This window comes from Dendrobates tinctorius, unplaced genomic scaffold (genome assembly GCF_039654945.1).
Source record: "Dendrobates tinctorius isolate UK_male_01 unplaced genomic scaffold, ASM3965494v1 ptg000129l, whole genome shotgun sequence".
Lineage (NCBI taxonomy): Eukaryota > Metazoa > Chordata > Amphibia > Anura > Dendrobatidae > Dendrobates > Dendrobates tinctorius.
In genome coordinates this window covers 31932839-32004927 of record NW_027361797.1, presented here as the reverse complement: position 1 = coordinate 32004927, position 72089 = coordinate 31932839, and the positions used below count along the sequence as shown (strand labels likewise).

The window sequence follows — 72089 nt, the reverse complement described above, 5'->3', positions numbered from 1 at the left end:
AGAGCCAGTGTCAGTCAGTGCCAGGGGCGCATTTACAGCCGCCGCTCTGTATACTCAAAACAGTGGCTGAACCCTCGTCAGTACCGCCCCCGTGACTGAAACTGAATGCTGCCAAGGAGAATAAAGTTAATTTGCTCCCCACAACTTTTGGCTATATTCAGGCATTGGTAGGTTAGTATTGCTATAAACCTTCAGATTAATAGCATTTTTGCTGGTGACAGGTTCCCTTAAATGCAATCCCTTCAAGTCAAAAGTCTGAGATTTAAAAAAAAAATCCGCTTTGTATATCTTTATCATAAGCTGCACTATCAAGGACTCAGCAAGTCAATGCACTATATCAACAGTACATTGTTTCCACTGTGCACATGTGAAAACTCCAGATAATTGCAGGTGGGCGGTGGGGGGGGGTCCCTGTAGTGGAACACATTCTAGCTGTTAAAAAAAAGGGAAAAGGGGCAAAACTGGAATAACGGACACAGTCCATTGGGAACAATGGCAGTGTTCTAGAAAAAAAAGCAATCTTTTGTTCTAATACATAATAATAATAATAATAATCTTTATTTTTATATAGCAATAACATATTCCGCAGCGCTTTACAGTTTGCACACATTATCATCACTGTCCTCGATGGAGGAGCTCACAATCTAAATTCTCTATCAGAATGTCTTTGGAATGTGGGAGGATACGGGGTACCCGGAGGAAACCCACACAAACACAGAGAGAACATACAAACTCCCTGCAGATGTTGTCCTTGGTGGGATTCGAACTCAGGACTCCAGCGCTGCAAGGCTGCATGACAACGTCTTTCTCCATACCATTATTCTTAGGCCCTAATTAATCAAAATATTTTGTACCCCAATCTTGAGGAACATTGCGCTGGAGTAAGATGCGTCAAATTAAAAGACCTACATCTCTTAACGAGTTTGGTGCATCACTAGAGTTATCACCTAACCTTGGAGTACATGTATGTCGTAACTTTCTAGCCCCATTTGACCAAGCCATCTTTCATTAAAGTTCTGCCCAATATTCAAAAATAGTGCGGTGAGGACTGTCCAAAAACACCAAATGCCGAAAACTATTTGATGAATCCGGGACTTTCTCGCACAATGCATAATTCTCATATCCACAAAATGGCTACTGATGGAGTAACGTGGCCAGATCAGTCCCTCAGCATTCTCCAATTGAAAGACACTTCACACAAGAAAGCTGTTTTTCAATTGGAGGAGGTTCCTGGACAGGTCTGGTCACATGTTCCTCTACCAGCAACCGTTTTGTGTATAGGAGAGCTGTGCAATCTATGGGAAAGACTGTACTAACAAGTGCAGGAGGAGAGCTGGTTTTGGCATACAAATACTGACCTAATTCTGATAGTTTGAACGTGGCCTTGCTCACACACAATATACATTACCACATCTTGCAGTTCCTTTCAGGCTGGTTGGGTGGCTCAGAAATGCAGGTCCTGGTGGCTTCCTCTCCTGCTCTGCAATGATTTTGTAGATCAGTATCAGGCAGGAGAGATAGCAGTTCCCTCTGTGATCAGGAAGAATGGTGCCTGTGTTCTCCTCCATTGCAGGAAGCTGCCCCCAGACTATAAAATGCACGCACTTTTTAGCAAGAGATTTTCTTGCTAAAAAGTGTGTCTTATAGCCCCCCAAAAATATGCTATATGTTCTAAGGCTGGTTTCACATTTGCGTTTTTTTTCGCGGTATTTTAGTGCTAAATAGCGCATGCGGTTTTTTTTCCTATACTTTGCATGGGATGCGCTTATGTGCGCATACACATGCGTTTGTACGTGTTTTTCCGCGCATGCGTTTTTTTGCGGTATGCGCTCGGGTGCACAAAATGCATCCTGTTGCATTTTTTGGGCGTCCGACTTGCCTCAAAAAAACGCATGCGCGCGCAATGCGTTTTTTTACAGCAAGACACCCATTATAAGTCTATGGGTGCGCATATGTGCGCATTGGCATGCTTATGTATGCGTTTTTTTGCACATGCGTTTTTTTGTTAACCATGGAATTTAGGGGTTTGGGTTAGAGTTAGGGTTAGTTAAGGGGGTTTAGGGTTAGGGTTAGGGTCAGGGTCAGGGTTAGGGTTAGGGTTAGGGTCAGGGTCAGGGTTAGTTAGGGTTTAGGGTTTGGGTTAGGGTTAAGTATGGTTTGGTTAAGGGTTAGGGTCAGGGTTAGGGTTAGGGTCAGGGTCAGGGTTAGGGTTAGGGTTAGGGTCAGGGTTAGGGTTAGGGTTAGGGTCAGGGTTAGGGTTAGTTAGGGTTTAGGGTTTGGGTTAGGGTTAAGTATGGTTTGGTTAAGGGTTAGGGTCAGGGATAGGGTTAGGGTCAGGGTTAGGGTTAGGGTTAGGGTCAGGGTTAGGGTTAGGGTTAGGGTCAGGGTTAGGGTTAGGGTTAGGGTTAGGGTCAGGGTTAGGGTTAGGGTTAGGGTCAGGGTTAGGGTCAGGGTTAGGGTTAGGGTCAGGGTTAGGGTTAGGGTCAGGGTCAGGGTTAGGGTTAGGGTTAGGGTTAGTAAAGTCATGGTTTGGGTTAGTGTGAGGGGCCACCTAATGTTTGGAAAAAACGCAAACGCGGTAAAAACGCACTAAAAACGCATACAAACGCATAAAAACGCTGCGTTTTTTTCATGCATGCTCATAAAAATGCTTGAAAAAAGCGCAGCAGTTGTATGCTTTTGTATGCGTTTTTTCAATGCGTTTTTTTGCGGGAAAAACGCGCTGCAAAAAAAAGCAAGTGTGAAATTAGCCTAAGTGTTACAATATCATGTCCCTAACACATCTTTTAGGACTCGTTCACATGACTGTATTTTTAGTCCAAGTGCTGTCCACAAAAAAAAATGAAAGCACTGGGACCAACATACAATGGGGTAGTGCAGATGACCAAATCATTGTGAAGCATATTGCAGCAAGCAGTTATTTCTTCCATGTGTTGCATGGGACTCGCCCATTCAAGTACATGTGTGGCGCCCCAGAGGGTTCAGTCGCCACAGAGGTACTGCACCTCCTCCTGAGGTGTGGTACCCCACTATCCAGGTAAGGTGGAGACACCTGACCACACTCCAACACCTGCACCCCACACCACAAAGTAGTGTAGCAAAGCACCTTCGGCGGCTCCCTGTTTGGAGTGTTGAATAGCACCCCTTGGTGGCTCCCTGCTTGGAACATGAAACGTGCTGGAAGGTGGGTGGAGTTTAGTTTACATAAAAGAGCGGGAACAGTTGAGGAGTCAGTCAGTCAGTCATTCATTCAGTCAGTGAGTGAAGATGTAGAAGGACAGAGTGTGAGACAGAGAAGATCCCCGGGAGAGGGATGGAGGAAGGAAGTGCTGCAGGAGGCCACAATGATCTGGGTCTGCTGGCACAGGAAAGAGAAAGGAAGCTTGATTCTCCATTGGGAAGAAAGATTAGCACGGAACGTGAGGAGACTGAGAGAACAAGGACTAGGGATAGAGGAGAACCCTTCTCAAGTACTAAGCGCAAGGCCGGGGTCTGGTCCCTGAGGTTGTACGGATACTAATGGTCCTGCAGCAGACACGGGAGGAATAAAGTAGTGACCACTATAGTTGAGCGACTTTTGGTTTTTTAGGGTCGCGTTTCGTTTCGTGAAACCCGACTTTTCCAAAAGTCGGGTCGAGCAAGATCGTCCGATTATAGGGAAAAGTCGGGGTCGTCCCGAAACACGAAACCCAATGTAAGTTAATGGGGAATAAAAGTCGGCAGTGAGAGGAGGACAGGAAACACACCTACAGTGCCCATTTGAATGCCAAAAGCATCAATTCTTCTTACTTAAGCTTGTCAACCTTAATTAACTTCATAATATAAGTTACGCACTGAAAAATGGGGGTTATTTGGCTAAAGTTGTGGGGGGGGAGGGCTGGCTGCAGGTTTTCATGTGCCCTGGGCGAAAGAGCGCCCCTTTAACACATACCACAACTCATCATGCTCCGATACGGCAGATAAATAGCGGTATAGTACAATGAAAAATACCTCACTTTTTACATCTCATGACGAGGCCCATCTATTTCTCCATACAGAATCATTGGTCCCATATAATGTTTGAAACAGTATATGATGAGCTCCACATAATGCTACAGTATATGTTGGTCCCCATGGATGAAGCTCCACTGTCTTATGGGCCCAAATAATGCTCCAAACATAATGGGCCCCATTTCTAATGCTCTAGTGTATAATGGGCCCTGTAAATGCTGCTCCAGTGTCTGATGTCCACCTTTGGAATGTTCCAGTGTATGGTGGGCCCCATCTATCATTCTCCAGAGTATAGTGCTCCCCAAAAATTGCTGTCCCAACATTGGAAACAATCAAATAAGTCTCCTCGCTAGGGAATCCCTGTACTTGTCTGGACAGGTGCTGTAGCTTGCTTAACAGCTCGCCAGCCGTTCTCACGCCCAGTATGGATTGCACGTGATTGCACAAAGGTTAGAAAGGGTACCGTATCCCTGGATAACATGTATGGATAGCGTACACATTCAAAATATATGTCTATACAGCATGAGGCAGGCTCAGACGGTGTTAGGCCCAGTATGGATTGCACGTCATTGCACAAAGGTTAGAAAGGGTACCGTATTCCTGGATAACATGTATGGATAGCGTACACATTCAAAATATATGTCTATACAGCATGAGGCAGGCTCAGACGGTGTTAGGCCCAGTATGGATTGCACGTCATTGCACAAAGGTTAGAAAGGGTACCGTATTCCTGGATAACATGTATGGATAGCGTACACATTCAAAATATATGTCTATACAGCATGAGGCAGGCTCAGACGGTGTTAGGCCCAGTATGGATTGCACGTGATTGCACAAAGGTTAGAAAGGGTACCGTATCCCTGGATAACATGTATGGATAGCGTACACATTCAAAATATATGTCTATACAGCATGAGGCAGGCTCAGACGGTGTTAGGCCCAGTATGGATTGCACGTCATTGCACAAAGGTTAGAAAGGGTACCGTATCCCTGGATAACATGTATGGATAGCGTACACATTCAAAATATATGTCTATACAGCATGAGGCAGGCTCAGACGGTGTTAGGCCCAGTATGGATTGCACGTCATTGCACAAAGGTTAGAAAGGGTACCGTATCCCCGGATAACATGTATGGATAGCGTACACATTCAAAATATATGTCTATACAGCATGAGGCAGGCTCAGACGGTGTTAGGCCCAGTATGGATTGCACGTCATTGCACAAAGGTTAGAAAGGGTACCGTATCCCTGGATAACATGTATGGATAGCGTACACATTCAAAATATATGTCTATACAGCATGAGGCAGGCTCAGACGGTGTTAGGCCCAGTATGGATTGCACGTCATTGCACAAAGGTTAGAAAGGGTACCGTATCCCTGGATAACATGTATGGATAGCGTACACATTCAAAATATATGTCTATACAGCATGAGGCAGGCTCAGACGGTGTTAGGCCCAGTATGGATTGCACGTGATTGCACAAAGGTTAGAAAGGGTACCGTATCCCCGGATAACATGTATGGATAGCGTACACATTCAAAATATATGTTTATACAGCATGAGGCAGGCTCAGACGGTGTTAGGCCCAGTATGGATTGCACGTGATTGCACAAAGGTTAGAAAGGGTACCGTATCCCCGGATAACATGTATGGATAGCGTACACATTCAAAATATATGTCTATACAGCATGAGGCAGGCTCAGACGGTGTTAGGCCCAGTATGGATTGCACGTCATTGCACAAAGGTTAGAAAGGGTACCGTATCCCTGGATAACATGTATGGATAGCGTACACATTCAAAATATATGTCTATACAGCATGAGGCAGGCTCAGACGGTGTTAGGCCCAGTATGGATTGCACGTGATTGCACAAAGGTTAGAAAGGGTACCGTATCCCTGGATAACATGTATGGATAGCGTACACATTCAAAATATATGTCTCAGGAGGCAGGCTCAGACGGTGTCAGGCACAGTATGGATTTGACGGCCCAGATTACACAGCGGAGGAGCAGGGAGAGGTAAAGATTGCAAATGCTGGGGCCCTGCCCAAGCAAGGGGGGCCCACTCGTGGGCGTCGGTACTGGCACTGGGCCCCTCATAGTACAGCGGTGTGTCTGACGGCGGGTGTGCACCACCACCGTCAGAGACACTTGATTGCACTATGAGGGACCCTGTGCCAGTGCCCGCGCCCAAGAGTCGGCCTACCCACCTGTCCAGGGCAACGGCACTCGCACGGTGTCGTGCGCTAGGTGGTTACCCCGGCCATGGGGGGGGAGGCAGCACAGTTAGGGAGTTTTAGAAAGTGGCATATGTTGATGTTGGACATTCAGCTGATGCAAAAGGCGAAATAGGTGAAGTACCAGGAAGAGGTGGACCAAAGCAAGCCATTTTTCTGTCACCCTATGTGTCATCAGGGGAAGGTGGGACAAAATCCTTGGAAACCCATGCGTGGTTCATTTTAATGAAGGTTAGATCATCCACATTTTGGGTTGACAGACGGGTCCTTTTTTCTGTCAGGATTGATCCAGCTGCACTGAAGACTCTTTCCGATAGCACACTTGCAGCTGGGCAAGCGAGCTCCTGTAAGGCATATTGTGCCAATTCAGGCCAGGTGTCCAGTTTAGCGGCCCAATAGTCAAAGGGGAATGACCTGTGTGGGAGAACATCGATATGGGAGGAAAAGTAGTTTGTAACCATAGTTGACAACTGCTGTCTCCTGTCACTTTCCATCGATGCAGTATTACCAGTTGTGTGAGCGGTATTTGAAAAATCAGTCCACAACATAGTCATGAAACCCCTGTCTCCAACGCCACTTCTGCTGTGTGCACCACGAACACCTCTGCCAAGCTGCCCCCGGCCCGTACGGCTCGTGTGAGAACCATCACCGCTGCTGTGTGCTGGGAATGCCTCAAGCAACCGATTTACCAGAGTTGCTTGTTTATTAGCCAATATTAGGTCAAGGTTCTCCTGTGGCATGATGTTTTGTAATTTGCCTTTATAGCGTGGATCCAGGATGCTGGCCAACCAGTAGTCGTCATCGTTCATCATTTTGGCAATGCGGGGGTCCCTTTTTAGGATCCGCAAGGCATAATCTGACATGTGGGCCAATGTTCCCGGTGTCAATGATGCACTGCGAGTGCTGGGTGGAGGAGCACTTTCTGGCAAATCCACATCCCTCCAGTCACGCACAAACCCTGTACCAGACCTTGCCACGCCAACATTTTCACTTGCCCCACAGATGCATCCTCCTCCCCTAAGTAATCATCCCCATCATCCTCCTCCTCCTCTTCTTCCTCCACCTCGTCCAGGAGAGGTCCCTGAGCAGACAATGGCTGAATGTCATCAAGGATTCCCTCCTCCTCTTCCTCCTCATCAACATTGGCTGCAGACGCCTGCTCCTTAAGGTGCGTCAAAGTTTGCATGAGCAGACGCATAAGTGGGATGCTCATGCTTAGGATGGCGTCGTCTGCGCTTACCAGCCGTGTGCATTCCTCAAAACACTGAAGGACTTTACAAAGGTCTTTCAGCTTCGACCACTGCACGCCTGTCAACTCCATGTCTGCTCTCAAAGTGCCTGGCCGTGTATCCTCCCACAAATGCATTATGGCCTGCCTCTGCTCGCACAGCCGCTCCACCATGTGCAGGGTGGAGTTCCACCTTGTTGCAATGTCGATAATGAGGCGGTGGTTGGGAAGGTGGAGCAATCGCTGCAGCTTCTGCATACGAACGGAGTGTACAGGCGACCGGCGGATGTGCGCGCACAGTCTTCGCACCTTCTGGAGCAGGGCTGTTAACTCCGGATAATTTTTGAGGAAGCACTGCACCACCAGGTTCAAGGTGTGAGCCAAGCAAGGTATGTGGCTGAGTTTTGAAAGGGCTGTGGCTGCCACAAAATTACGGCCGTTATCACTAACTACCTTGCCTGCCTCAAGATGTACACTGCCCAGCCATGACTCAGTTTGTCGCTTCAAGTACTCGGCCAGCACCCTGGCGGTGTGTCTGTCGCCCAAACACATCATCTGCAACACAGCCTGCTGACGCTTTCCACTAGCTGCTCGATAGGGGGACACATCGTGTGCAACAGTGGCAGCTGCAGATGGAGTGCTCGTACGACTGCGCTCTGTGGACGAGCTTTCGCTTCTGGAGGAGGAGGAGGAGGGTCGAACGCCTACAGCCAACTGTTTCCTATACCGTGGGCTAGGCAGCACTGTCCCACCACCGCTGTCCCCTGTGGACCCTGCATCCACCACAATAACCCAGTGCGCAGTGATGGACACGTAACGGCCCTGGCCATGCCGACTGGACCATGCATCAGTTGTGAGGTGCACCTTTCCGCTCACTGACTGCTTGAGTGCATGGACAATGCGGTCTTTCACATGATGGTGGAGGGCTGGGATGGCTTTGCGAGAGAAGAAGTGGCGACTGGGTAGGTCATAGCGTGGTACTGCATAGGCCATGAGTTCGCGGAAAGCTGTGCTTTCCACCAACCGAAAGGGCATCATCTCAAACGAGATTAGTTTGGCAATGTGGGCGTTCAAACCCAGTGTACGCGGATGAGAGACTGAGTACTTTCTTGACCTACTCATAGTGTCTGGGAGGGTGAGCTGGACTTGAGAGCTGCATATGGTGGAAGTAGCGGTGGACAGGGCGGACTGAGAGAGGGTTGATGATGGTGATGGAGTTGGTGTTCTTTCTGATGGCCTAGAATCAGTCTTTCGTTGATATAACAGTGGGATTCCCTGACTGCTGTGGCCTTGCAACGACACCTCAACATTTGCTGCTGTGCTAACCGGTGGGCTTACAGTGGGGGAAACAATGTAGCGTTGCTGACTACCTTCGTTGTGATCAGTTGCACATGTGGCACTTGAGGTTTGGTGTTGTGTCCACGCTTGCAAGTGCATGCTGGTTAAATGTCTAAGCATGCAACTGGTATTCAAATTTTTCAGATTTTTCCCTCGGCTAAAGGTCTTTGCACACTTCTTACAGATAACCTTGGCCTGATCATGAGGATTTTGTTCAAAAAAGTGCCACACTGCACTCTTCCTACTTTGGCAGACATTTTGCGGCCTAGCACGCTGTGATCTTTTGACCCTCTGGACAAGCTGTCCAGCAACTCTTTTGATGTTTGGAACCTGTCTTTGGAGTGCTCCGGACCTGCCAGATAACAGCTGTTGCGATGTCGATGTCTGCTGTGGATGCTCCTCATCTGAGCTATTGGAAGCAGCACCCTCTTCCCCCAATGGATGCCAATCTGGGTCAACAACTGGGTCATCCATCACCTCCTCTTCTATGTCATGTGCACCTTTCTCTGTGTCACCGTGTATGGTGGTATAGTGTGCGGGAAGGGGCACCTGAGTCTCATCAGGGTCAAAATCTGGCTCTGTACACTGCGAGGACAATGTAGTGCTCTGAGTGAATGTACCAGCAGAATCATCCATCAGCGGCTGTGCATCAGTGCACTCCATGTCAGATTCATCTTGGCCTGGGTAATTCACCATTTGACTTGATAATCCAGGCATGGTATGTGAAAACAGCTCCATGGAGTAATCAGTAGTATGGCCTGCGTCATCCTTCAATCTTGGTTGGGGTGAAGGACACAAGGAAAGGTGTGGTTCATGAACATGAGCCTCCAATGACGACTCAGTGCTTTTACTTTTTACAACTGAAGAAGAGGAGGCGATAGAGCTGGAGGCTGAGTCAGCAATGTAAGACAAAACTTTTTCCTGATGCTCTGCCTTTAAAAGCGGTTTGCCAACTCCTAGAAAACTAAGCGTTCGAGGCCTTATGTAGCCAGACGATGACGCAGGGTCAGCACCTCCTGCATTCGGTCCTATTTTGCTCTTGCCACTACCATCAGATCCACCACCAACACCATCATTACCAGCTGCCAACCCCCGCCCAATTCCACGGCCTCTTCCACCAGCCTTCCTCATTTTTGGTAGAAATGTAGACAAAATCCAACAAACTATATAGTAATGTAAAACAAGGTACAAGGTGTCTATAGGACAGGGGAGTTTTAGAATTTCTGCACACACTTGTGGACACTTGTGGATTGTGTGAGGCCCACTGATATCTGAGCGCTATGTGACACGCTCGATGGCACAGCTGCCTGTGACCAAAGTGACGAGAGGATAATGGAGATTTTGAATCTCTGCGTACACTTTTGGACACTGGACACTTGTGGATTGTGTGAGGCCCACTGATATCTGAGCGCTATGTGACACGCTCGATGGCACAGCTGCCTGTGACCAAAGTGACGAGAGGATAATGGAGATTTTGAATCTCTGCGTACACTTTTGGACACTGGACACTTGTGGATTGTGTGAGGCCCACTGATATCTGAGCGCTATGTGACACGCTCGATGGCACAGCTGCCTGTGACCAAAGTGACGAGAGGATAATGGAGATTTTGAATCTCTGCGTACACTTTTGGACACTGGACACTTGTGGATTGTGTGAGGCCCACTGATATCTGAGTGCTATGTGACACGCTCGATGGCACAGCTGCCTGTGACCAAAGTGACGAGAGGATAATGGAGATTTTGAATCTCTGCGTACACTTTTGGACACTGGACACTTGTGGATTGTGTGAGACCCACTGATATTTGAGCGCTATGTGACACGCTCGATGGCACAGCTGCCTGTGACCAAAGTGACGAGAGGATAATGGAGATTTTGAATCTCTGCGTACACTTTTGGACACTGGACACTTGTGGATTGTGTGAGGCCCACTGATATCTGAGCGCTATGTGACACGCTCGATGGCACAGCTGCCTGTGACCAAAGTGACGAGAGGATAATGGAGATTTTGAATCTCTGCGTACACTTTTGGACACTGGACACTTGTGGATTGTATGAGGCCCACTGATATCTGAGCGCTATGTGACACGCTCGATGGCACAGCTGCCTGTGACCAAAGTGACGAGAGGATAATGGAGATTTTGAATCTCTGCGTACACTTTTGGACACTGGACACTTGTGGATTGTGTGAGGCCCACTGATATCTGAGCGCTATGTGACACGCTCGATGGCACAGCTGCCTGTGACCAAAGTGACGAGAGGATAATGGAGATTTTGAATCTCTGCGTACACTTTTGGACACTGGACACTTGTGGATTGTGTGAGGCCCACTGATATCTGAGCGCTATGTGACACGCTCGATGGCACAGCTGCCTGTGACCAAAGTGACGAGAGGATAATGGAGATTTTGAATCTCTGCGTACACTTTTGGACACTGGACACTTGTGGATTGTGTGAGGCCCACTGATATCTGAGCGCTATGTGACACGCTCGATGGCACAGCTGCCTGTGACAAAAGTGATGAGAGGATAATGGAGATTTTGAATCTCTGCGTACACTTTTGGACACTGGACACTTGTGGATTGTGTGAGGCCCACTGATATCTGAGCGCTATGTGACACGCTCGATGGCACAGCTGCCTGTGACAAAAGTGACTAGAGGATAAGGGAGATTGGATTGCTTTTAAAAAAGCAGTTTGCGGAGCAGTGGGTAAACAGCAATGCCAGCGTGTCAGGAAGCCTTAAAAGGCAGCCCAACAACCAACACCACTGATACACAACAATATAGCCTCCCCTTGCACTGCACACACAGTGACTTGTGTGTTGTGCAGGCCAAATCGCTAGCAGCAGAAGCAGTTTTTTTGTCTTCTTCCCTGCCTAACGCTCTCCCTACAGAATCAGCAGCAACCTCTCCCTATACAAAGATCGGCAGAAGTAAGATGGCGGTCGGCGTGCACGCCCTTTTATACCCCCTGTGACACCCACCAAAGCAAGCCAATCACTTGCATGCCCTTCTGAAAGATGGTGGTGACCCGTGCCTAGGTCATCACGTTGCCCACAGTGTCCGTGGATCCTGATTGGCTGAAAAAGAGCGCAAAACAAACTTTTGAAACGCAACTTTGGCGCGTAAGTCGCCGACCTCGTGGCCGACCTCATCCTAGGGTCGGGTTTCGTTTCATGAAACCCGACTTTGCCAAAAGTCGGCGACTTTTGAATTTTTTCGACCCGTTTCGCTCAACTCTAGTGACCACTTTATTCCCACACAAGACTTGGGGGCACAACAGCAACATAAGGCTACAGCTGTCTGCCATACAAGTAGAGTTCATAGGAACATCTGACAGGAGGAACGCCAGTGTAACTCAGTACTAGGAGTACTTCATTCAAAGGCACTATAAGAGGAGACGTTCAGAAAAGGCACATATGTTGGCGGAGTGTTGGAAAGGAGTACTTCATCTTGCCTGAAAGTTGGCTGAGCTCCTGACCCGGAGGACACGGCACGGATGCGGGCACCTATACCTGCAACAGACTGTGAGTAAAGCTTTGGAACTACATGCCCTGGTGTACTCCTCTTATTCCTGCGCCACTCCGCCCAGCACTGCTACATCCCTTGCGCCTGACACTACACCATCTAAGTGTCACTTCACCTACACTGCCCTGGGACTACAGCCCTGCCTGTGGAGGGCTATAACATCATTGCTGCACCACACCATCTGTCCTAGAGGATCTGTCTGCAGCGTCGGCTTACATCTCTATTGCCGAACACCATAGGTGGGGTCAGGAATCACTTATAAACTTTCACCTCCATAAGCACACTGCAACAACTCCTTTTACAATGGGCGCCCAGGGCCACGGGCTGGGTCCCAGCTGCCGTGACATCTCCCATTGATGCTCATCCGGCCCGGTACGGAGTACCCCACAGCCCTGGGAGGGCCACCCACATGGATGTGCACAAAAATCATATGCCGTACAGAGTCACAGTATACAGTAGCATCTGTTTTTTATAGATACATTGTAATTCTGTAACATGGGAAATTGAAAATGGTTTTGTAAATTATTAGTAGCTGCTGCTGTAAAAATGGAATGCACCTGGAAGACGAAAAAATTGTCTGATTTTTCTGAATGAAACTCACGATTTTTTATACAGTCGTGTGAACCTGGCCTTGAAATAAAAGTGGTCAACCCCTTTAACTGAAATCTCACCATCTTACCATTAATGAGGTGTCCGGGTCCGGACATTTTTCATTCTTTGAGTGAAGTACTTTTTTGGCTTACTGAAGTATCATGATGGACCAAGTCTTTATGGAAGAACAATGTACAGTATTTGTCCTTTTACGGCACTGACATTTGATGAGGGATGCTCCAGGTTCAGTAAGTTTCCGGCTGCCCGATAGAGCTCAAAATGTAATTTTGGTGCTTGAAGCACTAAGACACAAAATAAATAGCCTAAGGACTCAAACAGCTGACACAGGCATCAAAGCAGGCTCTCTAAAACTTCAGGACACGAAGGAAAGAAAGTTTCTAACAAGGAACTGAAAGATATTTTTTTTTTAATTGATTACAAAGACAACAAGCTGATACACACTGTGTAGTACTTGTTAGATGATGATAGATAGGACACAACAAGTCTTCTTAAGCTCTTCATGACCGGAGGTATTTTCGTTTTTGCGTTTTTGTTTTTTGCTCCCCTTATTCTCAGAGCCATATCTTTTTTATTTTTCCGTCAATATGGCCGTGTGAGGGTTTGTTTTTTGCAGGACAAGTTATACTTTTGAACGACACCATTGGTTTTAACATATGTTGTACTGAAAAATGGAGAAAAAAATTCCAAGTGCGGTGAAATTGCAAAAAAAGTGCAATTCTGCAGTTGTTTTTTGTTTTTGTTTTTTACTATGTTCACTAAATGCTAAAAGTGACCAGCCATTATGATTCTTCAGGTCATTAAGAGTTCATAGATGCCAAATATGTCTAGGTTATTTTTTTGTATAAGTGGTGAAAAAAAATCAAAAGTTTGGTAAAAAAATGTGGGGCCATTTTCCGAGACGTGTAGCATCTCCATTTTTCATGATCTGGGGCTGGATGAGAGCTTATTTTTTGCACGCCGAGCTGACGTTTTTATTGATAAAATTTTGGTGTAGCTACAACCTTTTGATCGGCCATTATTGCATTTTATTGCAACGTAGCGGCAATCAAAAAAAGCATAACTCTGCTGGAGACCTCTGGTTGCCATGCCAACCCATCGGCGACCTGCAGTCATGTGACACGGGAGCCAAGGGGCATTTAACAGGTTAACAGCCGCGGGTGGATCGCAATTCCACCTGCGGCTCTTAGAGGCACATGTCAGCTGTTCAAAACAGCTAAGATGTGCTGGAAAAGATGTGGGCTCAGTGCCAGAGTCCACATCAAAGGGAGGGAGTCTGACATTGGCGTACTATTACGCCCGATGTCGGAAAGAGGTTAATATTTTTAAAAACTTTTCTTTTACTTTTTGCATGCTTCAATAGTCTCCATGGGAGACTAAAAGCTGCAGTTGTCCACCTCTGCTACACACAGGCGATGATCAGATCGCATGTGTGTAGCAGAAATGCTCACTTGCTATGAGCACCGACCAGAATTTTGGCTCTCACAGACCTGTTAGTTTTTCTTTAAGAAGCTCTCCTACCAGTGGGGGACAAAATTGTAGACCTGCACAAGGTGGGGATGGGCTACAGGAAAATAGGCTAGCGGCTTGATAAGACAATTATTGGCACAATTATTAGAAGATGGAAGAAACACAAGATGACTGTCAGTCTTGTTTGGTCTCGGGCCTAATGCAAGATCTCATCTCGTGGGGTATTTATGATTCTGAGAACGGTTAGGAATCAGCCCAGAATTACACTGGAGGATGTGGCCAATGACCTGAAGAGAGCTGGGACCACAGCCTCAAACATTACTGTTAGTAACACACTACGTCGTCATGGATTAAAATCCTGCAGGGCATGCAAGGTCCCATTGCTCACGCCAGCACACGTCCAGGCCTTTTTTTAGTTTGCCAATGACCATCTGGATCATCCAGAGGAGGCATGGAAGAAGGACATGTGGTCAGATGAGAATACTGTAAGATAGAGCTTTTTGGTATCAGTTACACTCGGCATGTTTGGAGGAAGAAGAAGGAAGAGTACAACCTGAAGAACACCATCCCAACCGTGAAGCATGGTGGGGAAAACATCATACTTTGGGGTGCTTTTTTGCAAGGGCGACGGGACCACTGCACCGTATTGAAGGGAAAATGGATGGGTTCATGTATTGCGAGATTTTGGCCAACAACCTCATTCCAATCATAAGAGCATTGAAGATAGGTCATGTCTGGGTCTTCCAGCATGACAATGACCCAAAACACACAGCCAGGGCAACTATGGAGTGGCTCTGTAAGAAGCATTTCAAGGTCCTGGAGTGGCCTAGCCAGTCTCCAGATCGGAACCCAATACAAAATCTTTGGAAGCAGCTAAACTCATTGTTGCCCAGCGACAGCCCCAGAAACCTCTGTACTTTGCAAATAAGCACGTGGTGGGTACCTGGATATCTGCACTCTATGGTAATATACCTTTGTTATTTTTCTCCGCATGGTGTACTAATCTGGTTGGTCTATATATTGTTACCATGTCTGCATCCTTATTATACTGCATGAAACTGTATACTGCTAGTAGTGACCAATGTGGTGTAGTGATCACTGTGTCCACTAGGGGGCACTGTGTGGTTGTCCCAGGACGGGCGGATAGCCAGGTCCAGGGTGGTAACAGGAGTAGGGTGCTAAAGGACCGTTATGTATCCCAAGGTGGGTGACCTTGGGATGAAGGCTTGATTAGGTGCTGATCAACAGAGCTACTGCTGATGTTCTGTTCCAATGTGTTAGGGAGAAGTCTTCAGGTGATTGGTGAGACGGATGATACCAATCATCTACGAACCCACCCAGGGGAGTGGGTCTAGAACGCCATAGTAAAGTGTATGTGTGTGAATGGTAGTAGGACCTGCGATGAGGACATAGCCATGTGATCCGGTGGCGTGGCTATGGACCATATAAGGTGGCCAGGGTAGGTCACATGAGAGAATGCTTGGACCCGGCTGGTCCGTATGGAAGGTCTCATCAGACCGACTGCAGGAAGATGTGTCTGCCTTCCAGAGTGCACGTGTGTATCATGGCTGCATGTGTCTGAGAGTTCCCATGAGAGGGAATGAATGTCAGGACTGAGAAGCAGCTATGAGGTAACCCAGACAGTGGAAATAACTGTGAGGCTAGAGAGCCTGTGTACCGGAGATAGCAAAGCCTGTGTGACCGCAGGGTAACAGAGTGGAGCTCTGTCATGGACACTATGCTGATCTGATATGAACTTTCTGTTGCTGTTGATGGTTTATGCTGCATAATAAACCGAATGGACTGAGTTTATGTTGAGAAACCTGTGCCGGACCTGATTTATGGGCTGTCCAGCGAGTATCCCCTACCTGAATGACAAGCGCTACCTTACAATTGGTGGAGAATGCAAAGGGCAGTATTGTAGCCTTGTTGCTAGGGGCAATGGATGAGGACTGCAAAACTCGGTTGCTAAGGGCAACTGTTCCAACAGCACATGTTGCAGTGCTGGCAACACTGAGCCAGGAGGGCGGACGGTCTTGAAAACCATGTGATATGCAGACCGGGGTCAGTGGAAGAAATTTATAGGACACCTCTGCAGTAGAGGGGTCCGAGAACCTGCGTGGCCGGCAAGTGACAGTCATGAAAACTGTGTGGTATATTGACCGGGGTCAGAGAAAGAGACTGTTGATTTATATAGGGTGCCTCTGTGGATAAGAGGTACCTGAGAACCTGTGTGGCCAACACAGGTAACAGACAGGCGTCTGTGTTGTACTGACCGGGGTCAGAGAGAAAGACTGTGTACCTGGAGGGTTCAGTGTGCAAGGTCCTGGAGGGTCAGTGTTGGGAGGTTCTGGGAGAAGAATTGGATCCCTGGAGCACGTGCTGTGACCTTGGACCTGGTGAGGCGTGAGTGTTGGACAGTCTCAGGCAGAGATGGATGTCGTGAATAGCACCCGCTGAGCCCCTGGACCTGGTGAGGCCGGTGTGTTGGGAAACCCTGGGAGGAGGGTCGGCTCCCTGAATAGCACCCGGTGCGCCCTGTGTGTTGGACGGTCTTAGGAGGAGACGGACGTCCTGAATAGCACACAGACAAGACACGTGTGTTTTGTGTTGTGTGTGTTTTTTTCTTTTCCCTTTCAAGAGGCTTGCTGTAACTCAGCGGGGTTACGAAGGTGACAAGTGGCTTGCTGTAACTCGGCGGGGTTACGAAGGTGACAAGCTGCTTGCTGTAACTCGGCGGGGTTACAAAGATGACACCAGCAGCTGTGTGTGAATGGCAGCTGGAGGTGTCAGTGATTGGTGACAGCAGGAGCTGTGGCAGTACAAGCAAGAACTTGTGTGGTATTGTAAAAGTCGTAAACAGTCTTGGTGTGAACTGTGGTCTAAGGAGACCTGTAGAAACGACATGGGGAAATCCGAAAGGGGGCGGTGACCCAAATCGGGGTGATAACCCAAAAAGGGGTGGAGTCCCAGAGGAGGGCGGTGACCCAAATCGGGGTGGTAACCCAAAAAGGGGTGGCGTCCCAGAGGGGGACGAAGACCCAAATCGGGGTGGTCCAGAAAAGGGCAGCACTGGGTACCTCAGTGAACATGTCTGGGGAACCACAGTGTTTGTGTATGACTTTTTCAGAATGTGGGACATTCTTTCCAGATAACGATGGGCCGCAGGTGTGTACCGTGATGTTGCACCGAGAAGGAATCTCTGGACGGTTGGACTCAAAGAGTCAGGTGACTCTGACAGGAACTCCTCTCATTTTCTGTCTGACTGAGAAAATGGTCCAGGTTTGCTGTAAACATGGGGTCACAGTGAACTATGCGGTAGATAGGGTAATGTTTGAGGGGTCCGGAGGCGTTGAGGGCCAAGGTGGCGGTATACCACCAGATTTAGTATATGCCTTTGAGAGGGGCCAGGACTTTGTCTTGTTTGATGATATATGGCAGGGGGATGGAGACGTTTCTAATGTTGGGCTAGCAGACATTGAGACGGTGACGCCTCCTAAAGTGGACAAGTCAGTTGTAGAAGTGACCGGAAGAAGGGGTACATCTGCCCAACTTACGGACCTGACATCTCGTGACCTGACGGATGGTGGGCTGGGAGATGAGACGACGGGAGCGGACACATAGTGAGAGGGTTACTGGAGGGTTCATTCGGACAATCGGGGTGACTCAGGCTCTGGGGGTGACTGTGGCTCTGAGAGAGAAAGGGAGCACAGACTAGAAGAGCTGGAGAAGGAAGTCTCCGAGCTCAAAGATCACCTGGCAACGTGGCAAGGTCTGAATACGACCCTCAGAGAAGAGGTAGGAGTACTAACAGAAACTGCAAGAGGTCTTCTGCGGAAGAAGAACTGGGGCGAAGACTTACAGCGGCCTGGCCCGAGTGATGAACAGAGAAGAAGAAGAGAAGAAGAGTGATGAAGACAAGAAGAAACTGAAAAGTATGGAAGCAGAGATGATTCATATGCAGGAGGAGCTTGCTGCTGCAGAGCGTGCTAAAAGGCAAGCACAGCAGGAAAGAGATGAACTGGCCGAGGTAATTGCCAACAATAGTGGTAAAGGTGCTCTGACTTTGGAAGAAAAGAGGGGTTTAGAGTCTCGCATTGCACAGCTTGAAGAAGAATTGGAGGAAGAACAAGGCAACATTGAATTAGCCAATGACAGGCTGAGAAAGGCCACACTTCAGGTTGACCAGATGAATGCTGAACTGAATGTAGAACATAGTAATGTTCAGAAGAATGAGAATTCCCGTCAGCAATTAGATTGCCAGAATAAGGAGTTAAAAGCAAAGGTTGTACAACTGGAGGAACAGCTTGATGCTGAAACTAAAGAGCGACAATCTGCAAGCAAACAAGTATGTTGTACAGAGAAAAAACTGAAGGATGTACTAATGCAAATGGATGATGAAAGGCATAATTCTGAGCAGTACAAATGCCAAGCGGAGAAAAATAATGTTCATCTGAAACAGCTGAAGCGCCAGGTGGAAGAAGCAAAGAAAGAGGTTCAGCGTGCCAATGCATTGAACCGGAAATTACAGCGTGAACTGGAGGATGCAACAGAGACAACAGATACAATGAACTGTGAGGTTAATGCACTGAAAAGCAAACTTAGACGTGGTGATGCACCATTTTTTACAAGATGCATAGGCAGAAAAGGAGTTGACGGACCGCACTGTAGCAGTGTGGTGACTAAACAGTGTCTGATGACGCAGACAGACTGTGACTGGAGGGCCAAAGCCCAAGACTGATATTCTGACCGCTGGGGGTGGGGGAAGCCTAACGTAGAGATGAGGCCATATGACAGACAAAACAGATGGAGACGTTCTCTCGACCTGTTGGGCAAGGTGTCATGGGTGCCCAGTCTCAAGATCCCGGGGTGATGTCGTGTGTTCAACCCCACAAGCTTGAACAGAGGGGGGAGGTATGTGGTGTAGTGACCACTGTGTCCGCTAGGGGGTGCTGTGTGGGTGACCCAGGATGAGCGGATAGCCATGTCCAGGGTGGTAACAGGAGTAGGGTGCTAAAGGACTGTTATGTATCCCAAGGTGGGTGGCCTTGGGATGAAGGCTTGATTAGGTGCTGATCAACAGAGCTACTGCTGATGTTCTGTTCCAATGTGTTAGGGAGAAGCCTTCAGGTGATTGGTGAGACGGGTGGGATCAATCATCTACAAACCCACCCAGGGGAGTGGGTCTAGAACTCCATAGTAAAGTGTATGTGTGTGAATGGTTGTAGGACCTGCGATTAGGTCATAGCCACGTGATCCGGTGGGCGTGGCTACGGACCATATAAGGTGGCCAGGGTAGGTCACATGAGGGAATGCTTGGACCCAGTTGGTCCGTATGGAAGGTCTCGTCAGACCGACTGCAGGAAGAGGTGTCTGCCTTCCTGAGTGCACGTGTGTCATGGCTGCATGTGTCTGAGAGTTCCCAGGAGAGGGAATGAACGTCAGGACTGAGAAGCAGCTATGAGGCAACCTGAACAGTAGAAATAACTGTGAGGCTAGAGAGCCTGTGTACCGGAGATTACAAAGCCTGTGTGACTGCAGGGTCAACAGAGTGGAGCTCTGTCATGGACATTATGCTGATCTGATATGAACTTTCTGTTGCTGTTGACCGTTTATGCTGCATAATAAACCGAATGGACTGAGTTTATGTTGAGAAACCTGTGCCGGACCTGATTTATCGGCTGCCTAGCGAGTATCCCCTACCTGAATGACAAGCGCTACCTTACACCAAGCATCTTCACTTACCATAGACTTATAAATATTTTTTTTTGCTTAACTTGTTCTCCTTTTCGGTGATTCAATTATTATTTTCAAGTGAACCATATATGTATATGCTTATACCTTCATGTTATTATCTATTTACCTGAATGCACATGCACTTTACCTTATTTGCATTTGCACTTTAGATGATACCATTATTGATACTTTTTGGTTATATAGTATCTGGCCATGATATGCATGTGTAGCCATACCTGCATGTTACATACTTTGGTTTTACGCATGCTATATATGAATTACTGTATTTCATTTAACTTTCTAATGCAGATTTGTATATCTAGGTTTACCCACCCCATCTTTTCCTGTTCTTATGTATTCCTTTCCTATTTTCATTGTAACAAACTTTTGTTCTTACATCTATACATGGTTTATACATATTCCTTTTAATTTTGTTTAATAAAGATGTTTTTAACCCTTTCTATAAAAAAAAAAAAAAAAAGCTTGATCTTTCAAAGTGTTGGTTTTTAAAATATTGTTTTGGGGCCATAATTTGGGATTAAGAAGCTTGGTGTAGTCAAAATTGCAGGTGCAGCATTACATCTTCACCACTGCCCCAGTCTCTATTAACAGGCTGATTTAACCCCTTTAGGCACATTACTAAAGTATCTGCATTAATTCTGACATATTGATTTGACTCATAGTGTAAACACCCATAAATGCACAATGCAGATTTCTTTCCAGATACATAATTATAGTAATGTGTGTTTATTACATCTTCGAAATTTTACATTTTTATAATATTAGCATATTCTATTTCAAATGATTTATAATTCTAAAAATTACCACTAGTATCAGCATGGAATGTTGTACTTCATTTTGTATGCAATCAGCATGCTCACCTTTTGTCTTTATGGTGATTACATTCTCCTTGTCCCAGGTCATGCGCGCTTGCTATAAAGCCTTTAAATAGTATATAATTCAATCATGCCGTGCTGCTATCGACACTAAGAGATGTCAAGCTTTGAGTGCAAATTAACGGCAACTTTAGACTTATTTATATTCACACGCTGAAAATCAAGATACATTTGTATCTGTTAGGACGTGCCTGGAAAGTAATATGTAATACTTTATATGATGACATAACATTAATGACTAGTTATATATAGTTCAACTGACCTAGAGGTATTGTTACAGGGTTACCGCAACAGAGAGGAGCCAGAAGACCGCAGCGTCTGACTGCTCCTACTCCTGCATTGAAAAGAAGCACTTCACCTTCTTTTTAAATGGTGTTAATCTCTTTTGGCACAACAGGGGTTAGTTGGCCATGTTGGAAGATCTGGGATTGTGAGCTCTCAGCTGAGCTTGGTTAGCCACTCCTATCCCCTATATAATCTGGGTTCTGACTGAAACACATTGTCAGAGTTAGCTTATGCTGCATGGCTTGGAGGAGAAGGAGTTTTGAGGATTCATCTGTAACTGTTGCTTGGGTTTGTAAGTGTGATAAATCCCTTTCCTCCTCTTGCTTTGGGTTTTCCCCATCCTCCACTCCCCAGTGTATTCCTCTGCTATATATGAGTGAATATTTGTATGCCTAGTATTTTCAGTTGCCCTTGTTCGTGTTGCTATGTTCGTCTGGTTGGTGTACTGCGGTGCACGGCAGTTTCCCTCATCCCTAGGTGGGGAATGGGAACAGACGGAGAGTGGATTCAGGAGATAAGGCAAGGTTGGTGGCCCGGCATCTTCACCTTCAGAAGTATCCAGGGGAATAGGGTGAGCTAGGGCACCCCCTAGTGTTAGGGACACAGAAGGAGCCCCTGGTACCTGGTCACCCGACAGCTGAGTCGTGACAGGTATATTCTGCTCACAACATAAGGTACTGTAGATTCACCTTTTTAAGACTTCAATGTAAAATTTAAAAAAAATAGGCAGCCTTCCTAAAGGTCTTGACTATTAATCTGATGTATTGTGTATACAGCGTCTTCTCAGACCTATGTGTTTGCATAGCTACAGACTACAAATAAACTCCTGGCTGTAGTCAGAACCAGCTGTTATGTGTTACTCAGTTCTATCTGTCCCATCTAATATTGTTTGTAGGTGTAGGCAAGAAGCAGGGGACAGAGGCAGATGATTCCATCATGGTCAACTAATTTCAAGGCAGTGAAGTAATTTGCCTTCTCTTCTACTCTAGTCATTAGTTTACGTAGTGCAAGATGATGTGTTGCAGTTAGAAAATCAGCACCCTTAGTTTGGCCAAACTGTTCCCTAAAGGTCTCTAAAATTTTGGATACTGGTCCCCTAGTTCATCCAGCCATCAGACAGCACCTAAATTAAATAATGGATTAGTATGCTCTATGCTACTCCTTTCAAAGGCTATGGCGAAAAAAAGCAGCCAAGCATAATGACATTAAAGGGAATCTGTCAACCCATTTTTGGAGTATCAGCTGCTGGCACCCCCATCAGGGGCTTATCTACAGCATTCTGTAATGCTGTAGATAAGCCCCCGATGTAACCTGAAAGAGTTTCCGGGCAGGCGTCGGGAAAGGTCAGAGAGGTCCGGCGCCTGTGCACTGCAGGACTCTGCTCTGCCCTCAACAGGACAGAGAAGTACGCCTGCGCAGGAGCCACGAAGGGAAGCAAAGAAGAGGATGTCACCATTAGAAGATGGGAGGCGCCGGACCGGAGTGCGACACCCATCGGACCAAAACCGGACCCAGACCTCCCCTGGGTGAGTATAATATAACTTGCTTTTCTTCTCTTTCAGGTTACATCGGGGGCTTATCTACAGCATTACAGAATGTTGTAGATAAGCCCCTGATGGCTGTGCCGGCAGCTGATACTCAAAAAATGGGGTGACAGATTCCCTTTAAAGGGGTCTATTCTCATCTCGGGTATAAATGTCTGATAGATTTGGGTTATATATTTGAATCTGAGCATACTTTAAGGATTGGACCTATCTGTGTTTTTTTTTTCAGGGAATGGAAAGGTGGCTGCTCAAGGCATTATTCATTAATTTCTATTGAAGTTTCCAAAATCAGCCAAGCTGTTCACCATGTCTCCTCCCCAGGGAGGGGTTTAGAAGGTAAATAGTCAGCCTTCTGAGCAATTCGGTGTTCTGTGTATCGGGAGCTGGCAGCTCCAGAGAAGTGCTTTGTGTTAAACCGTACTGCACCAATTGCTGTATCCAAAGCGGACCGATCCCTGCAGTCATATAGAGCATGCAATACTTTATCTTTTCTTTTCCAGTTATGCTATAAAGGCCACGTTTATTTTGTTGAGCCTGCAGTGGTTTATGCTGTATTTTAAATAAACCAGCAAAAGAAATGTGCCTGTACAAATAGCAGGTACTTCTACAAGTGATGACTATACTTTTATGTCTTTGCTAGAAGTTGCAGCATTTTTCTTTTGTACATCAGATAGGAAACCTACTAATGGATTAAGTGACATCACTCAGTTGAGGTCAGGTAGTTTATACCATATGCAGGCAGTGGTTGGACCCAGGGGCGGACATTTCATTTGCACAACCTGTCCAGCAGCGCAGAGCCCCAAGATGTTAGGGGTCCCATTTCGACCCCCAAAACAGGTGGAGTTGTGCATCATGATGAGCTATTGGACTGAAAAGGGCCCATATATTTTTTTTTGCAAAGTAGTCCTCTTCTGTCTGTGTCCACTAGTGGTTGGAACATTTCCCGCATGGTGAATATACTCAGGGTTGTTCTCTTTACTTCCTTATTTATTTTAATATTTTTGGAATTAAAAAAAAACGTAGAAAAATTGTGTTAGCAATGCAGATGAATCTGACAAATAAGATTATAAAAATTTGGTACTTTCTAAATAGCCTGCCTGTAATTTACGCGTGAAACAATGGGTCAGGTGTAGGACAATAGAACAGTAGGTAGAGAAAGAGGTATTCAAAGAACTGATGATGAGTTTTGTGCACGCCAGCATTATGTCCTAGATATTCCTTCCGGCTTGAATTTAGAATAGGATTATCCATAAAATGATTGCTCTGAGCCGCAATGCCCTCTTTAGAATAAATGTCTAAATGTTGTGTCAGCTAAAACAAAATATAGCACATCTGACTTCAGCGCTTAACAGGTGAACAATTTTCTCAAGGCAGCTGTCTTCTCTATTAAGTTTTAATCTTTCCTGCACAACTGGGAAGTAAATTGCCATCGAATATTTTGCATTTGCATCAATTTCAAGTCCATAAATAGAACGAGAAGCTGAATATTCCGAATAGTTGCAGCTTCAGAATTAATAAATCGCTGGAGTAATGTACCTCATGTCTACTTTCCATGAGCCTATGAAAATTAGGACCTACAGTGCTACAGTTGGTGGAGATCAAAGAACGGTTGCGCCATCGGGTGAGTAATTTGGTGTGCATCAGCCAATCCTGTTGAAGGGGTTGCCAATGAATGTTTGACATCCGACACTAGTGACCACCAAAAATATTTGTCTTTAGTTTTATTACGGTAACTTATTTACCTTAGGGTGGTGCACTAGTATGGTACCAATCTTTAATATAACAATATGAAAAAATAGGCACTCCAAGGTATGCAAGACTAAAATTTATCCAAACAATCCTAAAAAGTACATAGCAATATTGATGTTTCGGCACAACATCTGGACCTTCATCAGAATGGTTACAGATTGCTGGAAAAGAGGTGAGTATAATGAGAATGCGCTGAGGTGTGCGGCACACATTGTTGATGGCGTGGTGCTCCCATCAGCAACATGTGTCAAATAGCTAGGAGAGCTGTAATTATACTCACATCTTTTCCAGCAATCCGTAACCATTCAGTTGTTGGACTGAAATGTTGATATTACTATGCATTTTTTCGGATTGCACAAATAAACTTTTGTCTTTTGTATCTGCATAAATTGGAGTGTTAAGTTTTTCATATTTTGATATTGCAAAAACACAGAAAATCAGAACATTTCTGCACAACTCCAAGTTGGGCAAAAATGTTGTGACTTCTCAAACCAATTTACGGGAGAATTCTGGCAATATTGCTTTGATGATTCCTAGCCTTTCTGTCTATAGGTAACTAGCCTGTAAGGTAGGGAGCATTGCTGATCAGTATAGGTCTGCACCGATCATAACTTTTTGCAGATCTACATGTATAATTGCATAGGTTAAATCTCCAACTGTTTACCATATCAGTCATGTGGATAGGACTTTCTAAAAAATCATCTGCTTTGAGTTTTTTCCACTTAGAAAATGAACCGCAGTGCAAAGTTTTATATCAACAGCATGTCTATTTTTGCTGCAGAATTCCACAGAGGTTTCACCCCTATTTATGGGTTACATTTTTTTTTTCAAAAAAGGACTAATGTTCATCAGTTTGCTAGATCTCAGTTTAATTTGTTTAAATCTGTACGTCATCCATTTTTTCTGTGTCAGCTAAAGAATGATTGAGGTTTCCAAAGTCTCTCCAGGAATTAGTGAAAAACGAATAACACACAGATGCAACATGGATGTCACGGGGTTTCCGTGACAGAGAGGAGCCAGAAGACCACAGCGTCTGATTGCTCCTATTCCTACGCTGAGAAGAAACACTTCCCCTTCATTTTAATGGTGTTTATTTCCTTTGGCAGAACAGGGGTTAATCGGCCATGTTGGAAAACCTTGGGCTTTTAGTTGAGCTCAGTTAGCCATTCCCATTCCCTTTATAATCTGGCTCCTGATTCAAATCCATGTCAGAGCTAGCATTTACTGCATGACTAAAGGCCCCGTCACACTAAACGATGTCCCAGCGATCCCACCAACGATCCGACATGATGGGATCACTGGGACATCGTTAGGCTGATCGCTGGTGAGCTGTCACATAGACAGCCCCAGCGATCAGGACCAGCGACGCTGGACGCTGGTTTCTAATGTAAACGTCGGGTATCCAGGAGCCGCGGCTCCTGGATACCTGCTGTTTACCTGGGAAACCGGCGTACACGCTGGTTTCCAAGGTAAACATCGGGGATCTAGGAGCCACGCGACTCCTGGATACCCGACGTTTACCTTGGAAACCAGCCTGTACGCCGGTTTCCGAGGTAAACAGCGGGTATCCAGGAGCCGCGGCTCCTGGATACCCGACGTTTACATTAGCAACCAGCGTCGCTGATCGCTGGTCTCTCGCTGCCACACGCAGCCGTCACACACAGCGATCTCGCTGGCGAGATCACTGATATGTCACAAAATCAGCGATCTCGCTAGGAGGAGGAGTTCAAATGAGTTCTGGAGGAGTTATCTATGACTGTTGCATGGTTTGTAAGTGTGCTATTTCTCTTCTTTCCTCTACTTTGATTATTCCCCTTCCTCCACTCCCAAGTGCATTCCTCTGTTATATGTGAGTGAGTATTTTGTATTCCTGGTGTTTTCCGTTAAACATCATTTGTGTTGCCTTGTTTGTCGGGTTGATGTACTGTGGTGCACGGTAGTGCCCCTCTTCCCTGGGTGGGGAAAGAGAAGAGACGGAGGGCTAACTCAGGAGATAAGGCAAGGGAGGCAGCGCCGGAATCTTCACCTTCAGCAGTATCACGGGGAGTAGGGTGAGCAAGGGCGCCCCCTAGTTTCAGGGACAGGGAAGTAGCCCCTGATCCCGAGTCACCCGACAGCTGTGTAGTGACAATGGATGGCTGCAAGTATATTAAACAGATGCATTCGACACAAGAGATACTATTTTTTTTTCTTTTTCACAAAAAGAAACCAATGATATACACAGGTGGGCACCAGCTAAATTTAGAGGAAAGGTCAATATACAGTGTGAGAGACTATACACACAAAAAAGTGAACTGTGAAATATAAGGCTCATGTATATCTGATAATCCCATATACAAATAATGAAAAATCTTCATTCATCTCATGCAAGTAACATCAATTCAAGACAGACACAAAAAAAACAGAATAAAGGATAAGCAATGAAAATACAAGGATAGATGCAAATTAAAAGAAGCAATAAAAATACATATATTTAATTGATTGTATGCTTTATCCTTTTTTTTGTCTGTCTTGAATTGATGCTACTTACATATAATTAATGAAGATTTTGTATTATTTGTACAGTGGATATACAAAGTCTACTCACCTCTACTAAAATGCCAAGTTTTTGGCATGTAAAAAAAAAATTATACCAAGAAGAAGAATTTCTGAACTTTTTCCATCATTAATGTCACCCATAATCTGTATAATCCATTGAATAATAAACTGAAAGCGGAGAAGGAAAAATAACTAACTAAAATAATGTTGTTACATAAGTATGCAGACCCTTAAACTAATACTTTGTTGAAGCACTCTCTGAATTTTTTACTGCAAAGTCTTTTTGGGTAGGAGTCTTGGACATCTAGAATTGGCAATCTTTGCCCACTCTTCCTTGCAGAATTAATCCAAATCTTATTGATCGCGAAGGCAACTCCTGTATACTGCGCCTTCGTCAGGCCAACACACAACTTTTCAATTGGATTCAGGTTTCGCTCTGGCTGGGGCATTGCAAAACTTTGATCTCCTTGTGGCAAAGCCATATTTTGTTGATTTGGAGGTATGCTTAGGGTTGTTGTTGCTCTAAAAAGTAAAAATCCTCGTTATCTTCAGCTTTTTAACAGAAGCCTGAAGATTGTGTTGCAAAATTGACTGATATTTGCTAATGTTTCATAATTATCTCCAGCTTAATAAATCTCCTGTTCCTGCTGCCAAAAAGATCCATAAAGCATATTGCTGCCTCTATCATGCCTTATTCTGGGCATGGTATTCTTTTGATGATGTGCTATGAGGACTTTGCATAAAACATACCTTTTAGAATTATGGCCAAAAAGTTTATCAAACCATAACACATTCAGTAAGACTTGAGACTTTGTATGAAAATGCCTCTGCCTTGCCAGTCTCCTCCACAGTCCTGTCATATGAAGAACACCGGATATTGTTTTCCCATGCAGTACACAATTTGTACTTGCCAGAAATTTCTGCAGCTCCTAGAACGTTACTGTAGTCCTCTTGGCAGGCAGACTTTTCACCATGTTTTGCCTTTTCACCATGTTTTGAGGGACATCCAGTTCTACGTAGGCAAGGTTGCTGTTGTGCCACATTTATGTAATATGCTGATGACCATCTTCACAGTGTTCCATGGTATATGAATATTTTTGGACCCTATTCTTGACTGATAACTTTCAACAATGAGAACCTTTGTTGTGTTGTAAGCTGTTGAAATTTGCTCTAAAACGCAACTATGAAAATGTGAGGAAAACCTACTAGAAGAGCTAAACTTTCTATGGGGTTAGTAGGAATCACTGTAATTGATGGTAGCTGTGCACTGATTACTATGTAACATGAATTTAAATGTGATTGGCTAATTCTGAACACAACCCCATCCCCAATTATAAGAGGGTGTTAACACTTATGCAACCACATTATTTTAGCTTATATATTTTACCCTTCAGAATGATTTCAGTTTGCTTCTCAATGGACTCATATAAATTATGGGAGACATTGAAGATAGAGAAAGTTTTGAAATGATCCTTCTTGAGATACTTTTCTTTTGCATGGCAAAATATTGCATTTCTCCATGGGTATGTAGAGTTTTTATATTCACTGTACATAGAATTATCAAATTTGATTGTGCTTTATACTCTACTTTGTACCCTTTACCTTTTGCTATTTTTGGCAGATGTTCTTCAACATTGTTTATTGAGAGAAAGTGAATCCATCAAAGGTAATTACAATGGAAAAAACAGTTATACAGGCAGGGATAACACATTGCAGTCATGAATTGCAAATGTATCACACAGCACAGGCGATGTGCATACTAACTGTATGAACCCAGTATAAAACATCATGCAAGAACCCAGTTGAGTAAAATACTTACACAATAATACTCTCCTATATCTCCTAGACCAGTGATGGCGAACCTTTCTGAGACCGAGTGCCCAAACTGCAACCTAAAACCCAATTATTTATGACGAAGTGCCAACACGTGCCAAATGCCCCATCATGATCCCCTTCTTGTAGCAATATGCCCCATCATGGTCCCCTTCATGTAGAAATATGCCCCATCATTGTCCCCTTCGAGTAGAAATATGCCCCATCATGATCCCCTTCATGTAGAAATAATGCCCCATCATGATCCCCTTCATGTAGAAATTGCTCATTCCACCACCTCCATAATTTCCTTCTCCCCATCACCCCATCGTTACCCTCTCCCCATCACTCCCATCACTTCCATCACTGGCCCTCTCCCCATCACCCCCATCATTGGCCCTCTCCCCATCACCCCTATCACTGGCCCTCTCCCCATCACTGGCCCTCTCCCCATCACCCCCATCACTGGCCCTCTCCCCATCACTTCCATCACTGGCCCTCTCCCCATCACTGGCCCATGCCCTCTCCACATCACCCCCATCATTGGGCCTCTCCCCATCACCCCCATCATTGCCTTCTCCCCATCACCTCCATCACTGGCCCTCTCCTCATCACTGACCCTCTCCACACCATTGACAAACACACACACAACACAACACACCCACACACACACACCACAGGGGCCACACTCACCGCCACACTCACCACACACACATACACACACCAGCGGCCACACACACACATACACACACATACACACACCAGCAGCCACACACACACACCAGCGGCCACACCCACACATACACCAGCGGCCACACTCACCTCTCTGTGCACCGGCCCGGCAGCTTCCTAGGTTCTCACTTCCTCTCACATATTGAGAAGCGCGGCCGCGGAGATGAATGGCACGAGTGCCATAGGTTCGTCATCACTGTCCTAGACTAACAACTTGCATTTTGGCAGAGGTTAAATGGTATCTTAACCCACAAAACTTCCATTATTCCTTATTATTTCACATGTGCCGCGTAAATTGCATGCAACATTGTGAAAAAATTTACCAGGACCAGCTTACATGGTACTATCAATCCCTGCTAATGCTGCAGTAGGTTGTGTGACCCAAAGTAGAGCCCGTCATGTTTGTTTTGTGACACTGAGGATTGTTTCACAACGATAGTTACAAGAGACCAATGGGATGGTAAAATGTTTTGGCGTTGGACATTATGTGTGTGTGCATGTATGTGTGTGTGTTGAGGCCATATGAGGTGTCAGGAGGAGGCTGTTAGCAGTGGCTGACCAAATGGACACTTGAGCATCACTACCAAGGAATCCACAGGTGGAAGTGAGAAGGAATTGAGTAAAAGCCTGAGCAAGGCTTGAATTCAGTAGCCGGAGGAGCACTAGCAAGAAAAACAGGCGTTAGTGGAAGTCCTTGGAGGTAGCAATAGGAGTTGTAGGAAACAATCAGGAGAGGAGTGGGAACAGGCTAGGTAAGACAGTGCTCAGAAGCTTGAGACTGGAACTAGACACAATAGTCAAGCAATGAGTGAATGTTCCATGTGGTTTTAAGTAGGCCCATACAAGAAACAAGATGGCTTCCACAGGATCAGAAACTGCCATCTTAGTAAAGGTATATTGCAGAACATAACAGCAGCCTACAGAGGTAGGGAGTGGAATTGCAGAACAATTATCAAGGTGAACAATAGCAAGCACTAGTGGTCAATTGGTCAATCTGAAGAAAGAAAACAGGAATCCTGAAACCCTGTGAGTAACTTGTTGATTACAGTCTTGGATGAATCATGAACACGGTGTCATATGTGAACTGTAAACATGAACTGCAACCAACAAGCATATTGTGCTATTAAGTTGGAGTTGTAACCAACAAGCACACTGTACTGCTAAATTGGAACTGTAACCAACTACCATACTATGCCACTAAGTGGAAACTGTAACCAACAAGTGTACTGGGCTGAGAAATTGGACTTGTAACCAGCAAGCATACTGTGCAACTAAGAGGGGACCTGTAACAAACAAGCCTACTGTGCTGCTATGTGTGGAACTGTAATTCATAAGCATACTGTTCTACGAAGTTTGAACTGTAACTCACAAGCATTGTCACGATGGTAACTCACATATCTCCTCAGTGCCGTCCAACTCCCCATGGTCACTATGCGGCTTCTCCTTGTGTCAGGCCATCTCACTGAGTTTGCCTCTTGCAGCACTCCTTAACACTGTTGCATGTGAATGAGATTTCCATTTGGCTTTAGGGTGCAGTGGCCGGTCTCTGCAGGAATTTAACCTTGCTGTATAATGCAGAGATTAGGTTTCCTAGCCTGACAAGTGCCAGCAGGGTCTCTATTAGGCAGCTCCTCACACCACTCTTTGCCCAAATGTTGCTTGCTAGCCTGCTAGCATCTTGTTTACGCATATCTCCATATTTTGCCTCCCGTTATCGACCTGACCTATTTAGCTGCTCTATTTGATTTCTCTATTCCTGATTCCAACTTTTTACTGTGAACCCCTTCTGCCTGCTCCAACCTCTGACTGGCTAGCTACACTTCTATCTCACCCTTCTGTACCTGGTACCCGTGTCTCAGACCTTCCGGTCAGCTGCAGCAGTCCTGGGGACTGCCCTGGAGTAGTACCTGGAGTCTACAAGCAGGCCAGCCTATCCTCACCATCAGAGGCCTTACTGAAGACACAGAAGATACTTAGTTACATCCCTTCAGGGTAAGCCCGGCCAGTGTTGCAGTGGGTCCCCACCCACCAGCATTACAAGCCACTGAACTAACAAGTGTACTGTGATACTAAGTGTGATTTGTAACTAATATGCATACTATTATGCTAAGTGTGATCTGTAACCATCAAGCGCACTGTATCACCAAGTCTGACTTGTAGCAGTCAACTAGGTGACACTGTTGAGAAGAGAAATATACTCTCATACTTACTTGATACACAGCATTCCAGAAACATCGTTCTCTTACACATTGGCAACATGTGGAAAACATGGAGCTATTAAAGGGAATCTGTCACCCCATTTTCGGCCTATGAGCTGTGGCCACCACCATCAGGGGCTTATCTACAGCATTCTCTAATGCTGTAGATAAGCCTCCGATGTAACCTGAAAGATAAGAAAAACAAGTTAGATTATACTCACCGGGGGGGCGGGGATGGGTGCGGGTGCGATGGGTGTTGCGGTCCGGTTCACTGCCTCCCATCTTCTAGACATGCCGTCCTCCTTCTTACTTCTGCCGCGGCTCCTGCGCAGTCGAACTTTCTCTGCCCTGTTGAGGGCAGAGTAAAGTACTGCAGTGCGCAGGCGCCGGGAAATGTCAGAGAGGTCCGGCGCCTGCCCACTGCAGTACTTTACTCTACCCTCAACAGGACAGAGAAGTATGCCTGCACAGGAGCCGCGGCAGAAGTAAGGAGGAGGACGTCATCTCTAGAAGATGGGAGGCGCTGGACGGGACCGCGACACCCATCAGACCGGACCGGACCCCCGGGTGAGTATAATCTAACTCGTTTTTCTTATCTTTCAGGTTACATTGGGGGCTTATCTACAGCATTACAGAATGCTGTAGATAACCCCTGATGGCTGTGGCCGCATCTTATAGACTAAAAATGCGGTGACAGATTCCCTTTAAAATGTACAATAATTTAAATACTCGCATATATTCCTTATGCAGTAATTAGTCTTTATATATGAGCCTGGACCATTCTTGTAATTATAGATACATCCTATTAGTTGTACTACACTAGATTTGTATGTGCTGTGCAAGTACAGCACACCTTCAGCAGCACTAAGAAACCACAACAGCTGCCAATCCTCACACTCACCAGCGTGAATTATATAATGTGATAAGATAACCTAATAACTGCAATCTGGATCCAAGTCCCTCATTACGTCCTGTTCATTTAAAGGAAAAATGTTGTACACAAAGCCAACCCCGCCGAATGTTTATACTTTGCGAGAAATAACAGATGCCTCCAATTTCAGACATCAGATACAAGTGGAAGGTTTTGGCAACAGAAATGAAATTAGCCCCTAAGCACACAATGCCATTTCCAAACACCATATGGTCCTTCAACTGTTTCTTCCTTTGGAATGAGTTCAAGTGTTTTGTTTTTTTTCTTTTTTTAAAAAAACACCCATGAATTTCCGAAATAAGATAATAAATCATACACCTAGACTAATTTCTTGTTTGATTTTTCCATCTTTTAAAGGTAAAGCGTCCTCGTTTTTCAACTTCATTTTTATTCCATACTAGCTGAAGACCCCGGCGTTGCCTAGGCATAGTAACCAACTGTGGTTAGTTATAACAAATTATAATGATTATATTGCACATAAAAACATTTCACATCATATATTCAGCACTACAGATTTGCAACACAAATTAACTAAACGATTACCCAAGTACTGATAGTATTTTATTTTCAACTCATTCAAGATTTTTGGTTTTTCCTTTCGGTGCAAAGATGAACAGATTTTTGGCAGTTCCAACTCTTGAACAGACCACGTAAAGTTGACCCTGAGAAAAGCATGGAGATTGCAAATCTATCCCTACTACTTTCAAGGACTGTCCCTGAGCATTGTTAATGGACATTGCAAATAGCCGTTGAACTGGAAACTGGAGGCGTTTAAAATCAAAAAACAAATCAGATGGAATGAGTGGAATTCTTGGAATGAAAATGTCCTCTCCTTTGGCACATCCTGTTTCTGAGCTGTGTATCTATCCCTATCCTGTGTGATAATGTCTGCTGAGCTGTGTACCTAATCCTCTCCTGTGTGATTCTTTCTGCTAAGCTGTGTATCTAATCCTATCATGTGTTACTGACTGCTCAGCCGTGTATCTAATCCTATCCTGAGTGATACTGACTGCTGAGCTGTGTACCTAATCCTATAATGTGCGTTACTGACTGCTCAGCCGTGTATCTAATCCTATCCTGTGTGATACTGACTGCTGAGCAGTGTATCTAAGCCTATCCTGTGTGATACCATCTGCTGAGCCATGTATCTAACCCTATCCTGTGTGATACTGACTGCTGAGCCGTGTACCTAATCCTATCATGTGCGTTACTGACTGCTCAGCCATGTATCTAATCCTATCCTGTGTGATACTGACTGCTGAGCAGTGTATCTAAGCCTATCCTGTGTGATACCATCTGTTGAGCCGTGTATCTAACCCTATCCTGTGTGATACTGACTGCTGAGCCGTGTACCTAATCCTATCATGTGCGTTACTGACTGCTCAGCCGTGTATCTAATCCTATCCTGTGTGACACTGACTGCTGATCTGTGTATCTAATCCTATCCTGTGTGATACTGACTGCAGAGCCGTGTATCTAATCCTATTCTGTGTGATACTATCTGCTGAGCCGTGTATCTAATAATATTCTGTGTGATACTGTGTGCTGAGTTGTGTATCTAATCATATCCTGTGTGATACTGTCTGCTGAGCTGGGTATCTAATCCTATCCTGTGTGATACTGACTGCTGAGCTGTGTATCTAATCCTATCCTGTGTGATACTGACTGCTGAGCCATGTGTCTAATCCTCTCCTGTGTGATACTGACTGCTGAGCTGTGTATCTAATCCTATCCTGTGTGATACTGACTGCTGAGCCATGTATCTAATCCTATCCTGTGTGATACTGGGCTCTCCCTGCAGTCTGTGTCAGAGGGTGGTCTGTGTTGGCACGGTAATAAATTGTGTTATTTCCAGCTTTACAGAAGGACGATAACACCATAGAAATGATAAGAATAATATTCCAAATTGCTTGGTGAATTGGAATGTGCGGGGTTAAAATTTCACCTCACAACATAGCCTGTGATGCTCTCGGGGTCCAGACGTGTGACTGTGCAAAATTTTGTGGCTGTAGCTGCGATGGTGCAGATGCCAATCCCGGACATACACACACAAACATACACACACACATTGAGCTTTAAATATTAGATACATTTTTGATCCTACGTTCAGCATGTCATTTTGGGGGCTGCCATGTTTCCAGAACTGCTGCTCTGAGATCCCCATTCAGAGATATGCTTTACAGCAGGAAATTGCAGCCTGAAGAAGAATTATTGATATCTATCGGAAAGTGTTGTTGGCCTGCTTTGTAACCTGTGCACTGTGCAGCGGTCACTGTGCAGGGGGAGGTAAAAAAAAAAAAAAAAACTAAAAAACAACATGTCTAATATTAAGTTCTTGGAAAATAGGAAAAATAGAAAATGTGACTCAAGGAAATGTTGTTGGGCATTTTAATTATTTATTGATTAGCTCTTTGGAAAAAAAAAATTGTGATTTGTCTATTGAATTTATTCAGGAATTAACTTATAATTTCCTTCCTTCCATGTTTCTATGGTTACTGAAGTACAATTATCAGCATTTCACACATTTATTGACAAATGCGTCAGGTTTATACAGGTACTCAGTATTTCCAGTGTTAGCCTTATTGTGCGATTATTTGACTTAAAGGCGTTGTCCACTACTAGGACAACCCCTTCTTGATCCAAATGTTTGGCCCCCATAAAATAATAAAGCCTATATTAACCTCCCATGCTGGTACCGTTCCCACAGTATCGGCACTCATGTTCTCAGGGCTCTGGTGCTGCTGTTGTGACATGTGATGCTGGCACCCAATCAGCGCTGGCATTACTGTCCCCGCCATCAGACAAATTGAACAGGAAGAAGAAGTCCGGGCTGCAGCTGATCTCCATCTTCCTCTTCATGCTCAATTCGACAGGAGGCCAGGAGAGTGAAGCCAGCGCTGATTGGTCACCAACGTGACATGTCACAACAACCACACAGGAGTACCGGGAGATGGAGTGCCGACACTGTGGGAATGGTTACAGCATGGGAGGTTATTATAAGCTTTAAAATTTTAAGAGGGCCAAGCGAGGGGTATGAGTAGAAGTTGTCCAAGTAGTGGACAACTTCTTTAACCCCTTTCTGACATCAGACGTACTATCCCGTCCATACACGGGATAGTACGTCTAGCGCGATCAGCTGCGCTCACGGGGGGAGCGTAGCTGATCGCGGCCGGGTGTCAGCTGATTATCACAGCTGACACCCGGCACTATGTGTCACGTTAACCCCTTGCACACCGCGATCAAACATGATCGTGGTGTACCGGGGGTTAAAGGGAAGCATCGGCAGGGAGGGGGCTCCCTCCGTGCTTCCCTGAGCCCCCCACAGCAGCGCAATGTGCAGTGCTGCTGCGGGGGGCTCCATCCCTGCAGGTCCCCGAATCCAAGATGGTGACGGGGACCTTCGGGGGCCTGCAGGGAGCTGGCTTCCTCAGTGCCTGCAAAGCGCAGGCATGAGGAAGTCTGCGTCTATGCCTGTGACAGATCGCTGATCTGTCACAGGACAGTGATGTCCCCCCTGGGACAACCTAATAAAGTGAAAAAAAAATGTAAAAATAATTTTTAAAAAATCGCTAAATAACTTGAAAAAAAAAAATATTCCCTAATAAATTCATTTTTTGGAAATAGAAAACAAAAACAATAAAAGTGCACATATTTGGTATCGCTGCATCCGTAACGACCCACCCTATAAAACTGTCCCATTAGTTAACCCCTTTAGCGAACCCCTTAAAAAATAAAAATGAAAAACGAAGCAAAAAATAATGATTTATTATCATACCGCCGAACAAAAAGTGCAATAACGCGCCATCAAAAAGACGCATATAAATATCTATGGTACCGCTGAAAATGTCATCTTGTCCCGCAAAAAACGAGTCACCATACAGTGTCATCAGTGAAAAAATTAAAAAGTTATAGCTCGCAGAATAAAGCGATGCAAAAATAATTATTTTTTATATAAAATTGTTTTCATTGCATAAAAGCGCCAAAACATAAAAAAAAGACATAAATGAGGTATCGCTGTAACCGTACTGACCCGAAGAATAAAACCGCCTTATCAATTTTACTGCACGTGGAATGGTGTAAACGCACCCTCCAAAAGAAATTCTTGAAATGCTGGTTTTTGTTCTGCCTGTGTCCCAAAAATCGGAATAAAAAGCGATAAAAAAAGTCACGCGCCCGAAAATGGTACCAATAAAAACGTCAATTCGTCCCGCAAAAAAAAAGACCTCACATGACTCTGTGGGTCAAAATACGGAAAAATTATAGGTCTCAAAATGTGGTGATGCAAAAACTATTTTTACAATAAAAAACATTTTTTAGCGTGCGACAGCTGCCAAAAATAAAAACACGCCATGAATAGTAAATCAAACCCCCCGTTATCACCCCCTTATTTAGGGAAAAATAATAAAATGTAAAAAAATGTATTTATTTCCATTTTCCCATTAGGGCTAGGGCTGAGATTAGGGTTAGGGGTGTGTTGGGGTTAGGGTTGGAGTTAGAATTGGGCGGTTTCCAGTGTTTGGGCACATCAGGTGCTCTCCAAACGCAACATGGCGTCTGATCTCAATTCCAGCCAATTCTGCTTTGAAAAAGACAAATGGTGCTCCTTCCCTTCCAACCTCTGCCATGCGCCCAAACAGTGGTCTACCCCCACATATGGGGTATCAGCCTACTCAGGACAAATTGCAAAACAACTTTTGGGGTCCAATTTCTCCTGTTACCGTTAGGAAATTAAAAAATTGGGGGCAAAAATATCATTTTTGTGGAAAAAAATATGATTTTTTTATTTTCACGCCCGGACGCACTTGGGGGTTCAAAGTGCTCACCACACATCTAGATAAGTTCCGTGGGGAGGTCTAGTTTCCAAAATCGGGTCACTTGTGGGGAGTTTCAACAGTTTAGGCACATCAGAGGCTCTCCAAACGTGACATGACACTAGCAAACCATTCCATTAAAGTCTGCATTCCAAAACGTCACTACTTCCCTTCCAAGCCCTGACGTGTGCCCATACAGTAGTTTTCTCCCACATATGGGGTATCAACGTAATCAGAACAAATTGGACAACAACTGTTGGAGTCCAATTTCTCCTGTTACCCTTGGGAAAATAAAAAAATTGGGGACTAAAAGATCATGTTTGTGGAAAAAATATGATTTTTTTATTTTCACACCCGGGCGTTATAAACTTCTATGAAGCACTGGGGGGTTCAAAGTGTTCATCACACATCTAGATAAGTTCTGTGGGGGGGTCTAGTTTCCAAAATGGGGTCACTTGTGGGGAGTTTCAACAGTTTAGGCACATCAGAGGCTCTCCAAACGCGACATGACACCAGCAAACCATTCCATCAAAGTCTGCATTCCAAAACGTCACTACTTCCCTTCCGAGCCCCGACGTGTGCCCATACAGTAGTTTTCTCCCACATATAGGGTATCAGCGGACTCAGGACAAATTGGACAACAACTTTTGGGGTCCAATTTCTCCTGTTACCCTTGGGAAAATAAAAAAAATTGGGGACTAAAATATCATGTTTGTGGAAAAAATATGATTTTTTTATTTTCATGCCTGGGCGTTATAAGCTTCTATGAAGCACTGGGGGGTTCAAAGTGCTCACCACACATCTAGATAAGTTCCTTAGGGGGTCTAGTTTCCAAAATGGAGTCATTTGTGAGGGTTTCCACTGTTTAGGCACATCAGGGGCTTTCCCAATGCGGCATGGCTACCAATCCCAATTCCAGCCAAAAAAGTCAAATGGCGCTGCTTCCCTTCCGAACTCTGCCATGCGCCCAAATAGTGGTTTACCCCCACATATGGGGTATCAGCGTACTCAGGACAAATTGCACAATAACTTTTGGGGTCCTGTTACCCTTGGAAAAATAAAGATTGAGGGTGAAAAGATCATTTTTGTGGAAAAAATATGATTTTTTAATTGTACGGTTGTACGTTATAAACTTCTGTGAAGCCCTTGGGGGTTCAAAGTTCTCACCACACATCTAGATAAGTTCCTTGGGGGGTCTAGTTTCCAAAATGGTGTCATTTGTGGGCGGTTTCCACTGTTTTGGTTCATCAGGCGCTTTCCAAACGCGACATCATGTCCGATCTCGCTTCCAGCCAAAAAAGTCAAATGGCGGTGCTTCCCTTCCGAGCTCTGCCATGCGCCCAAATAGTCGTTTACACCCACATATGGGGTATCAGCTTACTCAGGACAAATTGCACAATAACTTTTAGAGTCCTGTTACCCTTGGGAAAATAAAAATTGGGGGTGGAAAGATCATTTTTGTGGAAAAAATATGATTTATTAATTGTACGGCTGTACGTTATAAACTTCTGTGAAGCCCTTGTGAGTTCAAAGTTCTCACCACATATCTAGATAAGTTCCTTGGGGGGGTCTAGTCTCCAAAATGGGGTCACTTGTGGGGGGTTTCCACTGTTTAGGCACATCAGGGGCTCTCCCAACATGACATGGCGTCCAATCTGAAGTCCAGCCAATTTTGCATTGAAAAAGTCAAACGGCGCTCCTTCCCTTCTAAGCTCTGCCATGCGCCGAAACAGTGGTACCCTCCACATATCAGGTATCAGCGTACTCAGGACAAATTGCACAATAACTTTTGCAGTCTAATTTCTCCTGTTACCCTTGGTAAAATAAAAAAAATTGGACCTGAAGTAATTTTTTTTGTGAAAAAAAGTTAAATGTTCATTTTTTTTTTATTTAAATATTCAAAAAATTCTTGTGAAGCACCTGAAGGGTTAATAAACTTCTTGAATGTGGTTTTGAGCACCTTGAGGGGTGCAGTTTTAGAATGGTGTCACTTTTGGGGATTTTCTATCATATAGACCCCTCAAAGTGACTTAAAATGTGATGTGGTCTGTAAAAATAAAATGGTGTTGCAAAAATGAGAAATCGCTGGTTAACTTTTAACCCTTATAACTTCCTAACAAAAAAAATTTTGGTTCCAAAATTGTACTGATGTAAAGTAAACATGTGGGAAATGTTACTTATTAAGTTTTTTGTGTGCCATATCTCTGTGATTTAAGGGCATAAAAATTCAAAGTTGAAAAATTGCAAAATTTTCAAAATTTTCACCAAATTTCTGTTTTTTTCACAAATAAACGCAAGTTATATGAATGAAATTTTACCACTAACATGAAGTACAATATGTCACGAGAAAACAATGTCAGAATCACCAGGATCAATGGAAGCGTTTCAGAGTTATTACCTCATAAAGGGACAGTGGTCAGAATTGTAAAAATTGTCCCGGTCATGAACATGCAAACCACCCTGGAGGGTAAAGGGGTTAAAGGGAACCTATAATTTGAGAGTCCTCGGTGGTTGATACTTTTTAATGGCTAACTGAAAAGCTGAGAACTAATTGCAGATTCAAAACTCCTCCGATCTCTTCATCAGACATAGAATAACACAAAATCTGAAGTGTCACATATTTATACACAACAAAACACAGGATAGTGCAGTAATAAGACAAGTGACGTGATGCAGAGCTATCAATATGGGAAGGAGAACAAATAGTTGTGGCAGTAAATATCTGAGCAGTTCATAGATAAGGAGTGTGAAAGTTTTATTGTCCCCTGATTAAGGACTGGTCCAGGGTTGTGATGCCCCTGAGGAGCACATATCTTAATTGACGTAAAAATGCGTAACTCCATGCAACACATTCATTCCTGCTCTGAATGTGTCAAAGGTCATCATTTGCTTGTACTCCTAGACTCTTCTGTCTCTCTGGTAGTACACAAAATGTCCCCACTGCTAATCTTCACACATGCTCCATACTTCTGTCCCGCTGTTTGGATCCTTTTGTGCATGAGCAGAAGAGTCATTTCTGCTATTGTGCAGGCCAGCCACTAAGAATCAGCACCAGAAGCAGCTTCTTCTCCCAAATGTTGAACACATTAGGTGGACATTCGAAGAGGGGGATAGAAAGAGTAGTAGTGGGCACAGTACCAAATAATCAAGACTAGTATCTGGGCAAAGGAATCATTTTTGGAAAAAAATATTTCAAATTAAATAAAAAGTATATTTTGCATGATGTAACAAAGAAATGTAATATTTATTCCAAAAACAATTCTTTAACTGCTGTTCTATCTCGATCTCAGCACACATCCTAGCCACAAGAATAAGGGTAAATTCTGCAAGTCAATAAATATCCCTTGTCACTCATTTGTAATGTCAGTACAGCTAATAATTAATATGAGCCTCAGCCATCAGTCGTCTTCTGTCAGCACCATTCACAGAATCGCTTTAATCCACCCATGACAGATTCCTGTGCACCTGTGCTCTATTTATGGAACTAGCGTTAAATAATTTATGGCGTGTTCCTACAGGAAGTCTTTATATAAGTAAATCCTGGCAAATGGTGAGAAATCTTAACAACATCATATTTAACTATATTTATATATGGAAATATATGCACACACTTATAGAAGCTCAATCATAGAGTGACTGCAGACTTGTAGCCTAATGCAGGACAACCCCTTTAATAAAAGTCCAACAAAACCAGTTATCTGCATTATTGTGTGGAATACATTAAAGGCAATCTGTCAGTAGGATCACCCCTCCTAAGCCATCTATATGGTCATGCAGGTCATGAAAAGCTGAATAAAATGATAACTTGTTATCTGAGATTTGATGTCTTATATAAAAGAAATCCATGATTTTCTTAAAACCTAAATGAGCTGCTAAGATCTATGGGCTGGACAAAGATCTCGCCGAGAATCTGCCCCCAGAGCTTACTGTAAATGAAAGTAAGCTTAAAATAAGCTCTGGAGACAAATTCTCAGGAGATCTATGTCTAGCTCATAGATCATAACAGCTCATTTAGATTTTAATAGAAATGTGGATATCACTGTATCATTTTATTCAGCTTCCTATAACCTATATGCCCATATAGATTGCTTAGAAGGGTTGATCCTACTGACAGATTCCCTTTAAAGGGATTATTCTATAAAGAACATGGTGCATAAATGATAAATGTATGATCTGTTGGTTGGAATTGTTGGGACCCCCTCTGGTCCTGAGTATGGAGGTCCCTTCGGTCCTACCATGTACATGGAATGGTATTGTGCATACATTACTAATGTTACATCCTTTTCAAAGGGGCTGTGGGAGAGGTTGCATTTTTGTTTGTTCACCTATTACTTTATCCACATGCGGTGACACAGAACGCCTTTTCTTGTGATCGGTGGGTGTTCCGGCAGTAAGATTACAATCGATGATGCATATATCTTCTTCCTTCTTACCTGTTGTTGGAGCGATAAACCCTTTAATGACTGTCATAGAATCATAGAATCATAGAATCATAGAATCGTAGAGTTGGAAGGGACCTCCTGGGCCATCTGGTCCAACCCCCTGCTCAAAGCAGGATTCGCTAAATCATCCCAGTCAGATGTCTGTCCAGCCTCTGTTTGAAGACTTCCATTGAAGGAGAACTCACCACTTCTCGTGGCAGCCTGTTCCACTCATTGATCACTCTAACTGTCAAAAAGTTTTTTCTAATATCTAATCTGTGTCTCCTCCCATTAAGTTTCATCCCATTGCTTCTAGTCTTTCCTTGTGCAAATGAGAATAAAGTTGATCCTTCTACAATGTGACAGCCCTTTAGATATTTGTAGACAGCTATTAAGTCTCCTCTCAGTCTTCTCTTTTGCAAACTAAACATTCCCAAATCCTGCAACCTTTCCTCATAAGACAGGGTTTGCAGACCGGTCACCATTCTGGTCGCTCTTTTCTGAACTTGCTCCAGTTTGTTGATGTCTTTTTTAAAATGTGGTGCCCAAAACTGGACACAATATTCCAGATGAGGTCTGACCAAAGAGGAGTAGAGGGAAATAATGACTTCACGTGATCTAGACTGTATGCTTCTGTTAATACATCCTAGAATTGCATTTGCCTTTTTTGCTGCTGCATCACACTGTTGACTCATATTCAGTCTGTGATCTATTAGTATACCCAAGTATTTTTCACATGTGCTGTCACTTAGCCCTATTCCTCCCATTCTATATATGCTTTTTCCATTTTTATTGCCCAGATGTAGTACTTTGCATTTCTCCCTGTTAAAAACCATTCTGTTAGTTGCTGCCCACTTCTCCAGTTTATTTAAATCTTTTTGAATCCTCTCTCTCTCTTCTCTAGTATTAGCTATCCCTCCTAGCTTTGTGTCATCAGCAAATTTAATCAGTTTACCCTCAATTCCTTCATCTAAATTGTTGATAAAGATGTTGAACAATACAGGGCCCAGGACAGAGCCCTGTGGTACCCCACTTGAGACATTCTTCCAACTGGATGTGCAGCCATTTACGACCACTCTTTGGGTCCGATCACTAAGCCAGTTATGAATCCACCTAACAGTTGCCTTGTCCATTCCATACTTAATCATTTTTTCAATAAGGATTGTATGAGAGACTTTGTCAAATGCTTTGCTGAAGTCAAGATATACTATATCTACAGCATTTCCTTGATCTACCCAATCAGTGATACCGTCATAGAAGGAAATTAAGTTAGTCTGACATGACTTATTAGTTACAAACCCATGCTGACTCTGTTTAATCACTTCATTCTTATCCAGGTATTGACATACATGTTGTTTAATAATTTGTTCAAAGATCTTTCCTGGTATAGAAGTCAGACTCACTGGCCTATAGTTACCTGGGTCCACCTTCTTCCCCTTTTTGAAGATAGGAACAACATTTGCTCTTCTCCAGTCTTCTGGCACTTCTCCTGTTCTCCAAGAATTTTCAAAGATTATAGAGAGGGGTTCAAAAATTTCTTCTGCTATCTCCTTCAGTACTCTGGGGTGTAATTCATCTGGACCTGGAGACTTGAATTCATTTAGGCTAGCTAAGTGTTTCCTCACTATCTTCCTGTTTATAGATAGTCCAGCATATTGATTCTGCCCATGGCAAGCCATATGCTTGTTTCCATACAAGGTGCATAAATTGTCCCATTACTAACCCTGATGGCCTGAGCTCCTGTGTCCAATCCTACATTTGGTGACCAAAGTTAGGAAAACACAGCTACTATGTATCCACCTGCGTTCCCTAGTTTATTGATTAGACATGTTCCTTAGTCAACTGTTGGGCAGTGCTCTTCTGGAACTGTTTTTGTCCAATAACACAGTTTATATCCTCACAACTGACTCTAAGTTCACATCATTCTAAAAAAAATACTTACTGTGTATAATGGATGGTTACTATGGGTCAGCACAAGAATCACAGGTCAACCTTGTTATGCAGTAGGTTTATTGAAGGATTAAACCAACATGGGTCTAAATCAGGGACCAAATAGACAATGACCTAATCCAAAAGATGACATTTAAACATTGTGAACGTCTGCTGCAAATTAGGTGATCTACAGGGTGGACCATTTAAATGGATCCACCTAAATAAAATGGGAATGGTTGGTGATATCATCTTCCTGTTTGTGGCACATTAGTATATGGGAGGGGGGAAACTTTTCAAGATGGGTGGTGACCATGAAGATGGCTATTTTGGATCCAACTTTATTTTTTCCAATGAGAAGAGGGTCATGTGACACATCAAACTTATTGAGAATTTCACAAGAAAAACAATGGTGTGCTTGGTTTTAACGTAACTTTATTCTTTCATGTGTTATTTACAAGTTTATGACCACCTATAAAATGTTTTCAAAGTGCTGCCCACTGTGCTGGATTGTCAATGCAACCCTCTTCTCCCATTCTTGACACACTGGTATGGACCTCTTATTGAAGTGAATGGGAGATTCCTGCAGTATGTGTCAGTATTCCTTTTTTTCTTAAAGGGTTATTCTCATGGATTTTTTTTTCAGACAGTGCTTGTAAAAACAAAAATGTTTGTAGTTTACAACGTATTACTATATTAAGCCATTTTTGAGACATTAACAATTTTGTTTAATTTTGCTTACAGCTTTTTGCCTAGAAGACCGACCACCACAGCTATCTAGCTCGTAAGCACTGGCCGCTATTTAACAGGTAACAGTGCACTCCAGAAATCCATCTTTAAATCAGTGCTTACAAGCTGAATAGAAAAGAGCCTGTAAGCACAGTGCATGACCTGATGTCTAGCAGCGGTGGTCGATTTCCAAGGCAACAAGCCAAAAAGAAAAGTTATCAAATCTCAAGTACAGTTGAAAATTTTAATAGGTAGTAAATTGCTATGGTAAAGTACTATATTACAATAGCCGTCTATGAAGATGGTAATAAATCTTTAATTGTATAAAAAGTGTAGTCATCTATGATATCCAATAAAAAAAAGGCATCCGACCTGGACAATCCCTTTAAGTTAAGAAAGATAACAAGTTTCCAGCAGACTTACTCCCTTCACGGATATAACCATTACAAATAGACATTAAAATGTATTTATTTTTTGCGGTATTCAAGCATTAGAAATGGCAGAGATCCAGAGAGGTGATTGCCAATAGAGGGGTTGATGATTGCGAAGACGCCGATAAATTAGTTTTAAACAAGTCAATTCAGAAAGCCTCATACGTCCTATCGGCATGTACAATGTTGTGTGTGGAAATGATATTGACTGCTTTAATTGATAAGTTTGTTACCCTGTATCTCTGATTGAACAGCCCGCCCACCTTTTCAATTAAGAAATGTCAGATGTGTTCTCTACAGTCTAACGGGATGTAAGATAAATCTTGTCTATCGATATTCTAAAAAGGATGGCGGGGTGTCTGTGGGTTTTTTCAGTAGTGCTGTATATCATGTTAGATTGCCCATATTACCGTTCAAAAAAACATAATTGTAATTATTTTATATATTCTTTGCATACTTGACTTTTAAGCTGTTAATGGGTTTATACACAACTTTGCATTTATCCAATACATTTCAAATGGAAGATTAGGTAACTGTGTCTTCAATAAAAATATTTTACCATGTGGTATAAAGAAGGGTTTCCATTAACCAATTTGCAGCATTAAACTACCACCGATCAGTAAAAATTTACCGATCGGCAATCATTTAGTGGCCTGAGTGATCAAGGGGGTTCGCTCATAATGATGTGCCTAGTTGTGTTCAAGGCAGTCTGAGTCCTGTTTTCATAAGACAATGCTCTTCTGCGAATGATGATCATTTCACCCCATGAACGAGCGTTTTACTCGCCCATAAGGTGGGCAGCCTGTTTACACTGCAAGCTTTTTGTTAAACCAGCAGTCCGGGGAATCCTCCTTCATGATAATCTTTCAGTGTAAATGCACCTTAAGAGACTGAACTAACTAGGTAACACCTCAGGCCTCCAGGTTACAAGACTCCCACTATCATGCCTGTCTAGTTTCCACGCAACTTGCTTCTAGTACAGCCCTGATTACACCCAGAAGCCACTACCCCAAGGCTCAAAGAGGTTATCCAGGACTATTTTATTTCTTTCTCATGGGGGAAAGAATTGACAGGTGCTGGGGCTGAGTGATCACAGATCGCTCCTGCTGCCGATTTTGCAACTTCATTTGACCTCACATCAGCATAGCAGCTCTTCCAGCCTGCTCTGTTGACGGGGTGTGACTGCTGATTTCATGCTGATCGACAGCCGACTCCTTGCTGACTTTCAATCAGCATGACGTCAGCAGTGAAAGGAGCAGAGCGGAAGAGAAACCGCGGCTCTTTCGACATAAGTTCAAATGAAGCATAATTGTCGCCAGCAGGAGTGGTCTGTGGTCACTCTGAGACAGCACCAGGCAACTGCCTGCTTGTAATAAAATAGTCCTTATAACCCCTTTAACCTCAGCACCAGTCAGTCAACCCTGACTTCCTCCATTTTGACTTTGTACCCAGGAGGCTTTCTCAGAAGTAACCGCATCCTGACTGTACTGTACATTATATTGGTGTGACAGTAGCTTGGAGAGGGTGGTGCAATCCTCTCCTTCTAACTTCTTCCCATACACATTAGATAAAAGCTGTCCGAAACCACTGAAATTACCAGAATCAGACAACTTTCTAATATGCATGAGGGACTCCTGATTCTGTCCAGCAGGTGATGTCAGGTGCACAGAAGAATCAAATCTGTTCAATTTTAGGAGGATAGCTTTGTTTGGTGTATAGGTAAGCCCCTGCAATGCCACCCAGGCCTACTTTGTTTGTGTATGAAGGAGTTGGGAGTAATTGCTGTCAGCAGAATGATTGCTCAGCCAACATCTCTCTAATATATATTGGGGCCTGTAGGTCTAATGGTAACTGTGCTTTCTCACCATCTGTATTAGCTCACCAAGACTCAACCAAGTGTACTAGAAAACCTCTTCACAGTTTCTCCTAATACCCTATTGTCATGCCTCCAAGCTTTTAGCCTATGGACAATCTCTCCAATTTTCAAGCCATTCGTAGCTGTGATGGTCAACGTGTGACTGGACACACCGCCTCCAGCAGGGCGAATTTCTATGGCACACGTGACCCTGGATACACCGCCTCCAGCAGGGCGAATTTAAATAATATAACGTGCAGCCGGATACACCGCCTCCAGCAGGCGAATTTCAGAATTACACGTATAACTGGATACACTGCCTCCAGCAGGGCGAATTTAAATAATAAAGGGAAACACCAGGGAAACTGATACAATGGAGGGCCCTGCGATAGGGAACGGGGACGTGGAGACCTCCTGCCCTCCCCTGAGTCAGAGTCTCTACACTCCTAACGATCCCTAGGCCGGTTCCGCACCGGGCGCCGATCAGGAACCTAAAAACCCTAGCTCGCCCTGCACCTAGCCCTTTCTAGTGAAATGGACGGTGCAGAAACCAATCCCACCACTGCACTGAAACACAAAAGGAAAGTTACAAAACAGGGGTAACATCACTTAGCTTTGCTCTGTTGCTATTGCTCCCAGCAACAGAGTCCTCCACCAGAATGCAGCTTTCCTCCAGAATAGCTGCTACTTCTCCAAGCTTGTCAGAGCTGCAAGGAACACCTCTCTGTAATTCATTCCTTCACCAGACTTTACACCAGAGCTCCCCTGAGCTGCTCTCTGTAGTTCCTTCCTTCACCAGTCTTGGTAGGAAATGAGCAATATCACCAACAACGAGTGAGAGCACATGACACACCTTTATAGTTAAGCCAGAGGAATCACACCTGTTATTGATTCCCGTGTAATAACGCTAGCCACCACCGGGGGCAAACTAGAACAAAAGACACCACTGTGCAACGACCTTAATGGCTACCAGGGGCAAAACCAAACTTAAAGGGAAGGTGCCATCCAAAAAATTTTTTTTCAGCAATTGAAAAAATGTAAAGAATTAATGTTTACATTTTCTTAAAAAATATTATAATTTGTTTTTAATTTTGCAAAATATGAAAAATAATTTTAAAAAGTTTGGCATTTCCACTTGTTAACACTAGGGGGAGCAGCTACTGAAATCTGGCACAAAAACCTATGACATCTAGGAACACAGTGAGCAGCCATTTTGATGGGGCCTGCAAAGTTACTGACTGTCTTTGCATGTAAACTCTGGATCAGAACGGCCATCAATCAGCCTGATCCAGACTTTGCAGGCAAAGACCCCATTCCCCTCCTCAGATCCTGTCCTGGCGATGTGTGAAAGCGAGGCGACAGGCGCAGTCCGGGGTGACGCTGGGAAGCAGGATGGGGGAAATGTAGCCATACAGTAACGATAAAAATGAGACCCCTCTCTTCAGCTGCCTCACCAGCCCTCCCCTGACTGCACCTATTACCCCTGACCTGTGTGCAGGTGCTCAGCCAGAACCACCCTAGAATGGGTCCCCTTTTAGCAGATAATACTGCCATAGTGTTCTCACTTAATACCGCCATATAGATCATACACAATACCACCATGTAGATCTCACACAAAACCAGCAGGGTGACAGCAGCACAGAGTATTTCAGGAGAGCAGTATCACATGGGATAGGATTAGATACACGGCTCAGCAGTCAGTATCACACAGGAGAGGATTAGATACACGGCTCAGCAGTCAGTATCACACAGGAGAGGATTAGGTACACGGCTCAGCAGTCAGTATCACACGGGATAGGATTAGATACACGGCTCAGCAGTCAGTATCACACAGGAGAGGATTAGATACACAGCTCAGCAGACAGTATCACACAGGATAGGATTAGATACACGGCTCAGCAGTCAGTATCACACAGGAGAGGATTAGATACACGGCTGAGCAGTCAGTATCACACATGAGAGGATTAGATACACGGCTCAGCAGTCAGTATCACACAGGAGAGGATTAGATACACGGTTCAGCAGTCAGTATCACACAGGAGAGGATTAGATACACGGCTCAGCAGTCAGTATCACACAGGAGAGGATTAGATACACAGCTCAGCAGACAGTATCACACAGGATAGGATTAGATACACGGCTCAGCAGACAGTATCACACAGGAGAGGATTAGATACACGGTTCAGCAGTCAGTATCACACTGGAGAGGATTAGATACTACACGGCTCAGCAGTCAGTATCACACAGGATAGGATTAGATACACGGTTCAGCAGTCAGTATCACACAGGAGAGGATTAGATACACGGCTCAGCAGACAGTATCACACAGGAGAGGATTAGATACACGGCTCAGCATTCAGTATCACACAGGAGAGGATTAGATACTACACGGCTCAGCAGTCAGTATCACACAGGATAGGATTAGATACACGGCTCAGCAGTCAGTATCACACAGGAGAGGATTAGATACACGGCTCAGCAGTCAGTATCACACAAGACAATATTACAGATATGCCCACACTGGTGAAACTTCCAGCCCCCCCATACACTAGACTATGGGCTGTATATGTCACTGTCCTCCTCAGACAGCCATAAAAGCTGTCATAAAAGGGAAGGTGTCAGATTACCGGAGATCACTGGGGCTGTGAGTGAGGAGGCGGAGACAGAGCAGGAGGACGCTGGAGCAGGAAGCACAGGGCTGAGCCTGGAGTAAGCAGTACAGAGGAGCATAGATGAAAGTCACCCGCACTCACCACTCTCCATCCTCCGGCTCCAGTGAGCGCTTCTCTCCTCTGCTGACCACCTTCTCCATATCTTCAGCCTCTCCTCACAACACAGGACCTGTTATGCCACAAGTGGTCCTGTGATAGAGGGTAAGTGGAGCTCAGCAGATAGCACTGGGCTACAGTAAAATGGCGCCCAGCCACACCTACAGCAGTGAATGGTGCAGCCCACAGGGGCGTGCCCAGTTCTCTGCTAATGAGGCTGCAATGTTAGAGATGGGGTCGGGAACCGACCACAGTTTTCTATGTCCAGGGACGGCCATATTTGCAGACTGTATGAGTCCTCCACAGATCTGCAAATCAAGATGGCAGCGCCCAGTGGCTACATTAAAACATTATTACAAACAAACCATAAATCCTAGTTAGTACAACATCTGCTGAAACAACATGTTTTGTTACTTACTATTTTTTTGCAAATTATATAAAATTGCGGCACCTTCCCTTTAAGCACACAGCTTTAGGAAAAAAAAGGTTACATGTGCTTTTATCTGTCATCATCCAACCTGGATCATGACAGTACCCTCCCTTAATGAGGGGCCTCTGGACCCTCAAGACCGCTCCTCATCAGGGAACCACCTACAGCATGGATGCCTAGATCCAGAGTTCACACCTGCAACTACCTGCACTTCAGGTTTATGACAAACGAGCACCGCTGGTATCGGCAATGTATGTTCTGGAGGCACCATACATCTCCGAAGTGCCGACCTGGGGAATGAGTTGTGTATGTGTATGTTTGGGGTTAACTCGAGCTGGTAAGACTCCGCAACACACTTCTACTGGATGTTTTTTGGTAGCCACCCATACATGCTCGTTCACACACTGGTCCGGACCTGAACGTTTATTGCCACAAATTCATTTGTCACAATACGGTGAACTTTTTCTGGAACTGACAACAGAAGCGTCCCCCTGTGTCACCACACTCACACCCCCTGTTAGTGATTCTCGTGTAATAATGCTAACCACCACCGGGGGCAAACTAGAACAAAAGACACCACTCTGCAATGACCTTAATGGCCACCTGTCATGAACTCATTTTCTGCTCCACCAGTTGAGTTCCCCTTCCGTTCTCCCTCTGGTGGTGACAGGAGGTAGTGCGGTTGGTTTAAGTGGTAGTGATCTGCCACCTGATGAGGAAGATAACGATTGGCTCTCTGAAGTATCAGACTGGATATAAGACAGCCGACACCCTATCCGGGTGCTGGTGATTCAGTCTGCTTCTCAGGTCCTGGACTTCAGCTCTCTTCCAGTCTTCTCAAGGTAAGTTTGTTTTTTGCTAATATTCACACTTGCACTTGTTGGTCAATTCAGTTTGTTGTGTAATCAGCCTGCCCCTGCTGGGGTTATGCTGAAATTCCACTCCTATTAATCAGTATTTGCCAATCTGCTTTTTGTCCCTTATTAGATTGGCCTCTTTTTTGCTCTGTTTCAGAATATTTCAGAGTGCTGATATAGGTTTAGAAGTCTAGTGACTTCAGGGTTAATTTTGCTATCTGAAGTGTTGGACAATATTTTTGTAGGTTGTTTTTGGCAGATTGCAGACAATGTCTTTCCTTTTCTGTCCTTTTTAGTTAGCCGGGCCCCATCGTTTGCTCAGCCTATTTTCCTGCCTTTGTTTGTATTTTCATCTTGTTTCACCGTCAATACATGTGGGGGGCTATCTTTCCTTTGGGGTATGCTCTGGGACAGTTAGTTTTCCTCTTTTCCTGCTTTAGGCTTATGTAGATATCCGGTTGTGACGAGGCGTCTAGGACCAACGTAGGAACGCTCCACGACTGCTGCTAGTTGTGCGGTTAAGATCAGGGATCTGCAATCTGCATAGTTACCAACTTCTCTGGTTTTCTGAGACTTTGCTTGTTGTCTTGTTTTTCCTCCTCGGTTTCCCATTCATAACAGCCACCGGGGGCAAAACCAAACTTAAGCACACAGCTTAAGGGGAAAAAAAGGTTACATGTGCTTTTATCTGTCATCATCCAACCTGGATCATGACAGTAGCCTTCAGTTCATCATTGCTTCTCATCACTGATCAGGCCTGTTAAGACTTTTGGCTCACCACAACTTTACAGGTGGACTCTTCTCTCAGGCTTTACTATTCCAAAAGCCAACCGAAACTCCAACAGGCGCCACACAAACCATCCAAACTCTCCCTATTGGCAACCTCATTTTTTATTCTCCAACTCAGTGTTCCTTCCAAAAAGGTTGTGGAGCAGTCAAACATCACTATCTGTCATCCACATAATCAGCAAGAAGGGGTACACAGCATAACAAACAATTTACATGTACGTAAAGGAAGAAACAACAATATAAATACTGACCAATCTCTTGGATAGCAATCCGCAAACCATGGCAAAAGGTGGGCATTTTGGGGGGTTCCATATAGTTTGGAGCCTTTTTAGGGGTGGAAATGTTATGTCCTTATAATGGTATGGAATGCCGGCAAGTATGATGTCTATTTTTCAGTACAGGGACTTCTGTTCAATAGGTACCTGGGTCTGGGTGCTATTTGTACTTATGCACCACCCATAGTAACACTCATGGGACCATACGATCTGTTTCTACAGTCTCCTGATATGTAAAGTCAGGAATGTATTTATGTAGCAGTAGGAAAAAGCAAAATCTTCCATATTGTGTTTTATTTTTCCCAGTAATAAATTATGACTTTGTAAACTCAATTCAATGATAGGATTAAAGAGGAAAATAAAAGCAAATTCCGATGATAATAATGGTGACAATAAAATGCAAATATTACCTTTCCCTATGAAATTTAGGACCTTTTACTATGGAAAATTTGAAGGAATATGTTTCTTAGGAGAAGATATTTCTTAATCTGAAAGGAAAAAAAAATGTCCCAGCTAATGTTCCATCTGCTTCAAGAGCAATGATTTATAGGGCAGAGTATATGAAATCAGGCCACAATGTTTTCATATGTTTTTTTTTTTCTTGAACATTTCCAAAAGATCTATTGCTACAGATCGTAATAAAAACTCAGGCAGAAAAATCGTTTTCCGCTGTTGTCACTTTTCTCATTCTCAAAGTGGGATTTTCATAATATGGTTCTGTGCCAGTGCAATCTCTCAAGAAACTTAAGCTTGATCTGTTTCCTCATCCGCACTTGTAGCTGCTCGGCGCCCGATTTGTTTAAAATGCAAGTGCATTAATACCGAGCTTTACCTATCTCTACAGATTGGCCCATGGAAATGATAAGGACATTTCCTTCCATCGCAAAAAGCTTGCGGCTTCAGATTGGCAGACTGCTGACGGGATCAGAACATTTCGATTTTCAGTGAACTTTAAACAAAGCATCGTCTAAAGAGCAGAAGCAAAATTGAATATTTTAACATTTGGAGTGAACCTGTCACCAGTGTAAACAAAGGGTTTCAACTTTTTTCTAAAATCCAACATTTCCATATACAATAGAGGTAAATCAAAAATCAGTACCGGCTTTCTGAATTTGTATAGCTCCAACACATTACACAGGATTGTATGACAGCTTCATTTAAGCAGTTCCTCTACCTTACTGACTGACAAGTCAGATTCTGTATTATTTCATCTAAAGTACAAACTAATGCACGTTCTATCAAATCCCAAAAAATAAGAACAGGAAAAAGAGCTAAAAATAATAATCTGACATCTGTTATAGATAAGTCAACAGATAAAAATATTTTAGGATGTATCATACCATAAATGTGCCTGTATGCTTCTACTGACATGGGATTGTATTAATAGACCTAGAGATGAGCTGATATTTTAAAATTCAAATTCCCTGACTTTGCCAAATTCTCTTCAAAAATTTTATTCTCGGCTAACAGGGTACCACAATATAATTCTACGCAAACAAATTTGCATGAATCTCAATACTGAAAACCTGGTAATTGCTCAAAAAATACACATGGGGAAGAGGAGAGAGAACCCTTTTGACTGTAAGAGCGTGCACGCTACAGAAGAGAGAGAAAACCTCGCCGACCATAAGAACTTACAGTCTACAGGAGAGAGACAGAGGACCCCACTGACTATAAGAGCTAACACGCTACAGGAGAGAAAGAGAGAACCCCACTGCTCATAAGAGCTTACACTCTACAGGAGAAAGAGCGAGAGAGGACCCCACTGACCATAAAAGCTTACACTCTGCAGGAGAGACAGAAAACCTCATAGATAATAAGAGCTTACACTCTACAGGAGAGAGAGGACCCTGCAGACCATAAGAGCTTACACTTTACAGGATAGATAGATGACCTCACTAACCATAAAAGCTTACACTTTACAGGAGTGAGAGAAAACCTCATCGATAATAAGAGCTTAAACTCTACAAGAGAGAGAACCTGCTGACCATAAGAACTTACACTCTACAGAAGAAAGGGAGAGCCTCACTGACCATAAGAGCTTACACTCAACAGGAGAGAGAGGACCCGCTGACCATAAGAATTTACATTCTAGAGAAAAGAGATGATCCCGCTGACCATAAGAGTTTATACTCTACAGGAGAGAGAGAAAACCTCAGAGGCCATAAGAACTTACACACTTCAGGAGAGAAAGGACCCCCTGACCTTAAGAATTTACACTACATAGGAGAGAGAGGACCGCACTGACCACAAGAGCTTATACTATACAGAAGACAGAGACTTTCCCAGTGACTCTGGAGAAGGAAAACGACTCTGTTATATAAACTGTGCTCCACTGGGAACCACTAATCTGTGACGGCACCATACTGACCACCACTGTACAAGGTATGATAATGCGCTAGATGTCATAGCTGCAAGGCAATATGGGGAAGACAATGCAAAATGATGATAGCTCACTCTCTGATGCTTCAGCAGTGAGGGAAATTGTACCTGAAAAGTTTGGGGGGTTTTGCGAGCCACAAATCGAGTCTCAAATCTCAAAATGTTCGAATTAATGTGAAACTGCAAGTTCCAGGAAATTCAACGCAAACTTAATCCACCTCAGATCAATCCGCTCATCTCTAGTTCAGCCTCATGCTACAGTAAATACTGCTTCATGCACATGGAGTCTAAGTAATGCGTCACTAGACATGGTATCAAAGAAACGTAAGTGCATGTAATTTAGCAGTTGGCAAGGGTTTCACTTACCCTTTGGTAATAATATATCTTTATCCACCTCTGGAAGCTTCTCAAGAACACGGGTCCCCCATATCACAACCACTGTCAGTAGAGAGGTTGTCGCGCATGCTCACATCAAAAGCAATCAAACCATCATATTACAGCCATTAAGCCCTTCACGACATCCTCCGCACATGTATGGCGCATGTCGGAAGCAGGTGTATGGAGCAGGCTCCTGCAGCAATCCCGCACCATGCTCTGTAGGTGATGGCTGTGTATTACAGCCAGGACCTGCCATTAACAATTGCGGGTGGAGCGGTGCTACTGCCACAATTGTTAACCTGTTAAATGCTGCTTTTTAAGGGTGTGCATCATTTTCTTTGCTCATCGGCATGCCCGTGACGTGATGATGGGTAGCTGATGGGTTGTCATGACAGTGGGGGGTCAACTAATGACCCATGTCTGTTATTACGGAGCTCCTTTGAAACTCTGCCTGTGGCTGGGCTTCAAAGGAGACCATGAGTTCTGATATATGCAGCAATGGTGTGGCATCACTGTATATTGAACAAGCAATCAGATGATGGCATCCTCAAGCCCCCCTAAAGGGGCTAACAATAACAGTGAAAAGTAAAAAAAAAAGTTTTAAAAAATCTGAAAAAAAAAATAAAAGTTCATATCACCCCTTTCCCTCCAAAATAAAAATGTAAAAAAAAATACACGTGTGGTGTCACCGCTTTCAAAAAATTCTGATCTATCAAAATATAAAAAAACAATTACCCCGATCGGTAAACACCGTAAACAAAAAAAACGCCAAAATTACGTTTTCCACAAAAAAGACTATAACAATCTATCGAAAAGTTACTCTCAGTCTTAGGTCAGAGACAGACTGTCATATTTGTTGTGCGAGAATCGCACCATAAACCTCGTACTGGCTGTCGGCTCTCCTGACCTGAGCTTGACAGCTGCATAGTAATCTCATGTTGTCTTGCACAGGTCAGGAGATGTGCCAGCCAGTCTGTGTAGTGCAATTATCGCACGAGTTACACGGCAGTCTGACTCTGCCCTTAATCTCAGTCACGAGAAAATCTGTCTTCACTGAATACAAATTTTACCTGCAAATTGAAAATTTTGAAAATGACTGATCAATCCAGAAGGAGAAAGAAGCAGCTTTCTCTGATAAGATATATTGCAAAGTTGGTTAGTTTCATGTGTACTACTGATTTATTAAATAAAAAATAAAGCGAGGGCCACACTTTAAGTTACATTATAGAATATTTCTGCACAGATATCAGCTTTTTCTTTTAGAGATACAGCCACCATCTCCGAAGCAGACTGCTCATTTTCGTTTCACCGCACAAAACTGACAATTTTTCCACTTGTCGAACGTCTGTGAATGTGTCTGCCATAACACCCAGGCTTTATTGCTGCATAAAATTTAAATACCTGCCTGAGTTCATTGTTCTGGAAGTCAAATATATGTGGCATCAGCCGTAATTAGACAAGAGACTGTGCCCAATTAACAGCAAACTCATCAGCTAGCGAACCAGAGTTCATCAAACATCCTAAAGTATGTGATAACACATCTGTGTAACTTGATGGGGATGTCTGTCTCTTTCCACTTTTTCCTTCTACTAAGCTAAATGATCTGAAAATAAAAGTGGTAATTTGTAATCTAGTGATTACCCCATGCTGGTGGTTGGCCCTGTTTATCACTTTTCAGTAAGGACATAGCAAGTAAAGGTCCACTTACACCGATCGCCCGGTGGAGCTATACAGCTGCCGATTGGTCAATTTTTACCTGTAATCAGTCATTTAATAGCCTGTTTATTCCAGCCGCCCACGGTAAATAATGCCCTCAGTGTGCATGCACTGCCATTGTTCTCGGCAACGTGAGTCCTGTTTACACAGAGCAATGTTTCCGACGAGTATGATGATCTTTTGTGCAGCATTATAGATCATATCACTCGACAAATGAGCGTTTTGCTCATTCATTGAGTAACTGGCAACCTGTTTGCACTGAAAGATTTGTGACAATCTATCAGTGTAAATGTACCTTAAAGGGTATCTGTCAGCGGGTTGTTGCTATTTAACCCGAGAGTAACATAATGTAGGAGCAGAGACTGTGCTTACAGGGATGTGTCACTTATTAGGTTGGGTGCTGTAGTTTCAATACAATCAGTGTTTTATTAACAGGAGATTTTCACTGTAGGACTAAGTCTCATGTGCAGAGCAGTCAGGCTAATTAGTGTAACCCCGCCCCCATTACTACTGATTGGCAGATTGCTGACAATGTACACTGTACACAGAAACCTACCAATCAGTGATGTGGGTGGGGATATACAGAGCTCATCATTTTGAGCATTGCTACATCTACAGCAGATAAAGCAAGGATTCTATCACAACTGCATCAAGCAGCCCAGTAAGTGATACATCACTGGAATTATGGTCTCATCCCCTACATTATGTTGCTCTCGGTTTACTTGGAAGAAATCTGCTGAGAAATTCTCTTTAAGTGGCCATTTAAGCAGGGCCTTATAGGCTACATGTAAGCAGATTGTAATGTTTCACCTTATGGAGAGTGACATGCCTGACATGCCATTGTAAAGAGACTTATAGGCAATTATTTAATTTCTCACAGGAGCATTGGATGGCCTATAAGCCTCCTTACCCTGGCATATCAGGCATGTCACTCTCCATAAGGAGAAAAGTAAATCCTTTAACTCCGCCAGAAATCTTACTCCAGTCAGACACAAGTATATTTTTGGGTTAATTTGCACCACTAAAATTGAGTAAATGTTGATAAATGACTTAGCCATGCCCTGGCTCCACTCCATCTCCGGTCACTTTAGCAAAGCTGGCCATGAATAATATAAAAACACCAAAGGTCACAACAATTTTTGCTCAATTTGTATTCTGGCCAAAACTCCTTCATGAATCGAGCTCTAAATGTGAAATGAAATAAAAGCATTCAATAGTACAAAGTGTCCTGCAAAAAAACAAGGAAAAGTAAATAAGTTTGAAAAAAAATAAAGCAACATTTTAAAAAAAAAATGGCCATGGTGTCAAGGTTTTTAAAAAAATAGTTTTCTTTTAGATTACACTTTCCTTTTAAAGTATGTTGTCTGTTGTAAAGAGACATATTTCCTGACGCGCTTTACTATCTTAAAGTTTCAACATTTGGGGTTCAGTTGCCTTAATGAAAAAAATGTTCCGTATAAAAGGCGCACAATGGATATTTTTATCTAAATTTTAAGTGAACGGTGAACATTGACATCCCTTTGTTATGTATAATGAAAAAATAAACGAGTCTAAACTGCGCTCTGTTCTGTCAACAGCGAGATAAGATTCCTCTGCCTGTCTACAATGAGAAGTGAGATCTAGGTTAAGATTCTTATGACATCCCTTTTTAATAGCTTCCACATCAAAACTGACATGTGCTGGGAATGAGGCATGAAATATTCACAGGTTCTTATGAGAGATGTCTCCAGTCTGTGAAAAGAAAACAAGCAAACCATTTGAACCCTGGGATCGCCCCCCCACCTTTTATATCGCACATTTACGAAACGATGCCTTCAAATCTGGGACTTTATTAATCAGCAATCAAGCTGACAGCTAATTACCACTGTGCATAAAGCCTAAACGTACATTTATTTTTTATTTTGTATTTTTTTTTTTCATTTACCTTTTTCATTTAGGTTCCTTTGGGGGTATACGAAAAACTCACTCAAACCCTTGCAGTAGACACAATCAAAAGACATTTTAATAATACAAACAATAGAGTACAGACTGAACTGTCAGATGAAAAGTGATAGCCGCTGTATTGAAGCAAATCCTCCGGAGTTGCTGTCTCTATGGACTGTCAGGCAATGAAAAACCAAACCACAGGCACTCCTAACTGCAGAATCCAGAAAAAGGAGAATTTACTCTGAATATACTGTGAAGTACGCAGGACTGTTTACCCTCCATCATTCCTAAAGGACAACTGGCTACTTTATAAGATAAAGGGAAAGTGAACATAGGAATAAGGCAATTAACCTAGATATTCGAAATAGATGAAAACAATATAAAATAATTATAATACAACAATATAATTTGCACTGCTGATATCATTTAGGATGTGGTAGAGGATATCTATGCAGTTTTATTCTCGACGCGTTTCAAAGGTGACATAGTTCTTGTCACGATCCTAACAGCGCCGGCCTTCAGCCTTCGCTGCGCAGGGACTCACCCGTACTGTAGGGGCCTCGGGGACAGGAACAGTTGGAAAGTACTGATGCACAGGTCCTGAACGCTGTAGTTTTAGCAAGCAGGCACAGGACCTACGGTCATGTGACCGCAGGGGGCAGGGCTTAGCGTCCTGCTTACTGGGATGGTAGAACACTCAGAGTCGGGCAAACTGGAGGTCATACACGGTACGGGCAAACGAGGTACAGGAGGAATAGGCAGACGGGAGGTCAGACGAAGCCAAAGGTCATACACAAAAGGGCGGTGCGGTACCAAAGGGACGAGCAGAGAGCAGTCGAGTCACAAGCAGAGAGTCATACACGAGAGGGTGGTGCAGTACAAGAGGGTCAGGCAGAACTCGTAACAGGGACAGAATCGGATCACAACCAAACAAGCAACAAGTTATCAGGCACAAGGCACACGTATACAAGAGGTCACTTAACTCAGCCGAGGGCAGGAGTATAACTGACACCGGACCTAGGTCCAGTGAGCGTTAAATAGCCGCCCTCTGCCAGAGAGAGGCAGAAACAATTAGCCCCCTGTCTGACCAGGACGGGCCAAACTAAAACCCCGTCCTGGATCATGACACTTCTTCAGGAAAACTACAACATTTAACATTGGTAAATGCTGTGGTTCTCCTGAAGAAGTGTGTCAGCGTCGAAACACTTTGAGAATAAAAATGCAAAGCTATCCTCTACCGCATTCTATACATTATTGTAAATGATACAAGCAGCGCAGATAACCAAAACGTCCTATTTCATGTACTACTACTGTAGGATCGCCAAACCATTTAACATTGATAAATGTTAAATGGTTCTCCTGAAGATGTGTGGCAGCATCTAAACACTTTGAGAATAAAACCGCATAGCTATCCTCTACCGCATCCTATACATTATTGTGAATGATACCAGCAGTGCAGATTACCAATACTTCCTATTACATATACTACTACAATGAGATCTCCAAACCATTGGTACTGCAGGAACTGGATCACCTTATTTCCAAATTTGATCATTGATGTGTTTTGCACAACCCTACAAGGTGAGAAGAAACACTTATTTTAGCTGCTGTATTGTGGGATAAAACCCTTTTGCACCTTTATTGTTTCCCCAGTATCTGTATATGCAAAAATAGAATACGGCCATTATTCTTTTTTTTTTTTCAAGAAGGTCTTTTTAGGTCTTCCAGAAGGAGTGATCCACCATGTGAAGTGCAGGCATAGTGTGGTAGGCAGCTTAATAGGCTTTTTAGAAGGAGAAGGAATAGGGTTTAGCTAGTGGTTTGAGGATAATTCTTACACACAGGTTAGTGCAAATAAGAGGTTAATCTAACCAAAGAAAAGTATGTGAGCTTAGTCAACAGGCATAACCAGAGTTTTAAGAAAGTTATTCAAATGTGTGAGACAGCCGTTTGTCACATACTGGGCTGCATGCTGTAGTTTCAGTTTCATCAGCAGCGGATTATCACTAGACTAGAGGACTAGTAAACCTGCTACCGGGTAGTCCTCCATATTTATGAGCTTTAGATAATACCGCTTTCCCCACTGATGGACAGCTTTGCGTGTATACTGTGCATATACAAAATCTGCCAATCAGTAGTGTCCAAGAGTTATACAGAGCTCAACATTTGGGGAGCTGGTAGATTTGAAGTAATTAACCCCTTCACTACCAAGGGTGGTTTGCACGTTAACTACCGGGCCAATTTTGACAATTCTGACCACTGTCCCTTTATGAGGTCATAACTCTGGAACGCTTCCATGGATCCCGGTGATTCTGACATTGTTTTCTCGTGACATATTGTACTTCATGTTAGTGGTAAAATTGCATTCAAATAACTTGCGTTTATTTGTGAAAAAAACGGAAATTTGGCGAAAATTTTGAAAATTTCGCAATTTTCCAACTTTGAATTTTTATGCCCTTAAATCACAGCGATACGGCACACAAAAAACTTAATACATAACATTTCCCACATGTTTACTTTACATGAGCACAATTTTGGAACCAAAATTTTTTTGTTAGGAAGTTATAAGGGTTAAAAATTGACCAGCGATTTCTCATTTTTGCAACACCATTTTATTTTTAGGGACCACTTCACATTTGAAGCCACTTTGAGGGGTCTATATGATAGAAAATACCCAAAAGTGACACCATTCTAAAAAATGTACCCCTTAAGGTGCTTAAAACCACATTCAAGAAGTTTATTAACCCTTTAGGTGCGTCACAGGAATTTTTTGAATATTAAAAAAAAATGAACATTTAACTTTTTTTCACAAAAAAAATACTTCAGGTTCAATTTTCTTTATTTTACCAAGGGTAACAGGAGAAATTGGACTGCAAAAGTTATTGTGCAATTTGTCCTGAGTACGCTGATACCTGATATGTGGGGGGGAACCACTGTTTCGGCGCATGGCAGACCTCAGTAGGGAAGGAGCGCCGTTTGACTTTTTCAATGCAAAATTGGCTGGAATTCAGATCGGACGCCATGCCGGGTTTGGAGAGCCCCTGATGTACCTAAACAGTGGAAACCCCCCAAGTGACCCCATTTTGGAAACTAGACCCCCCAAGGAACTTATCTAGATATGTGGTGAGAACTTTGAACCCACAAGGGCTTCACAGAAGTTTATAACGTACAGCGGTACAATTAAAAAATCATATTTTTTCCACAAAAATGATCTTTTCACCCCCAATTTTTATTTTTCCAAGGGTAACAGGACCCTAAAAGTTATTGTGCAATTTGTCCTGAGTACACTAATACCCCATATGTGGGTGTAAATGACTATTTGAGCGCATAGCAGAGCTCGGAAGGGAAGCAGCGCCATTTGACGTTTTTGGCTAGAATTGAGATCGGACACCATGTCGCGATTGGAAAACCCCTGATGTACCAAAACACTAGAAACCCCCCACAAATGACACCATTTTGGAAACTAGACCCCCCAAGGAACTTATCTAGATGTGTGGTGAGCACTTTGAACCCCCCAGTGCTTCACTGAAGTTTATAACGTACAGCAGTACAATTAAAAAATCATATTTTTTCCACAAAAATGATCTTTTCACCCTCAATTCTTATTTTTCCAAAATTAACAGGACCCTAAAAGATATTGTGCAATTTATCCTGAGTACGCTGATACCCCACATGTGGGTGTAAACCACTATTTGGGCGCATGGCAGAGCTCGGAAGGGAAGCAGCGCCATTTGACGTTTTTGGCTGGAATTGAGATCGGACACCATGTCGCGTTAGGAAAGCCCCTGATGTACCAAAACAGTAGAAACCCCCCACAAATGACACCATTTTGGAAACTAGACCCCCCAAGGAACTTATCTAGATGTGTGGTGAGCACTTTGAACCCCCCAGTGCTTCACTGAAGTTTATAACGTCCGGGCATGAAAATAAAAAAATCGTATTTTTTCCACAAGCATCATCTTTTAGTCCTCATTTTTTTATTTTCCCAAGGGTAACAGGAAAAATTGGACCCCAAAAGTTGTTGTACAATTTGTCCTGAGTACGCTGACACCCCATATGTGGGAGAAAACTACTGTATGGACACACGTCAGGGCTCGGAAGGGAAGTAGTGACGTTTTGGAATGCAGACTTTGATGGAATGGTCTGTGGGTGTCATGTTGCCTTTGGAGAGCCCCTAATGTACCTAAACAGTAAAAAACCCCCACAAATGATCCCATTTTGGAAACTAGACCCCCTGAGGAACTTATCTAGATGTGTGGTGAGCACTTTGAACCCCCAAGGGCTTCACAGAAGTTTATAATGCCCAGGCATGAAAATAAAAAAATCGTATTTACACTCTCCGGTGAGTCTGACTTCTATACCAGGAAAGATCTTTGAACAAATTATTAAACAACATGTAAGTCAATACCTGGATAAGAATGAAGTGATCAAACAGAGTCAGCATGGGTTTGTAACTAATAAGTCATGTCAGACTAACTTAATTTCCTTCTATGACGGTATCACTGATTGGGTGGATCAAGGAAATGCTGTAGATATAGTATATCTTGACTTCAGCAAAGCATTTGACAAAGTCTCTCATACAATCCTTATTGAAAAAATGACTAAGTATGGAATGGACAAGGCAACTGTTAGGTGGATTCATAGCTGGCTTAGTGATCGGACCCAAAGAGTGGTCGTAAATGGCTGCACATCCAGTTGGAAGAATGTCTCAAGTGGGGTACCACAGGGCTCTGTCCTGGGCCCTGTATTGTTCAACATCTTTATCAACGATTTAGATGAAGGAATTGAGGGTAAACTGATTAAATTTGCTGATGACACAAAGCTAGGAGGGATAGCTAATACTAGAGAAGAGAGAGAGAGGATTCAAAAAGATTTAAATAAACTGGAGAAGTGGGCAGTAACTAACAGAATGGTTTTTAACAGGGAGAAATGCAAAGTACTACATCTGGGCAATAAAAATGAAAAAAGCATATATAGAATGGGAGGAATAGGGCTAAGTGACAGCACATGTGAAAAAGACTTGGGTATACTAATAGATCACAGACTGAATATGAGTCAACAGTGTGATGCAGCAGCAAAAAAGGCAAATGCAGTTCTAGGATGTATTAACAGAAGCATACAGTCTAGATCACGTGAAGTCATTATTTCCCTCTACTCCTCTTTGGTCAGACCTCATCTGGAATATTGTGTCCAGTTTTGGGCACCACATTTTAAAAAAGACATCAACAAACTGGAGCAAGTTCAGAAAAGAGCGACCAGAATGGTGACCGGTCTGCAAACCCTGTCTTATGAGGAAAGGTTGCAGGATTTGGGAATGTTTAATTTGCAAAAGAGAAGACTGAGAGGAGACTTAATTGCTGTCTACAAATATCTAAAGGGCTGTCACATTGTAGAAGGATCAACTTTATTCTCATTTGCACAAGGAAAGACTAGAAGCAATGGGATGAAACTGAATGGGAGGAGACACAGATTAGATATTAGAAAAAACTTTTTGACAGTTAGAGTGATCAATGAGTGGAACAGGCTGCCACGAGAAGTGGTGAGTTCTCCTTCAATGGAAGTCTTCAAACAGAGGCTGGACAGACATCTGACTGGGATGATTTAGCGAATCCTGCTTTGAGCAGGGGGTTGGACCAGATGGCCCAGGAGGTCCCTTCCAACTCTATGATTCTATGATTCTATGATTCCACAAACATGATCAATTAGTCCCCAATTTTTTTATTTTCCCAAGGGTAACAGGAGAAATTGGACCCCAAAAGTTGTTGTCCAATTTGTCCTGAGTACGCTGATACCTCATATGTGGGAGAAAACTACTGTATGGGCACACATCAGGGCTCGGAAGGGAAGTAGTGACGTTTTGGAATGCAGACTTTGATGGCATGGTCTGCGGGTGTCATGTTGCTTTTGGAGAGCCCCTGATGTACCTAAACAGTGGAAACTCCCCACAAGTGACCCCATTTTGGAAACTAGACCCCCTAATGAACTTATCTAGATGTGTGGTGAGCACTTTGAACCCCCCAGTGCTTCACAGAAGTTTATAACGACCGGGCGTGAAAATAAAAATATCGTATTTTTTCAACAAACATCATCTTTTAGTCCCCAATTTTTTATTTTCCCAAGGGTAACAGGAGAAATTGGACCCCAAAAGTTGTTGTCCAATTTGGCCTGAGTACGCTGATACCTCATATGTGGGAGAAAACTACTGTATGGGCACACGTCGGGGCTCGGAAGGGAAGTAGTGACGTTTTGGAATGCAGACTTTGATGGATTGGTCTGCGGGTGTCATGTGCGTTTGGAGAGCCCCTGATGTACCTAAACTATTGAAACTCCCCACAAGTGACCCCATTTTGGAAACTAGACCCCCCACGGAGCTTATCTAGATGTGTGGAGAGCACTTTGAACCCCCAAGTGCTTCACAGAAGTTTATAACGCCTGGGCGTGAAAATAAAAAAAACATTTTTTTCCGCAAAATTATATTTTTGCCCCCAATTTTTTATTTTCCTAAGGGTAACAGGAGAAATTGGACCCCAAAAGTTGTTTTGTAATTTGTCCTGAGTAGGCTGATACCCTACATGTGGGGGTAAAACACTGTTTGGGTGCATGGCAGAGCTTGGAAGGGAAGGAGCACCATTTGACTTTTTCAACGCAGAATTGGCTGGAATTGAGATCAGACGCCATGTTGCCTTTGGAGAGCACCTGATGTGCCCAAACAGTGGAAACCCCCCAATTATAACTCCAACCCTAACCTCAACACACCCCTAACCCTAATCTGAGCCCTAGCCCTAACCCTAGCCCTAGCCCTAACCCTAGCCCTAACCCTAACCCTAACCCTAGCCCTAACCCTAACCCTACCCTAACCCTAACCCTAGCGGGAAAATGGAAATAAATACATTTTCTTTTAGTTTTATTATTTTTCCCTAACTAAGGGGGTGATAACGGGGGGTTTGATTTACTATTTATGGCGGTTTTTATGTTTGGCGGCTGTCACACGCTAAAAGACGCTTTTTATTGTAAAAGTAGTTTTTGCATCACCACATATTGAGAGCTATAATTTTTCCGTATTTTGACCCACCGAGTCATGTGAGGTCTTATTTTTTGCGGGACGAGTTGACGTTTTTATTGGTACCATTTTTGGGCACGTGACATTTTTTGATCGCTTTTTATTCCGATTTTTGGGACGCAGAATGAACAAAAACCAGCATTTCATGAATTTCTTTTGGGGGGGTGCGTTTACACCGTTCCGCGTGCGGTAAAATTGATAAAGCGGTTTTATTCTTCGGGTTAGTACGCTTACAGCGATACCTCATTTAGGTCGTTTTTTTATGTTTTGTCGGGTTTTTGCAATGAAAACAATTTTATATAAAAAATAATTATTTTTGTATCGCTTTATTCTGCGAGCTATAACTTTTTTATTTTTTTGCGGATGACGCTGTATGGCAGCTCGTTTTTTGAGGGACAAGATGACGTTTTCAGCGGTACCATGGATATTTATATGTGTCTTTTTGATCGCGCGTTATTGCACTTTTTGTTGGGTGGTATGATAATAAATCATTATTTTTTGCTTAGTTTTTTATTTTTATTTTTTAAGGGGTTTGCTAAAGGGGTTAACTAATGGGACAGTTTTATAGGGCAGGTCATTATGGACGCGGCGATACCAAATATGTGTACTTTTATTGTTTTTGGTTTTTTTTATTTTGAAAAAATGGATTTATTGGGGAATATTTTTTTTTTTTTTTACTAATTTATTTAGCGATTTTTTTTTATTATTTTTAACACTTTTTTTTTTTTTTTTTTTACTTTATTACCTTGTCCCAGGTGGGACATCACTGTCCTGTGACAGATCGCTGATCTGTCACATCACAGATCACTGTGACAGATCAGCGATCTGTCACAGGCATTGCTGCAGACTTCCTCATGCCTGCGCTTTGCAGGCACTGAAGAAGCCAGCTTCCTCAGGCCCCCGAAGGCCCCCGTCGCCATCTTGGATTCGGGGGCCTGGAGGAAAGGAGCCGCCCGCAGCAGCGCTGCACATTGCGCTGCTGTGGGGGGCTCAGGGAAGCACGGAGGGAGCCCCCTCCCTGCCGATGCTTCCCTTTAACCCCCGGTACACCGCGATCGCGTTTGATCGCGGTGTGCAAGGGATTAACGTGTCGGGGGCGGTCCGTGACCGCCCCTGACACATTGTGCCGGGTGTCAGCTATGATAATTAGCTGACACCCGGCCGCGATCAGCGGCGCTCACCACGTGGGCGCCGCTGATCATGGTGACGTAATATTCCGTCCATGGTAATTAGGTCCATGGTCACATGGACGGAATATTACGTCAATTGTAGGTAAGGGGTTAAAAGGAATATGTTAGTAGGTTCAGTCCTCCTAAGCCATGCAGCTGTCATGCACAGTGCAGGAAAGACTAAGTGCAACACAAAGGGGCAAGGGGAAGGGAATCCAACAAAAGGGAAGAGAGGAGTGAAGACAACAAGGCAGATCTAACAGCACCCTGTCTGCTCTAAGCTTCCCTATATAGGTTCTGCACCTATCGCCAAGCAGGATGCCTAACCCCTTCCTGACCCTGGTGACAAGCCCTGCATAGGGATGGACAGGATGGGCACTAGTCAATCCTCACTACCACTAAATACAGGTGGGATACACAAACAAGGGGAACATTTAGCTTGAGTAGACTCAAAGAAAAACACAGACATCCTCCAAACAGCAGAGAGGAAGATAGCCAACTGCTATAGCTCTAAGTCTCACCAGGGAAATGGAAATATCACCAGCAACTCCTAGCAGCAAGCTGGGAGTTCTTAACACCCCAGTTCAGGTGTGTCAACAAGAGCCGGGGGAGGTTGCCACTGGGTCCTAAAGTCAGGACTAGGAAGGAGTCTGCAAAGCCAACCGCTGTGACCTGCTGCAGCTAGATGCAGTTTGATGGTCTGCAGCCTCTGATACACCCGTGACAGCAGCTGAATAAAATGATATCTGTGATCTGATGTCTTATTCCAAACAGGTCCATATTTTTCTTATATGTAAATGAACTGTTAAGATGTATGGGCAGGACACTGAGCTGAATGAAAATATGCCTCTTTAGCTTATTTTACATGAAAGGAGGTTTTACCAGTGTAATGGGTAATGGCCGCTCACTGCTCCACTGATCTCACTTCACAGCTGAGTGTGATTATAACTGACACATCTGCACGTTCTGCTTAGAGCTCTAGCTTCCGTCTCACAAGCAGTCAGTGTTGCAATACAGCGGAGCTGTGAGAGCTGCAGCTAATGTGTTTATAATGAGAAAAAGTTCAGTTCTACTGTTCTGTGTTATTCCCATAATAAAAACATGGATTCTCTGGAATAAGACATTGAATCACAGATATCGAGGTATCATTTCATTCAGCTTCATATCACCTGCATACACATATGCATGACAGATTCCCTTTAAAACAGTGATTTTGTCAAAACTACAACAAGCAACCCAGTAAGTGTTACACCGCTGAATCATGGATTCTGCATCTACATCATGCTGCTCTCAGATGGTGCAGCAAACACCTGATGAAAGATTCCCTTTAAAACCAGTTTTGAGAGCTAGCATTCATTGTCCTCAAGGTTATATTTGCAATTAAAATAAAAATGGAGAATTAAAATGTAGTTGGTGCAGGAACAAAATGAATATTAGGCCTCCTGTGGTAGCTACAGACTCCACAAGTTTTTTTGGGGGAAAGTAGTGCACCTGATTCCTATATTGAAAGAAAAACAGATCCTCCAAAGAAGTAGCAGGTACTTGAAATTTGGTTTAGTGGTTTTAGTTAGTGTTTTTTTTCCTGCAATAGCTTTTTAAATGGTGTGGTAAGTGTCTAACAAGTGGTAAGTATGTGGTAGAGTAGGTAAGGCTGGTCGTGGATGTGATGAGGTCTAAAATTACATACAAGTCATGTCTGCTTTATTAAAAGCATGTGTTCCCCATAAAATAATCATTATTTTCTTAGAACTTTGTATGATGCCATTATTCTGTTATTCCTCCTAGATATGTATAAATAATTGAAAAACTGATAACTCCATTATTCATTAGTCAATGGGGTTTGTGTCTACACTTTTATGGTGCCTTTCATGAGCTTTAGAACAAGAACAGACGAGGATATGAAAAATAGTCTGAGTTTCATCCTGAAAACTCTGACAATTTTCAACCGATCTTTCATCCGTGTGCCATTTGTGTGTCGTTTTTTTTTATGCCAGTGTGATATGTATGTGATAAACATTATAAAATGTACATGATAAAATATGGTTTCTTGGGTTAACAATGGAAATGGATCGATAAAAATCAGATGGTACATGGATGTTCTGTGTGGGATCCAATTTTTTTTTTTTACTCACCCATAAACTTGAATGGACAATTTTCATCTCAGACTCGGAAGAGAAGTGTGCATGCTGTATATTATTTCTCTCGAACAGTCAGATCATGAGAAAAATCAGTCATCTGTAGAGTTCTATTGAATAACATGGTCAATATGAAGTCCATGTACTATCTTATCAAAAATCAGACGGCACACTTCCAATTTTAAAAATTTTTTAATGCTCTTCTGCATGAGCCCTTAAGGTAAAAAAAAACTAATGACATTGCTGCGTATCGGAGTAAAACACAATTTCAAATATACAATTTTGGCAACAAATACATATTTCATTGTTGGGAAAATCTTACTGGAAAACTTAACTTTGAATCCTTCTGTAAAAAAAAGCTGCAATGGTAATGAGTCTGGGCTTACTACTAGCTAGTCTAATTGTGGCCTAAAGTGAAGATGCAGCACACGATGGCATTGGTAAGAAGATGTGCCGAGTACCTACAGGGTACTTTTGATGGCATTTTTCTTCTTTACAGGCAAAATGTACTGATCCTAGAGAGTAAATAAAAGCTGAAAAGTAAACGTCAAAGATTTTTTTTTCCAAAAAAAGTTACTAAAAAATATTGACACAAAAACAATTATAATAACAGCATTTTAATACCATCATCATGTGGGACTTCAACATCCCCATTGACACCCATCAGCCAGCAACCTCCAAACTCCTGTCACTTACCTCATCCTTTGGACTTACTCAGTGGTCCTCCACAGCCACCCACACAGACGGACATACATTAAACCTCATCTTCACCCGCCTCTGTTCCCTACCTAATCTCAAAACCTCTCCCATCCCCCTTTCTCACCACCATCTACTCACCTTCTCATCCTTGTCCTTCTCACTTGCCCCCCCATGTCCAGCCATTAGCACATCCTCGCAGAAACCTCGCACACCTAGACACTCACAGACTCTCAAACTCTCTTCTACCTTTGCCCTCCATATCTTCACTCCATGATGCAGACACCCCTACCGCTTTCTACAACGCCACCCTCACATCAGCCATAGACTCAGTCGCCCCTCTCACGCATGGCAGTGCGACGAATCAATAAGCAACCCTGGCACAACAACCTCACCAAAAACCTTCGACAAGCATCCAGGGTCGCAGAGTGGCGTTGGAAGAAAACACGCCTGCCAGACGACTTCACTGCTCTCAAACAAATTACACTTGCCTTCAAATCAGCCCTCACCTCTGCTAAACAGACCTATTTCACAAACCTTGTATCTTCATTATCCCACAACCCAAAACAACTGTTCAGCACATTTAACTCTCTCCTCCACCCACCACTGCCACCTCCAACTCCTCTCATCTCTGCCGAGGACTTTGCCACCTACTTCTAAAACAAGATAGACCAAACAAGGCAAACCGTCACTGTTCCACCACCCCAACCACTAGAGTTGAGCGAAACGGGTCGAAAAATTTCAAAAGTCGCCGACTTTTGGCAAAGTCGGATTTCATGAATCGAAACCCGACCCTAGGACGAGGTAGGCCACGAGGTCGGCGACTTACGCGCCAAAGTCGCGTTTCAAAAGTTTGTTTTGCGCTCTTTTTCAGCCAATCAGGATCCACGGACACTGTGGGCAACGTGATGACATAGGCAGGGGTCACCACCATCTTTCAGAAGGGCATGCAAGTGATTGGCTTGCTTTGCTGGGCGTCACGGGTTATAAAAGGGCGTGCACGCCGACCGCCATCTTACTTCTGCCGATCTTAGCATAGGGAGAGGTTGCTGCTGCTGATTCTGTAGGGAGAGCGTTAGGCAGGGAAGAAGAAAAAAAAACTGCTTCTGCTGCTAGCGATTTTGCCTGTACAACACACCAGTCACTGTGTGTGCAGTGCAAGGGGAGGCTATATTGTGGTGGATCAGCGGTGTTGGTTGTTAGGCTGCCTTCTAAGGCTTCCTGACAGCTGCATTGCTGTTTACCCACTGCTCTGCAAACTGCTTTTTTAAAAGCAATCCCAATTTTTTTTTTATCCTGCTGAGGTACTGAGCGTGCATTTTTTCACACCATACAGCGGTGTACGCTCCTCACACAGTACCGTGTAACGGCTGTTATCACAGCCACAGTGAAGCTATCTGTGTGTCACTCTGTGAGAATAAGTCGAGGACATGTTCCGTTCTTACAGACCTGCACCTACTAGTTTTGCCTAGCTTTCAAACAGTTAAATATATTTGCTGTTTGATCACATTCAAAACTATAGAGAGACAGCGTGTGTCAGTCCGTATACTTAAAAAACATGGACCTTGACAATTTTACGTACACCGGACAGCCGTGTACGTGCACGCTCCTCTCAGTACCGTGTAACGGCTGTTATCACGGCCACAGTGAAGCTATCTGTGTGTCACTGTGGAAGGATAAGTGGAAGACTTGTTCCGTTCTTACAGGCCTACACTCTAGGGAGATTCCTATTCTGCCCAATTCTACATACACCTTGTAGTTTGTGATACACTAGCCAATTTCTGCCTGTGACATAGAGCTCTGATATTCAGTGGGCCTCACACAATCCAAAAGTGTCCAGTATCCACTAGTGTGTGCAGAAATTCAAAATCTCCCTTATCCTGTAGTCACTTTTTTCACACCTGTGCCATCGAGCCTGTGACATAGCGCTGTGATATTCAGTGGGCCTCACACAATCCATAAGTGTCCAGTGTTCACAAGTGTGTGCAGAAATTCAAAATCTCTGTGATCCTGTAGTCACTTTTTTCACACCTGTGCCATCGAGCCTGTGACATAGCGCTCTGATATTCAGTGGGCCTCACACAATCCAAAAGTGTCCAGTGTCCACTAGTGTGTGCAGAAATTCAAAATCTCTGTGATCCTGTAGTCACTTTTTTCACACCTGTGCCATCGAGCCTGTGACATAGCGCTCTGATATTCAGTGGGCCTCACACAATCCAAAAGTGTCCAGTGTCCACTAGTGTGTGCAGAAATTCAAAATCTCCCTTATCCTGTAGTCACTTTTTCCACACCTGTGCCATCGAGCCTGTGACATAGCACTCTGATATTCAGTGGGCCTCACACAATCCAAAAGTGTCCAGTGTCCACAAGTGTGTGCAGAAATTCAAAATCTCTGTGATCCTGTAGTCACTTTTTTCACACCTGTGCCATCGAGCCTGTGACATAGCGCTCTGATATTCAGTGGGCCTCACACAATCCAAAAGTGTCCAGTGTCCACTAGTGTGTGCAGA

General features: G+C 43.7%; 1 pseudogene; it reads left to right on the top strand.

The window, feature by feature from the left end:
• The first annotated feature begins 18281 nt into the window (after window positions 1-18281).
• Window positions 18282-58644, top strand: LOC141047854 (myosin-9 pseudogene; annotated as a pseudogene).
• Window positions 58645-72089: the final 13445 nt, after the last annotated feature.